Source organism: Lampris incognitus, chromosome 7 (assembly GCF_029633865.1).
Source record: "Lampris incognitus isolate fLamInc1 chromosome 7, fLamInc1.hap2, whole genome shotgun sequence".
Classification (NCBI taxonomy): Eukaryota; Metazoa; Chordata; class Actinopteri; order Lampriformes; family Lampridae; genus Lampris; species Lampris incognitus.
This window is the reverse complement of record NC_079217.1, coordinates 66999397-67071485: the sequence shown is the minus strand read 5'-3', so window position 1 is coordinate 67071485 and position 72089 is coordinate 66999397. Positions and strand designations below refer to the sequence as shown.

Genomic DNA, 72089 nt, shown 5'->3' with positions numbered 1-72089 from the left:
TAAATATATCTATTATTTGAAATGACAAGAAGCTGGTATGTATGTTGTCGCTTTTCAGTCCGAGTCAACTTGTGCTTCTGCTTGTGCTTTTCACTACAAGTAGGAATTTTTGTGGACTGTCCCTGCCATTCCCTATCGTATCTCAACATTTTCCGCTCCTATGTTGTTAACAGTTTGATGGTTGTAGACCTGCATGCTAGGGATCCACTGCATACTCAACAAACTGTGGATTATCCACTCTGATACATCCCAGCCGGACTGTTGTCTGCCACGATCTCAGTACTGGTGCTGACCTCTCTTTTTGATTCGTCATCCTGCTCTGGCTTTATGGCTGCGCTGCTGCTGTGGTCCCGGGCTGGGTGCCTCCTCCCCGGCTCCCGGCTTCCGTAGCAAGCTGGCACTCCTCTCTTGATGAGATGGTGTGTAGCTGAGTCATTATGTTGTTCATGTTATCTTTATTTTATTTTATTTTTCTTGGTGAACATTCTCAAAACCCGTGTGTAATATTTTCTGTTATAGTCTGTATCAGAAATCAGACGCAATTTATTGTCATTTCTTTCATGTACTTGCGTACACAAAAGAAACAAAATTCCGTGTCTCCCAGCCCACAGCAATGTGACACAAAAAGACAAAAACATATTCCAAATTTCCCAAAAACGACACCACCAAAAACATACAAAAAGAGAACAAAGCAAAAAACAAAAGAACAAAAAACACACAAACAGTTATCAACACAGTCCACTCAGTTCAACACAGTCCAGAAATTCCACTGTCCAGAGAACGAACGCCAGCCAGGGTGACTGTCAGAACTGCCAGTCTGCATGGGCTAGCAGCTAGCTTAGCCTGCCCCCCCGCTTCCAAGTCCTGTCAGACCGCCCTTGGTGTTACCTCTTCGGGCACAGCTCCAGTCAGGGCCGTGGTCCCCGGGGCCACTGCACACAGCAGACCAAGCTCTACCGGCCGATCCGACGCCAGCTCTCCCAGCCATCAAATGAAGACAGAACACACTTAGACACAGATGTGGACAAAGACATTGCATGGACGGTACTGGGTGAGGCCGCTGCAAACGCAAATTCACGCCGCCATCTTCCCACTCAGGGTATATCACCAACCTTATGTTTAATGACTGTATTTTCAGTTTACCTGTTGTAGCAAGGGGGACTTGAATTAGTGACCCACAAGAAATGCAGGAGTGACGTTGCTGTGAGTTCACGGCAAAGGTTTAGCAGCTCTTGTGATGAAGGGTAGAACATGTTGTAACATTCTCTATGCCTAGGTTAAGCTAGCGTATGTAAAAGTAATTTCCTTCCTGTCTTAAACTATGGAAATGTAACAGTGGGGCAGCGTCCGAGTGATGTCGCAGCATCGCCGTCGCTATGGACGCGTCACAGGAAGTCAGACATGCGGAGCACGTTAGACAGTACAGCATGGCTGTGTGTACAACACCAACTCACGTATATATGCTGCCATATATCCGATAATATGAACCCCGAATGATGTTCCCAGTGCAAAGGTCACATCGGAGATTGAGGTGCACAGTAATCTGCAACTAAAAAGATGGTTGCAGTGTGGTGGACTGTCGAGGACAGGAAACAAACAGCAGTTGACTGAGCGGTTAGTTGAGGGGGGGTGTCCGCTGTCACACAGCATTCTCTCTTCATCTGGCTATGTAGCTACTACATACATTCAGATTTGAAATCAAACAACTTCATATCAGGTTACAGTACCGCTTTTCAGCCTTTAGCTTCTGTTACTGACCCTGTCAGTAGCGGACTGGCCAGGGAGCACCGGGACACCCCACCCCCTGCTCATGGTTTTATGAACACTTGATTACAGTTAAATTAGTGGACTTGTTTTATTAGCATTTATTAACTTTTTAATATTTTATTTCATCATGTTAACTTGTCCCAGTAATTTAAGTGGTCTTAAATACTGGGACTATATTGAAATAAGTGTTAGTTTCCAGATGGTGAATCCGATATTTATTTATTTACTTTTGAAAATTCTGTTTATTCATTTTCCATGTTTACAGTATACAGTATTGGGTTTACAGTATATATAAATGAAAATATGTAAAATAATTAGTAAATTAAATAGATTCCATGTAATTCATCCATGGATGGGAGTCCGATAACGATAGCAAGCGAAAGGACCCTGGCCCAGTTCATGACAAATCCTACGCAAAAAAAAAAAACCCATTGTCAGTGTTCTGAAGTTTGACCCCAGGCCCGTCGTGTACAGAGGGGTCAGTGATGACCAGGTGAACAGTTTTGTGGCACGTCTTAGAACGGTGAACCATGGCGCTGGAGTCACCAGCGTGTGGCAGAGACACTGTTGGTCCACGTTTATGAGGATTATGCCCTTACAGATGACAGGAAACGAGAACTTGGTCATCTCAAAGACATGTTAAAACAGAACCTGGGTGTTGGTGAACAGCATCAAGTGATTGCCGGTACTGAGGCTCAAAGTGAGTGTGACACATGGCATGCTAATCGCTGTTGCTGGTTGACAGCCTGTATTGCTAAGGAGGCATTAAAGATATCTAAGAGCCTGCAAGACCGTAATGATGCCAGTTTTGGCACTTAATTCACCGTGTGTATACACAGTCTGCACCCCACATTTCCTACAGTTTAACTCTGATGAGTGAAAAACTTTTCCAAAAGGACAAATCGGTACGCAGGAAGGAACTCTATCCATAATAACAAACGAACTAAGACGTGGCTCTGTGACGTCATCATGACGTAGAGATGAAGCCGGTGGAAGTGGCGAGCTGCGGTTGTGGTGCTCATGGATGTCAGCGGCTGTGAGCTGCAGCAGTGAAGCGGCTGCTGCACGCACGCAGAGCACTTGTAATGAATTAGCACAAGGAACCACAGCGCTCAGGGCTCACTGGCAGGATGAAGAGAAACTGGGCTACTAATAAAAATGTCTTTGGCTTCTCTTCATCGTCGCCCTTTCTATGACTTCCTCTGTGAACGTTTGCGTTTTGTGTAAAACACATGTTCTTTTTTGCCTACAGGAAGTGAGATTTTTATGGTTTTCTTGACAGGCAGAAACGTCTGAACCTCCACATGCCCTGCGGTGAGAAGCTGAAGTACTTTCTTAGAAGCTCAGACAGAACATAGCACATCATCATGTGTGGCTGAATGAAGCCCGTAACGTCTTGTCAGGTCAGGTCAAGTGAGCTACACAGGCCTGAGCTGGCTGAAACACAGCTGCTGTGCCAGGAACAAACACTGCACATGCACAACTCTTAAATTGTCAGTTACGCTTGAGTATTCTTCTTCAAGAGTACTCGTAAAAAAGCAAACCTTGCGAGATTTCAAGCAATAAACACGACCAATGGGCCCTATTTACCCCACACGGCATCCTTTACCACGTGGCTTTTGTACACGTGTGTATTGCAGTGTGGGTTCTGAAAGACATCGTGTTCTGCCTTAGTCTGGATCTTATAGTGTCCACGCTGGCGCCGCTCTTATCCACACTAAAGTGACATGTATATACAATACCTGGAAACGCTCTACATTAACTGCACGTAGTAAGTTTTAGTTAATAGCTAATAAGGCCCTGATGAGTCCTTTATAAAATGCTTATTAACTTTATTATGTGTTAATAAGACTATAATAAGCTTAAGTTAATAGCAATAAGGCCCTGATGAGTCATAACTTTTGCATGTTGTGGACTGTCAAACTTCTTTTAATAGGTTTAATTATGAGTCCTTACATGCTGCGTGGATGAATGAATGATTTATTTCTGTGCTGGACTGGCCCCAGATAGCAAAATTGCTGTCATCCGGACCCGTCCCACACCCAACACTTTCATCCGGCCCACATACCGCGTGGCGTGATGGCACTTGGACGGTCCGCTCCTGTTTGCCAGATCTGGGCCAGAACCAAGCCATAGCAATGCAGCATGTGCCACATATTTGCCAAAGGTGGCCCATATTTGTTTTGTGATATTTGGGCCATATTCACCATTTACCACACGGGGCCACTTCAGGGTCACATCCAGATTACATGTTGCCCAGAGCACCGCATCTTTGCCAAAAAAGGCCCACATTTGATTTGGCATATTTGGGCCATATTTGCTATTATACATGTGGGCCACTTCAGGCTCACATCCGTTTTGTCAGGGCCAGAAGAAGACCACCAGTGCTGCATCACTGCCTGGAGTGGCCCACATCCAGATGCTGTCTGGGGCAGCCTGTCCAGGGTGTCTCCCCGCCTGCCGCCCAATGACTGCTGGGATAGGCTCCAGCATCCCCGTGACCCCAATAAGCAGCAGAGATGAAGATGATAAGATTTTCATTGGGAGTGATGAAGAAGGACAGGATTAGGGACGAGTATATTAGAGGGACAGCTCAGGTTGGACGGTTTGGAGACAAAGCAAGAGAGACAAGATGGAGATGGTGTGGACATGTGTGGAGGAGAGATGCTGGGTATATTGGGAGAAGGATGCTGAATATGGAGCTGCCAGGGAAGAGGAGAAGAGGAGGGCCAAAGAGGAGGTTTATGGATGTGGTGAGGGAGGACATGCAGGTGGCTGGTGTGGCAGAGGAAGATGCAGAGGACAGGAAGAGATGGAGACGGATGATCCACTGTGGCGCCCCCTAACGGGAGCGGCTGAAAGTAGTAGTAGTAGTAGATATACTATATTATATTATAATATTTGTAATACATATTTAGTTAAATAATAAATGACGTATATTTTTTTCTATATTTTATGTTTACATATGTATGTTTAGCATTATTTTTGGATATCGCTCTAATGGAGACTTGCATGACAGTAGGTTGGAGGTGACAGAAGAGACTGGTGGTGTCATGCTACACTGAACATAATACCTTCACATAGCCACTTCATATCGCAGTCTGGTTATGCACTGTTCTGTACACACAGACAGGCTTGCTGGTATTATCACTAAGAATATTATTGCCTTAAATAGTCTTTTTTCTTGGTGTCTGGGTGGCGTGACGGTCTATTCTGTTGCCTACCAACACGGGGATCGCCGGTTCGAACCCCCATGTTACCTCTGGCTTGGTCAGGCATCCCTACAGACACAATTGGCTGTGTCTGCGGGAAGCTGGATGTGGGTATGTGTCCTGGTCGCTGCACTAGCGCCTCCTCTGGTCAGTGGGGGCACCTGTTCAGGGGGGAGGGGGAACTGGGGGGAATAGTGTGATCCTCCCACGTGCTACGTCCCCCTGGTGAAACTCTTCACTGTCAGGTGAAAAGAAGCGGCTGGTGACTCCACATGTATGGGAGGAAGCATGTGGTAGTCTGCAGCCCTCCCCGCATCAGCGGGGGGGGGGGGGGGTGGAGCAGAGACCAGGACAGCTTGGGTAATTGGCCGGGTACAATTCGGAGAAGAAGGGGGAAATTTAAAAAAAAGTCTTTTATCATGCTCCGGTTTGCCTGTCTCCCTGCAGGTACCTGAAGATTGTCCATCCTCTGCGGAATCACATCCTGCAGACGGTGAGGGCTGCATACTTCATCTCCACAGTAACCTGGTTTATCCTTCTGATGTCCATGGGGACCTACATCACCCTGTCCCTCCTCACCCCACGACCTCTGACTTACCCCCTCGGGGCCATGGGCTGCACGACTTTGCAGAACTCCAGGCTAAGCCTCATCTACAAAATCATCCACAGCGGCTCTGCCGTCGTCTTCCTCTGCGTCTTCTTGTCTATGGTCTTCTTCTATTACGGCACCACCCGCCAGCTCACCCTGGCACAGCAGAAGAACCTGGGAGGAGGGGCAGCAGGCTGCAGGAAGCTGGTGAGGTCACGCAGGAACATGGTAGTGCTGGTGAGCGTCTTCTGTGTTTGCTTCATCCCGTACCATGTGGTGCGCCTCCTCTCCATCTTCCTGAGCAGCGGCTGCACGTGGGGACGCACCTTCTTTTATCTGAAGGAGTTAACGGTTATGTTGTCCATCTTAAACGTGTGTCTGGATCCTCTCATCTACTTTATCTTTTCTAAGGCCTTCCGGGCCCAGCTGGGCCTCAGGAGGGTGGCCAACACCACCTGGGCCACAACCAGTTCGCTCCAGGAGGCGAGGAGGTCCAGCGACGGACAGCTAAATGTTGCCAAGACACTGGAGAAGAAGACATCTGTCAGCATGGCCTCCAGGCAGACCAGCATCCTGTAGTTTAGCCACCAGACAGCGCGTCCATTTGGTCACCAGCCAGGTCTTTGTACCTTAAGCTCTGGTTTCCTCTGCATGGCCCAGGCTCACCAGCGTTTGTGACAGCAGTATGTCACAATGAACTCAGTTTATTTGGAGGAAATGTCATGATCCTGGTTCTCTGCCAGCAGCGAAGTAAATTCAGCGAATGCCTTCATGTAGATGAATCCATGCCGTCAACCAATAAAAGAAAAAAACTGCTCTGACTGTGATGACTTCTTTTTTTGGGGGGGAATTTCCCCCCCTTTCTCCCCTATTGTATCCGGCCAATTACCCCACTCTTCCAAGCCATCCCGGTCTCTGCTCCACCCGCTCTGCTGATCTGGGGAGGGCTGCAGACTACCACATGTCTCCTCCCATACATGTGGAGTCACCAGCCGCTTCTTTTCACCTGACAGTGAGGAGTTTCACCAGGGGGACGTAGCACGTGGGAGGATCACGCTATTCCCCCCAGTTCCCCCTCCCCCCCAAAAAGGCACCCCGACTGACCAGAGGAGGCGCTAGGGCAGCGAACAGGACACATACCCACATCCGGCTTCCCACCCGTACACACTGCCAATTGTGTCTGTAGGGACGCCTGACCAAGCCAGAGGTAACACGGGGGTTCGAACCAGCGATCCCCGTGTTGGTAGGCAACGGAATAGACCGCTATGCTACCCGCATACCCTGACTGTGATGAGTTCTGATGGAGCGGTTGCTTGGTTGAGTCCAAACTGAAGGAAGCTAACATTTTAGCAGTGTCACATCATCCACTTTGTACAGTTGTGCTCATCCAGAATATATGCTACTACATAGAATATACACTACTAAATAGAATGCAAGCTACCAAATAGAATATATGCTACCACATAGAATACATGCTACTACATAGAATATGTGCTACTACATAGAATATATGCTACCACATAGAATACATGCTACTACATAGAATATATACTACCACATAGAATACATGCTACTACATAGAATATGTGCTACTACATAGAATATATGCTACCACATAGAATACATGCTACTACATAGAATATATACTACCACATAGAATACATGCTACTACACAGAATACATGCTACTACATAAAATATATGCTACCACATAGAATACATGCTACCACATAGAATACATGCTACTACATAGAATATAAGCGGCATAGTTTGGTGTCAGTGGTGAAGCTGCAGTGGATGTGTCAGTGGTGAGGGTGGAGTGGATGTGTCAGTGATGAAGCTGGAGTGGATGGTGTCAGTGGTGAAGCTGGAGTGGATGTGTCAGTGGTGAGGGTGGAGTGGATGTGTCAGTGGTGAAGCTGGAGTGGACGTGTCAGTGGTGAGGGTGGATTGGATGTGTCAGTGGTGAAGCTGGAGTTGATGTGTCAGTGATGAAGCTGGAGTGGATTTGTCAGTGGTGAGGGTGGAGTGGATGTGTCAGTGGTGAAGCTGGAGTTGATGTGTCAGTGGTGAGGGTGGAGGGGATGTGTCAGTGGTGAAGCTGGAATTGATGTGTCAGTGATGAAGCTGGAGTTGATGTGTCAGTGGTGAAGCTGGAGTGGATGTGTCAATGGTGAGGGTGGAGTGGATGTGTCAGTGATGAAGCTGGAGTGGATGTATCAGTGGTGAGGGTGGAGTGGATGTGTCAGTGGTGAAGCTGGAGTGGAAGGTGTCAGTGGTGAAGCTGGAGTGGATGGTTTCAGTGGTGAAGCTGGAGTGGATGGTGTCAGTGGTGAAGCTGGAGTGGAAGTTATCAGTGGTGAGGGTGGAGTGGATGCTACAACTTTGTTTCGTTAATTGAATTGTGTTTAGTGTTTTGGTCATCAAGCTTCCAGTAGCACGAGGACAAAAGATTTTGTTCTGCCAGTTTCTGGTGTGAGCAGGACTTTTAATATGAGGTTTGCACCATCAGACACTGTGGTGGTGGGCTACAGCTCCATCACCCAGCAGCAGACCTCCACAATTCAAACATGACGACAGAGGAGCTTCTGTGAATCCCAGGATCTGCTGAGGAATCCAACACACAGCATCAGCAAACGTGTCATCTTTTGGAACCCCTTTGTCCTGCTTGGTAACGTACTTATGTGTACTTTGGCGAGGGAGGACTAGGGAACAGAGCGCATGAACCAGCTCTGAAAGTTGAATTTGCTTGCATTCACAACACAACAGCTGTCAGCTGGGAATACTTTACTGTTGAAGTTGGTATCATGAAGTTATCAAATAAAAGGCAGAATAGTGTGTATCTAGTAACAGTTTCATATGGCTACATGAAGTTATTAACAAATAAAAGGCAGTATAGTGTGTATCTAGTAACAGTTTCATATGGCTACATGAAGTTATTAACAAATAAAAGGCAGTATATTGTGTATCTAGTAACAGTTTCATATGGCTACATGAAGTTATTAACAAATAAAAGGCAGTATAGTGTGTATCTAGTAACAGTTTCATATCACTACATGAAGTTATTAACAAATAAAAGGCAGTATAGTGTGTATCTAGTAACAGTTTCATATGGCTACATGAAGTTATTAACAAATAAAAGGCAGTATAGTGTGTATCTAGTAACAGTTTCATATGGCTACATGAAGTTATTAACAAATAAAAGGCAGTATATTGTGTATCTAGTAACAGTTTCATATGGCTACATGAAGTTATTAACAAATAAAAGGCAGTATAGTGTGTATCTAGTAACAGTTTCATATCACTACATGAAGTTATTAACAAATAAAAGGCAGAATAGTGTGTATCTAGTAACAGTTTCATATGGCTACATGAAGTTATTAACAAATAAAAGGCAGTATAGTGTGTATCTAGTAACAGTTTCATATGGCTACATGAAGTTATTAACAAATAAAAGGCAGTATAGTGTGTATCTAGTAACAGTTTCATATGGCTACATGAAGTTATTAACAAATAAAAGGCAGTATATTGTGTATCTAGTAACAGTTTCATATGGCTACATGAAGTTATTAACAAATAAAAGGCAGTATAGTGTGTATCTAGTAACAGTTTCATATCACTACATGAAGTTATTAACAAATAAAAGGCAGAATAGTGTGTATCTAGTAACAGTTTCATATGGCTACATGAAGTTATTAACAAATAAAAGGCAGTATAGTGTGTATCTAGTAACAGTTTCATATCGCTACATGAAGTTATTAACAAATAAAAGGCAGTATAGTGTGTATCTAGTAACAGTTTCATATGGCTACATGAAGTTATTAACAAATAAAAGGCAGTATAGTGTGTATCTAGTAACAGTTTCATATGGCTACATGAAGTTATTAACAAATAAAAGGCAGTATAGTGTGTATCTAGTAACAGTTTCATATCACTACATGAAGTTATTAACAAATAAAAGGCAGAATAGTGTGTATCTAGTAACAGTTTCATATGGCTACATGAAGTTATTAACAAATAAAAGGCAGTATAGTGTGTATCTAGTAACAGTTTCATATGGCTACATGAAGTTATTAACAAATAAAAAGCAGGATAGTGTGTATCTAGTAACAGTTTCATATGGCTACATGAAGTTATTAACAAATAAAAGGCAGTATAGTGTGTATCTAGTAACAGTTTCATATCGCTACATGAAGTTATTAACAAATAAAAGGCATTATAGTGTGTATCTAGTAACAGTTTCATATCGCTACATGAAGTTATTAACAAATAAAAGGCAGTATAGCGTGTATCTAGTAACAGTTTCATATCGCTACATGAAGTTATTAACAAATAAAAGGCAGTATAGCGTGTATCTAGTAACAGTTTCATATGGCTACATGAAGTTATTAACAAATAAAAGGCAGTATAGTGTGTATCTAGTAACAGTTTCATATCGCTACATGAAGTTATTAACAAATAAAAGGCAGTATAGTGTGTATCTAGTAACAGTTTCATATCGCTACATGAAGTTATTAACAAATAAAAGGCAGTATAGTGTGTATCTAGTAACAGTTTCATATGGCTACATGAAGTTATTAACAAATAAAAGGCAGTATAGTGTGTATCTAGTAACAGTTTCATATGGCTACATGAAGTTATTAACAAATAAAAGGCAGTATAGTGTGTATCTAGTAACAGTTTCATATGGCTACATGAAGTTATTAACAAATAAAAGGCAGTATAGTGTGTATCTAGTAACAGTTTCATTTCGCTACATGAAGTTATTAACAAATAAAAGGCAGTATAGTGTGTATCTAGTAACAGTTTCATATCACTACATGAAGTTATTAACAAATAAAAGGCAGTATAGTGTGTATCTAGTAACAGTTTCATATGGCTACATGAAGTTATTAACAAATAAAAAGCAGGATAGTGTGTATCTAGTAACAGTTTCATATGGCTATATGAAGTTATTAACAAATAAAAGGCAGTATATTGTGTATCTAGTAACAGTTTCATATGGCTACATGAAGTTATTAACAAATAAAAGGCAGTATAGTGTGTATCTAGTAACAGTTTCATATGGCTACATGAAGTTATTAACAAATAAAAGGCAGTATATTGTGTATCTAGTAACAGTTTCATATGGCTACATGAAGTTATTAACAAATAAAAGGCAGTATAGTGTGTATCTAGTAACAGTTTCATATCACTACATGAAGTTATTAACAAATAAAAGGCAGTATAGTGTGTATCTAGTAACAGTTTCATATGGCTACATGAAGTTATTAACAAATAAAAGGCAGTATAGTGTGTATCTAGTAACAGTTTCATATCACTACATGAAGTTATTAACAAATAAAAGGCAGTATAGTGTGTATCTAGTAACAGTTTCATATGGCTACATGAAGTTATTAACAAATAAAAGGCAGTATAGTGTGTATCTAGTAACAGTTTCATATGGCTACATGAAGTTATTAACAAATAAAAGGCAGTATATTGTGTATCTAGTAACAGTTTCATACGGCTACATGAAGTTATTAACAAATAAAAGGCAGTATAGTGTGTATCTAGTAACAGTTTCATACGGCTACATGAAGTTATTAACAAATAAAAGGCAGTATAGTGTGTATCTAGTAACAGTTTCATATGGCTACATGAAGTTATTAACAAATAAAAGGCAGTATAGTGTGTATCTAGTAACAGTTTCATATGGCTACATGAAGTTATTAACAAATAAAAGGCAGTATAGTGTGTATCTAGTAACAGTTTCATATGGCTACATGAAGTTATTAACAAATAAAAGGCAGAATAGTGTGTATCTAGTAACAGTTTCATACGGCTACATGAAGTTATTAACAAATAAAAGGCAGTATATTGTGTATCTAGTAACAGTTTCATATGGCTACATGAAGTTATTAACAAATAAAAGGCAGTATAGTGTGTATCTAGTAACAGTTTCATATGGCTACATGAAGTTATTAACAAATAAAAGGCAGTATAGTGTGTATCTAGTAACAGTTTCATATGGCTACATGAAGTTATTAACAAATAAAAGGCAGTATATTGTGTATCTAGTAACAGTTTCATATGGCTACATGAAGTTATTAACAAATAAAAGGCAGTATAGTGTGTATCTAGTAACAGTTTCATATCACTACATGAAGTTATTAACAAATAAAAGGCAGTATAGTGTGTATCTAGTAACAGTTTCATATGGCTACATGAAGTTATTAACAAATAAAAGGCAGTATAGTGTGTATCTAGTAACAGTTTCATATCGCTACATGAAGTTATTAACAAATAAAAGGCAGTATAGTGTGTATCTAGTAACAGTTTCATATGGCTACATGAAGTTATTAACAAATAAAAGGCAGTATAGTGTGTATCTAGTAACAGTTTCATATCACTACATGAAGTTATTAACAAATAAAAGGCAGTATAGTGTGTATCTAGTAACAGTTTCATACGGCTACATGAAGTTATTAACAAATAAAAGGCAGTATAGTGTGTATCTAGTAACAGTTTCATATGGCTACATGAAGTTATTAACAAATAAAAGGCAGTATAGTGTGTATCTAGTAACAGTTTCATATGGCTACATGAAGTTATTAACAAATAAAAGGCAGTATAGTGTGTATCTAGTAACAGTTTCATATGGCTACATGAAGTTATTAACAAATAAAAGGCAGAATAGTGTGTATCTAGTAACAGTTTCATACGGCTACATGAAGTTATTAACAAATAAAAGGCAGTATATTGTGTATCTAGTAACAGTTTCATATGGCTACATGAAGTTATTAACAAATAAAAGGCAGTATAGTGTGTATCTAGTAACAGTTTCATATGGCTACATGAAGTTATTAACAAATAAAAGGCAGTATAGTGTGTATCTAGTAACAGTTTCATATGGCTACATGAAGTTATTAACAAATAAAAGGCAGTATATTGTGTATCTAGTAACAGTTTCATATGGCTACATGAAGTTATTAACAAATAAAAGGCAGTATAGTGTGTATCTAGTAACAGTTTCATATCACTACATGAAGTTATTAACAAATAAAAGGCAGTATAGTGTGTATCTAGTAACAGTTTCATATGGCTACATGAAGTTATTAACAAATAAAAGGCAGTATAGTGTGTATCTAGTAACAGTTTCATATCGCTACATGAAGTTATTAACAAATAAAAGGCAGTATAGTGTGTATCTAGTAACAGTTTCATATGGCTACATGAAGTTATTAACAAATAAAAGGCAGTATAGTGTGTATCTAGTAACAGTTTCATATGGCTACATGAAGTTATTAACAAATAAAAGGCAGTATAGTGTGTATCTAGTAACAGTTTCATATGGCTACATGAAGTTATTAACAAATAAAAGGCAGTATAGTGTGTATCTAGTAACAGTTTCATATGGCTACATGAAGTTATTAACAAATAAAAGGCAGTATAGTGTGTATCTAGTAACAGTTTCATATCACTACATGAAGTTATTAACAAATAAAAGGCAGTATAGTGTGTATCTAATAACAGTTTCATATCACTACATGTGTGTCCTGATGCTGAACTTGATGCCCAGGAGGAGTTTAACTTTGCTATTTAAAGGTTTTGTTTATTGCCAAGACACATTTCTTAAAATTATGCTCCGTTTCCCAAAACTCTAAACACAAATGCGTAAATGCACACTCATCTTCACAAACTTTAAACTTCCATGTCAAAGCCAAACTCTCTACTCAAAACCCTGTAATCCCACATCTAGACCACGCCTCGCCTTCAGACATCACACACAAGCCACCAAATACACATACACTACAAAACAGCCATTACACACCGCTGAGATCCATTCAAAACAGCACCGTAACAACCGGTTACTGCCATGGGTAACTGCGGTTATGGTTCCCCCCCAGAACATCCTCTTCACATGGTTAACACAATATCAAGACACAACACATGTATACATCCTCAACATGTGTAATTCCTCAATGTACTCTAGTAAAATAACCTGAAATTGAGGGAAAAAGTAAATGTACTGTAACAATATGCATCTGATAAAGAACGTAGACTCCGGTAAAATGATTTCCATGTGTTTAGTACCAATATACTAACCCAATGCAAAAACAAAACAAAACAGTTTGGACATAAAGAAGAAATGCCATGTGTTCTGCCTCAGCATCCCGTCTCTGGTCTGGGTCAGGCCACAGATTCTCATCAGCATCACAGGCAATATTAGCCCTAGCCAGGCAGCGGGGGGGAAACCCCTTACATGCCTTATCCACCCCTGGCAAGCCTCAACCGCAATATCTAAACAAGCCTCCTCCACGGCCTGCAGGAGGTGAACACGGATGGAGGGGTCTCCGTCGTACACCTTCCACCGCCATGCCGAAAAAAAACTCCTCTATGGGGTTTAGGAAGGGAGATTATGCAGGTAGAAAGATGTTGCTGAATCTTGGGTTTTCGTGAACCAGTCACGAACTAGAGCAGCCCGGTGGAAACTGACATTGTCCCAAATGCCAGCGTAGCATGGCTGCTGTGGCTGTGCTGGCTCCCTCTGGTCTGGTCGGTATACATGACCTCGCAGACCATGGAGGAAAGCCGGCGGATGCATGGTGTTGTATGGACCAAGGGCGGCATGGCGGTGGAGGGCCCCTCGGTGGCTGATGGCGGCACACATGGTCACATTCCCTCCTCGCTGGCCAGGGACATTCACAATGGCCCGGTGGCCAGTTATGTTCCTCCCCCTTCTCCTCCTTTTGGTAAGATTAAATCCTGCTTCATCAAGAAAGAGGAGTTGATGAGGAGCGTCTCTGGCATCAGTATCAAAGATTCTCTACAAAAGAGATGAAACACAGTACAGTACATGACTACTCTGAAACACACTGCTATAGTACACAAAAGTAGACCATCATATAGCCTGTACTACAGTATATACACTGCTGTAATACATAACTGTACTCAAATACTTGATACAGTATGAAAACCATACTTGCAAATATTCCAAGTGCTGGTCTTTGCCTCTATGGGAGTTCCTTTGGAAAGGAACACGATAGGCCTGTTTCATCCTCAACCTGTCCCGTCGAAGAATGCTGTGAGTTGTTGAGATGCCGCCTGCATCAGTGCCTTGGAATATCCCCTGATCCTCCATAACTCTCTTCTCTATCTCATGCAAGCCAATGATATTGTTGGCTATGACCATATTGATGATTTCCATCTCTTGCTCTTCTGAAAATAGCCGTCTTCTGCCTCCATTAGGGGGTCGTCTCTCAGTTCTGCAATAATAGAAGTACTGATGGGATTACAGTAAACCATCCATTTTCCCAAATAGGAGCCTGCAGTGACTCCAATTCAACTGTATGTGATGTGGTACAGTAATACAATGCATCTCAGACAGCACACAGTACAACAGAGCAAACAGCTCCAGCACACGTCTGTGCTGTAGCAGCGCTCCAGAGTTACACTAGAACGCAGTGTGTGATGACCCCTACCTATTGTCCTCTCTGAAGGGCCGGATTACAGAGGCGACTGTGAAGCGGCTCAGATTTGGCTGCACTCTTTGCCCAGCTTCCCTCATCGACATTCCATGGACAAGGATATAGCCAACTAGAGTTGCACAAATCTCCTCAGAAACTATGTGTCTCCTTGCCCTTCCTCTTCCTCTTCCTCATCCACCTCCTCTCCTGTGTCCTCTTCCTCTACCTTCAGGTCTTTGTGGATCCATTGTTCCAAAACAAGTGAACTGACCCATGGCCTTTTTATCGACCTATCCTGAGGTTCTGATGGGTGTGTGAACAGGTTTGACTCTTTGTGTTGCCCCCTGGGGAATTGTGCGTTAATTGGGTTCCAGCTGTGATGACGGGAGTTCCTGATATTGAACGCCAGTGTTTCTAAATGAGCACATGGTGCAGCCGGAGATGTATGAAGGGATTTGTGTGCAGAGTTTTTCACACAAAGTTCAACACATCTGAGTCCTGTGTGAAACAGGGGAGTGGTGTTCACAGTTTTGGGAAATGGGTCTGTCTTTTGGGAGATGGCGTCATGGTTTGGGATGTTTAGTTAATAGGCCCAGTTTTAGTGTGGAAGTGATCAAGAACAACTGTGATCTACGCGTTGTCTTCTCTTGTCTAAATAACTCATCCTCAACGGTCCCACCATCCTCCTCCTCCTCTTTCTTTTTTTTTAAATATTTGTTTCCACCTTTTTCTCCCTAATTGTACCCGGCCAATTACCCCACTCTTCCGAGCCGTCCCGGCCTCTGCTCCACCCCCTCTGCCGATCTGGGGAGGACTGCAGACTACCACATGCCTCCTCCCATACGTGTGGAGTCACCAGCTGCTTCTTTTCACCTGACAGTGAGGAGTTTCACCAGGGGGATGTAGCACGTGGGAGGATCACGCTATTCCTCCCAGTACCCCCCCCCCGGACAGGCGCCCCGGCCAACCAGAGGAGGCACTAGTGCATTGACCAGGACACATACCCACATCCGGCTTCCCACCTGCAGACACGGCCAATTGTGTCTATAGGGACGCCCGACCAAACCGGAGGGAACACGGGGATTCGAACTGGTGATCCCCATGTTGGTAGGCAACGTTTAGACTGCTACGCTACCTGGACGCCCCCACCGTCCTCCTGGGTCCTCAGGTGTGCGTAGAGATCGGTCCGGGAGCCACATAATGGGAGGACACCTGCGCGTGACAGCTTTTTATGTGGAGAGGATGGTGCACCTGCAGCCACCACACGGTCCTTGGCAGGGGGACCACCCTCTGTTACAGCCTTCATCCACCTTCACTGCCGTTGTGACCTGGAGACATCTTCCACCAGTTCCACCGTTGAGGGCTTTGTTGGATCACACTTGGTGTGGAACCTCCCCTTGACCTATCCGCCTTGGGTGACCCTACCAGGAGCCCAGCTCCGCACGGCATAGCTCTTGGGATCACTGGTACACGCAAGCTTCTCCACACGACAAGGTGGAGATCCAGGAGAAGACACAACTAACACAATAAACAGTGTAAATATTTATTCCAGTGGGATGTTTTGAGTGCAGAGACAGCAGTTAACCCTCATCATCATCATCAGCCACAGCCACTTTCAGACGACAATGTCCCAGAATTCACCACGTGTTATTCTACCTGCTCTTAAACAGATCATCTGTTTTAGAAAAGGAGGCCGTGTCTGCAGGTAGGAAGCCGGATGTGAGTATGTGTCCTGGTTACTGCACTAGCGCCTCCTCTGGTCGGTCGGGGCGCCTTTTCGGGGGGGGGGGATTGCGTGATCCTCCCACGCGCCACGTCCCCCTGGCGAAACTGCTCACTGTCAGGTGTAAAGAAGCGGCTGGCAACTCCACGTGTATGGGAGGAGGCGTGTGGTAGTCTGCAGCCCTCCCCGGATCGGCAGAGGGGGTGGAGCAGAGACCGGGGGCCTCATTTTTGAAACAGTGCGTAGGATCCTTACTAAAAGTGTACGTGCGCACAAAAGCCGAAAAAGGCGTGCGCAAAAAAAAAGAAAAAGAAAAAGGAAGAAAGAAAAAGGAAAAGGTGGACTTAAACGTGTGAGAGACACGTCATATTGTAGAGTCTGGCTGCAGTTCACCGCCTCGCCGTCTGCGCTCCCGTGCAGGTGCCGCGCCTTCTCTTTGGGTCCACAGGTCACGTGCTTTGCGTGGGACGAGGCGTACTCTTCTCTCAGGCTCCGGCTTGTGCGGACGCAGTGGATGGGGTAATTTACCAGATACAATTGGAGAGCAAAAAGGGGGGGGGGGTCTAGAAGGGAAAAAAGACAGGCTATGTAGGAGTAGCTGAATTTGAATAACTAATTTTATGATCTCATCAACTTTATTGCAGAACAAGTCTAGAAACTCAGAAATATTTAGATATTAGTTGTGCTGAAAAAACTAAAACGGAAGTGGAAGGACTGCAGGGTTAGTACACAAAGGAGTATAGCTACTCTTTTCTAGGTTGTTGTTGGCATTGGGGGGGAGGGGGGATGCTTCTCTTTCTCTTCTATTTTGTACTGTATTATACTCTGCTATAATGGTACTGTTATGTGTCCTTTGCACTCATTCAAGTGGTTGCTTGTAAAGTTGGAGATCTAAGAAATGTACTTACATATTTATCACTCTTGAAATAGACATCTGCTAAATGCCCAGTCTTATGTCTTCTGAAAGAACTAGTGCACGACTGTGCCCTAACTGTTCAGTTCCTCCAGTGGTCTTTCAGTTGGCTGTTCACTCAGTCAAACCAGCCAGCATGCACCCCTGAATTCGTAGGCTGCCACCTCCAAGATATCCTGATTGGCCACTTCAAATCTATGACGTAGGGAAATTAGCAGAGCTCATCTTGTCAATACAGGGGGGTTAAGATCAGACCCATATGGAGGCTACTAAATGCCTAAAATGTGATATCAGTTTGGATAGAATGTAGTTTTGTATTTTCACATTAAAAATTACTTGTATTTTAATTAAATACATTTTCTCATACCAGTATTTTGTATTTTATTTTCATGAGCAACTATTTGTAATTTCTAACAAGATACTTTTTGATGTATTTGTGTCCATCTCTGTTTATAATACACATATTAGATAAACGCGAATCCGTAACTATGATACGTCACTTCCTGTGCGCTGGTAAAGAGTTTGTGGAAAAGCACGGGCGTGCTCAGCAGTCGACAAATAGGCAAATCCACGTGACAAGTTTTCGTTTTTTACTTTCTTTGTGGCTTTGGGGGGGGGGTACTTCCAGCTCTAGAGGCATTTAAGCAGTGGACGTTGCCGTTAAAACCTCCCCTCCCGCCATTCAGTTCCGCCGTGCCGCTCCTGCTTCCCGCTCCGTTCCTTGTTTCGTGCGCTTCCGTTCCGACCCCACTCCACCGCGGGTTTTACGTCTCATTCTTCTTCGGTCTTTGCTCGACCGGAAGCCGGATGTGAAGCAAACTGCTGACGGTATCCAGGGACGATATGGATTAAAGTGTCCGCAGCGCCATGGAGATGATGGATTAAAGTCTGTGTGGTAGCGCTGCAGTGTCGCCGAGACGATGTCCAACACGGCGAGGAGCGGGGACATCATCCACCTCAACGTCGGGGGGAAGAGGTAGCGGACCGGGGGCGGGCTGAGAGTCGGCTAGCTAGTCCGCCTAGCTTGTATCACTAGCTAGTCCGCCTAGCTAGTGATACAAGCGCTATCACGTCGACATACAGCAAACACGGCGTTAGCGCTTACTGCAGTAGCTAGCTGCCGCTGCTAGCTTCTCATTTGAGCTGATGTCTGACTCGATGCGAAGGATTTGCTCTAACAGCAAAACACATGGCTGCTCTCATATCGGAAGTGCTAACATAAATCCCGCGTTCCTGGTACACGCTGAGAAATGTTGTTTAGCTACATTAGCTAACGGTGATGTCGTCTCACACATTAATGATCTGTTTTAGATTCAGCACTTCCCGACAAACGTTGACATGGGTCCCTGACTCCTTTTTCTCCAGGTTAGTAGAAATTACATTCACGCCTCTCTCTCCCCCCCCCTCTCTCCGTCTCTCTCTCTCTCTCTCTCTCTCTCTCTCTCTCTCTCTCTCTCTCTCTCTCTCTCTCTCTGCCCCCCCCCCCTCTCTGTCTCTCTCTCTCTCTCCCCCTCTCTCTCTCTCTGTCTCTCTAAAAGTGACCTCTTCAGTCTCACCTGACTGCAGGTGTCCCCACCCTTATAAACAATACGATGGCATAACGACCCAAACCAACGACCGGTTTCCTATACAGATATGGGTGTGACCATTAACTAGAGTTACAGTGGTCATGTGTACTATTCACAGAGGATTGGGAATAGTTACAATCACCGCATTGTAAGATGGTGACAGATGTACTCTTAGGCCCTCCCCCAGGTTCAGGGATGGTCGTTCCCTCATCACATAGATGGCCTCTCTGACTCCCCGTTCAAACCAGTGTTCCTCCCTATCAAGGATGTGTACATCCTCATCCCTGAAAGAGTGGCCACTGGCCTGTAGATGGTGTAGACTGTGGAATCCTGGTCTGTAGATGGTGTAGACTGTGGAGTCCTGGCCTGCAGATGGTGTAGACTGTGGAGTCCTGGTCTGTAGATGGTGTAGACTGTGGAGTCCTGGTCTGTAGATGGTGTAGACTGTGGAGTCCTGGCCTGTAGATGGTGTAGACTGTGGAGTCCTGGTCTGACGTGTTAGCTCTCCTGTGTTGTGCCATCCTCTTGGCCAGCGTCTGCTTAGTTTCCCCAATGTACAAGTCACGACAATCCTCCCGACACTCAACAGCTACACTATATTGCTCTGTTTGTGCCGGGGGACCTGATCCTTGGGGTGGACCAACTTCTGGTGCAGTGTTTTTCGAGGTTTGAAAGCAACTGAGACGCAGTGTTTGGAAAATACACGTCTCAGCTTTTCTGACACTCCCACCACATACAGAATCACCACTGGTTTACACTTACACAGCTGTTGTCCTCCTCTCTTCGATCAGCTGGGGCACTGTTTGGGTGTCTTCTTGGCTTTGACAGATGCCCAGTTAGGATAACCACACTTAACCAGGGCCTGTTTAATGTGGGATGTCTCCTCTTCCCCGGCCGCTGTGTCAGTGGGGATGTTGTCAGCTCGGTGGTCCAGCGTCCTGATGACTCCTAGTTTGTGCTCCAGTGGATGATGAGAGTTGAACCTTAAGTACTGATCAGTATGTGTTGGTTTACTATAAACATCAACAATCAAATGTCCCCCGTCACCAACTGCAGTTTCACAGTGTAAGAAGACTAACCTGTCATGTTCCACATCCTCCCTGGTGAACCTGATGTGGTGTCCAGAGTTAATGTGGTCGGTGAAATGTGCTACATCCTGAGATTTAATTGTAACCCAGGTGTCATCCACAAATCTGAACCAATGGCTAGGTTGTGTCCCTGGATAGAACATCAGAGCCCTTGGAGAGGTCAGCTAGATGATGATGAAACATATCTGTCAATAAATGTTGTGTCCAGATGAACTGATGACTTTCTGATCTGGATTACTGAGCATGCATCAAGACATTACCCACTGGACTGTTTCTTTTTTTATCTGTAGTCTGCTGAGCGGTCGGATCTCAACGTTGAAAGATGAAACTGGTGCTGTAAGTAATGTGTTTGTGTGTTGTATTTGTGTGTGTGTGTTGTGTCAGTGTATGTGCTTGTATGTTTGTTGTTGTGCATTCGTATTAAGTCGTTCCCCTCTCTCTCTCTTTATAGATCTTTATTGATCGAGACCCATCTCTGTTCGCCTCCATCCTCAACTTCCTGCGGACTAAAGAGCTGCACCCTCGCTCCATCAACGTGCTCCTGCTCCTGCACGAGGCTGAGTTCTACGGCATCACACCGCTGGGTGAGGGTTCGGGTTACACACAGCTGAACACACAAACTATTGTTATCAAATGTATTATTATTATTAAGTCAAGTTTTTATTGTTAGCTAAGGTCACACATACAAGGAGTTGACTTGGTGGGATGTGTACATTAAAACAGGATGTGACATAACCTTCTGTGTCTAATAATTATTGTTATATTCATACAAAAGATGATGATGAGAATAATACATGTATACAGCTTCTCAGACTCTTTCTTTTAACTTTGGATGGATACTGTTATGTCCAAACTCTTCTCTCACCTTGCCCAACAAGTTGGAGTTCATTCCTGTCTTCCTTCAGGGCTGCACACTCACCCACTTCACTCCAGGTCTCATTTAACCCATACCTGTTCTCCAGGCAGCACTTTGTTAGTTCCTGTCTTCTCTCAGGGCTGCACACTCACCCACTTCAGTCCAGCTCTTATTTAACCCATACATGTTCCCCAAGCAGGACTTTGTTACTGGGTTGTGGCACTGTCCAGCTAAGTTGTGACTTGAATCTGCTGCTCCTATTACCAGGAGATCCCTTCCGGTGACCTGGTGGTTCCACACCAACAGGAGGTGCACCTGACATGACTTGCAGTCAGGCTTATGATACCATTACTGTTCAGAGCTCTGAAATGTCTGCAGATTGACATGAACATACCGGTCATCTCTGACTGCTCTAGTGATAGCTCTGGATGAAAGCATCTGCTAGATGAGGAAGTGTAAAGATGTGCTAGATTGAATCACCTGGACTTGGCTGCTCATGTGTTGCTGGACTGAACAGCTCCAGTCCTAAATCACCTGGACTCAGCTGCTCAGTGTGTTGCTGGACTGAACAGCTCCAGTCCTAAAGACTTTTGTTTTGATCCAGTGTTCTAAATGCCAGCGCTCCATTCAGAATGAACGAGAGTCAGCAGTGCTGTTATCATGACAATATGTCAGCACCTTCCTCACTGCCGCACAAAAACACCTCACAACTTCACTTCTTCCACATCAGCACTACCGAGAAAGTTGAACTAGTTTGTCTGGACACAATGTTTAGTCAACGGAACGTCAAAGAGGCCGTCTATATGAAGAGGGAACGACCATCCCTGAACTGGGGGGGCAAAGAGTACATCTGTCACCATCTTACATTCAGTACGTTTACACCATGGTAGTAAAAGTGGATTTATTGTGTTAGTCCGACTGAAACTGGACTTTTAAAATACATGTAAATGTGTTAGTTCCACTGAAATCCTACTAAATGGAATTTCTGGAAGTGGGACTAACACACTAGATGATGTGGTTGGGGATGGATTTACAAACCCCAATTCCAACGAAGTTGGGACGTTGTGTAAAACGTAAATAAAAACAGAATACTGTTATGGGACACTCGGTTGGAAGCAAGTTTTGTGTCTGCGCCTGAGTCCTTCCTGACTTCGGAGTTGATTACAGGGGGCCAGCGAAGGCAACAACATACAGTGGAGGGAATTAGGCTGGGGAAACAGGACCGGGGGCTGAGACCGTGGGTGGCGGAGAGAGCCGGGCAGAGCAGAGATCTGGAGCAGGTGAAAATCTGGAGAACAGAGGCAGAGCAGGATGACTGCAGTGAAAAGGAGGATGTTAGTCAAACAGGGGGTTCAAAAATACTGACAAAACCAGATTTAGCGCGCAAGGGCTGGATGCGGCACACCGATAGATCAGAGGCTACGATCTGGCAGAGTGGAAGTGGCAGTGCTGGTCTTTTATAGCAGGTTGGCTTGATTATGGAATGGGTTGCAGCTGGTGAGGCTCTGCTCACCTATCTCCACTCACACACAAACACAGAGAGAGAGAGAGAGAGAGAGAGAGAGAGAGAGAGAGAGAGACTGACACTCGGGGAGTGGCTCAGGTTAAGCAGCCTGTGAGGTGGAGGCTGTGGAATGAGGGACAGATGTAACAGAATACAATGATTTTCAAATCCTTTTCCACCTATATTCAGTTGAATACACTACAAAGACAAGATATTTAATTTAATTCAAACTGATAAATTTTGGTTTTTTGCAAATATTCACTCATTTTGAATTTGATGGCTGCAACACGTTCCAAAGAAGCTGGGACAGGGGCATGTTCACCACTGTGTTACACCACCTTTCCTTTTAACAACACTCAATAAGCGTTTGGGAACTGAGGACACTACTTGTTGAAGCTTTGTAGGTGGAATTCTTTCCCATTCTTGCTTGATGTACGGCTTCAGTTGCTCAGCAGTCCGGGGTCTCCGTTGTCGTATTGTGCTCTTCATAATGCGCCACACATGTTCAATGGGAGACAGGTCTGGACTGCAGGCAGGCCAGTCCAGTACCCGCACTCTTTTACTACGAAGCCCCGCTGGTGGAACACATGCAGAATGTGGCTTGGCATTGTCTTGCTGAAATAAGCAGGGACGTCCCTGAAAAAGACATCGCTTGGATGGCAGCATATGTTGCTCCAAAACCTGTATGTACCTTTCAGCATTAATGGTGCCTTCACAGATGTGCAAGTTACCCATGATGCCATGGGCACTAACACACCCCCCCATACCAACACAGATGCTGGCTTTTGAACTTGGCGCTGATAACAATCTGGATGGTCCTTTTCCTCTATACCCGGAGGACACGACGTCCATGATTTCCAGAAACAATGTGAAATGTGGACTCGTCAGACCACAGCACACTTGTCCACTTTGCGTCAGTCCATCTCAGATGAGCTCGGGCCAGAGAAGCCGGCGGTGTTTCTGGGTGGTGTTGATATCTGGCTTTGGCTTTGCATGGTAGAGTTTTAACTTGCACTTGTAGATGTAGCGACGAACTGTGTTAACTGACGATGGTTTTCCCAAGTGTTCCTGAGCCCACGTGGTAATATCCTTTACACAATGATGTGGGTTTTTAATGCAGTGCCGCCTGAGGGGTCGAAGGTCACGGGCATCCAATGTTGGTTTTGGGCCTTGCCGCTTACATGCAGAGATTTCTTCGGATTCTCTGAATCTTGTGATGATATTATGGACTGGAGATGATGAAATCCCTAAATTCCTTGCAGTTGTACATTGAGAAACGTTGTTCTTAAACTGTTGGACTATTTGCTCACGCCGTTGTTCACAAAGTGGTGACCCTCGCCCCATCCTTGCTTGTGAACAACTGAGCCTTTCGGGGATGTTCCTTTTATACCCAATCAGGACACTCCCCTGTTTCCAGTTAACCTGTGCACCTGTGGAATGTTCCACACAGGTGTTTTTTGAGCATTCCTCAACTTTCCCAGTCTTTTTTTTTTTTTTTTTAATTTATTTCTGATTTTTCCCTTTTTTCTCCCAATTTAGTGGCCAATTGATCCCTATTTTAATTCAAACACCCACCCTCGTATTGCATGCGTTCGCCAACTGCATCTCTCCGGCCGGCAGTCTCGAAGGAAAGCACCTCCCCACTTTCGTGACAAGGCGAATCCAAGCGGAACCACTGTTTTTCCGGCACACACAGAGACGCATTCACATGACGAACACAAGCCGACTCCGCCCCCCTCCCGAAGACAGCGTTGCCAATGATTGCTGCTTCATCGAGTCCGGCCATAGTCGGATCTGACGAGACCGGGGCGCGAACCCCAGTCCCCAGTGGGCAACTGCATCGACTCCAAGCCGATGCTTAGACCGCTACGCCAAACTTTCCCAGTCTTTTGTTGCCCCTGTCCCAGCTTCTTTGGAATGTGTTGCAGGCATCACATTCAAAATGAGTGAATATTTGCAAAAAACAATAAAGTTTATCAGTTTGAACATTAAATATCTTGTCTTTGTAGTGTATTCAACTGAATATAGGTGGAAAAGGATTTGCAAATCATTGTATTTTGTTTTTATTCACGTTTTACACAATGTCCCAACTTCATTGGAATTGGGGTTTGTACTCTGGCATGTATACGCTCAATCTGCCCTGAACTGGCCTAGGCGTTCTGCACATGACCCATAGCTCCCGCAGTGGTCTTTCACTCGGAAGTGGAACAGTGTAGTATCAACAGTATCAACATGGCGAGTGCTAGAGCAAGGACCACCCATTTCTGGACAGACGAGGAGACAAACTTTACATTGTGTAAGCTAACTTGCCGCTTGCTAACTTGCTTGTGGCTTGTTTGGTATGTGACGTAACACGTCAACTGGAAGAAGGTTCAATAGCAACCAGCTGAAAGGGGTCATATCGCCACCTACTGTGCCATGGTGGGACATACTTCCGTCAAGAAATTGATTCTCCCCTGATTCTTGTATACTGGGACAACGACAGTAGTCCAATTACATGTCCTAATCAAGCTGTAACCGTAGCTCCATTTACCTGTGCATGTAAACACAGTCACTGTATTGTTTATAAGGGTGGGGACACCTGCAGTCAGGTGAGGACACTGTATTGTTTATAAGGATGGGGACACCTGCAGTCAGGTGAGGACACTATTGTTTATAAGGATGGGACACCTGCAGTCAGGTGAGGACACTGTATTGTTTATAAGGATGGGACACCTGCAGTCAGGTGAGGACACTATTGTTTATAAGGATGGGACACCTGCAGTCAGGTGAGGACACTGTATTGTTTATAAGGGTGGGGACACCTGCAGTCAGGTGAGGACACTGTATTGTTTATAATGGTGGGGACACCTGCAGTCAAGTGAGGACACTGTATTGTTTATAAGGGTGGGACACCTGCAGTCAAGTGAGGACACTGTATTGTTTATAAGGGTGGGACACCTGCAGTCAGGTGAGACTGATGATGAACCGTGTCTGTCAGTAAACGCTGTGTCCAGATGAACTGGTTCAACCTTCTGTGATGTTCTTACCTGGATTACTGAGCAGCATCAAGACAACAGCGCTACCTGCCTTCATCTTCCTCATTAGGCTGCTATGATGAAGATGAAAAACACGATGCACCCTCTCATTTTCTCGGCAGAGTCCTACCAGACTACATGTTACAGTGAGCAACAGAAACAGAAGTGATGAGTTTGGTTTGCTCTTGTCGCCGGGAAATCTTCACTGTTGTAACATTGTATTGTGTTGTGTTGTGTTGTGATGATTATTGTTGTGTCCTGTTGTTACCGTTACACTGTGTTCTATCTGCAGTACGCAAGTTACAGTTGTGTGATGAGCTGGACCGCTCCTCATGTGGAAATGTGCTCTTCAATGGCTACTTACCTCCACCAGGTACACACACACACACACACACACACACACACACACACACACACACACACACACACACACCAGGTACACTGCTCAGTTCCATCACTTGACTGCTGTACATTACATCCAGCCTTCCACATGACTCACCTCCACATTCACCTCCACATTCATTATATTGTTGACCCAAGCTGAAGCCACATGTCAGAAGCTTTGTGGAGATGTTCTACTGTCAGCCATGATGATCCCAGTAAGATGTTCTACTGTCAGCCATGATGATCCCAGTAAGATGTTCTACTGTCAGCCATGATGATCCCAGTAAGATGTTCTACTGTCAGCCATGATGATCCCAGTAAGATGTTTTACTGTCAGCCATGATGATCCCAGTAAGACGTTTTACTGTCAACCATGATGATACCAGTAAGATGTTCTACTGTCAGCCATGATGATCCCAATACATGATGATCCCAGTAAGATGTTTTACTGTGAGACATGATGATCTCAGTAAGATGTTCTACTGTCACCCATGATGATCCCAGTAAAATTTTCTACTGTCAGCCACGATGCTCCCAGTAAGATGTTCTACTGTCAGCCATGAAGATCCCAGTAAGATGTTCTACTGTCAGCCATGATGATCCCAGTAAGATGTTCTACTGTCAGCCATGATGATCCCAGTAAGATGTTCTACTGTCAGCCATGATGATCCCAGTAAGATGTTCTACTGTCAGCCATGAAGATCCCAGTAAGATGTTCTACTGTCAGCCATGATGATCCCAGTAAGATGTTCTACTGTCAGCCTTGATGATACCAGTACATGATGATCCCGGTAAGATGTTTTACTGTCAGCCATGATGATCCCAGTAAGACGTTTTACTGTCAACCATGATGATACCAGTAAGATGTTCTACTGTCAGCCATGATGATCCCAATACATGATGATCCCAGTAAGATGTTTTACTGTGAGACATGATGATCTCAGTAAGATGTTCTACTGTCACCCATGATGATCCCAGTAAGATGTTTTACTGTCAGCCATGATGATCTCAGTAAGATGTTCTACTGTCAGCCATGATGATCCCAGTAAAATTTTCTACTGTCAGCCATGATGATCCCAGTAAGATGTTTTACTGTCAGCCATGAAGATCCCAGTAAGATGTTCTACTGTCAGCCATGATGATCCCAGTAAAATTTTCTACTGTCAGCCATGATGCTCCCAGTAAGATGTTCTACTGTCAGCCATGAAGATCCCAGTAACATGTTCTACTGTCAGCCATGATGATCCCAGTAACATGTTCTACTGTCAGGATTCCATGACAAATGCTCAAAAGACAAATGCTCACAAGACCAATGCTCACAAGACAAATGCTCACAACACTAAAAGAAAAAGAGACAAATGCTCACAAATTGTTTTATAATCTATATTTACAGTGAAAAATGATAGTATACAGATATACAAATATGAAATATGTTTACATATCGATGTAATTATGAAAATATGTACAAATACTTTCAAAACCCAATGCACTAGTAAAATATTGAAAAATAAAGATTGTAAAACAATTTGTGAGCATTTGTCTCTTTTTCTATTAGTATTGTGAGCATTTGTCTTGTGAGCATTTGTCTGCACACCACTGTCAGCCATGATGATCCCAGTAAGATGTTCTACTGTCAGCCATGATGATCCCAGTAAGATGTTTTGCCGTCAGCCTTGATGATCCCAGTAAGATGTTCTACTGTCAGCCTTGATGATACCAGTACATGATGATCCCAGTAAGATGTTTTACTGTCACCCATGATGATCCCAGTAAGATGTTTTACTGTCAGCCATGATGATCTCAGTAAGATGTTCTACTGTCAGCCATGATGATCCCAGTAAAATGTTCTACTGTCAGCCATGATGATCCCAGTAAGATGTTTTACTGTGAGCCATGATGATCTCAGTAAGATGTTCTACTGTCAGCCATGATGATCCCAGTAAAATTTTCTACTGTCAGCAATGATGATCCCAGTAAGATGTTCTACTGTCAGCCATGAAGATCCCAGTAAGATGTTCTACTGTCAGCCATGAAGATCCCAGTAAGATGTTCTACTGTCAGCCATGATGATCCCAGTAAGATGTTCTACTGTCAGCCATGAAGATCCCAGTAACATGTTCTACTGTCAGCCATGATGATCCCAGTAACATGTTCTACTGTCAGCCATGATGATCCCAGTAAGATGTTCTACTGTCAGCCATGATGATCCCAGTAAGATGTTCTACTGTCAATCATGATGATCCCAGTAAGATGTTCTACTGTCAGCCATGATGATCCCAGTAAGATGTTTTGCTGTCAGCCTTGATGATCCCAGTAAGATGTTCTACTGTCAGCCTTGATGATACCAGTACATGATGATCCCAGTAAGATGTTTTACTGTCACCCATGATGATCCCAGTAAGATGTTTTACTGTCAGCCATGATGATCTCAGTAAGATGTTCTACTGTCAGCCATGATGATCCCAGTAAAATGTTCTACTGTCAGCCATGATGATCCCAGTAAGATGTTTTACTGTGAGCCATGATGATCTCAGTAAGATGTTCTACTGTCAGCCATGATGATCCCAGTAAAATTTTCTACTGTCAGCCATGATGATCCCAGTAAGATGTTCTACTGTCAGCCATGAAGATCCCAGTAAGATGTTCTACTGTCAGCCATGATGATCCCAGTAAGATGTTCTACTGTCAGCCATGAAGATCCCAGTAACATGTTCTACTGTCAGCCATGATGATCCCAGTAAGATGTTCTTCTGTCTGTCATGATGATCCCAGTAAGATGTTCTACTGTCAGCCATGATGATCCCAGTAAGATGTTTTGCTGTCAGCCTTGATGATCCCAGTAAGATGTTCTGCTGTCAGCCATGATGATACCAGTACATGATGATCCCAGTAAGATGTTTTACTGTCAGCCATGATGATCCCAGTAAGATGGTCTACTGTCAGCCATGAAGATCCCAGTAAGATGTTCTACTGTTAGCCTTGATGATCCCAGTAAGATGTTCTACTGTCAGCCATGATGATCCCAGTAAGATGTTCTACTGTCAGCCATTATGATCCCAGTAAGATGTTCTACTGTCAGCCATTATGATCCCAGTAAGATGTTCTACTGTCAGCCATAATGATCCCAGTAAGATGTTCTACTGTCAGCCATGAAGATCCCAGTAAGATGTTCTACTGTCAGCCATGATGATCCCAGTAAAATTTTCTACTGTCAGCTATGATGATCCCTGTAAGATGTTCTACTGTCAGCCATGAAGATTCCAGTAAAATGTTCTACTGTCAGCCATGATGATCCCAGTAAGATGTTCTACTGTCAGCCATGAAGATCCTAGTAAGATGTTCTACTGTCAGCCATGATGATCCCAGTAACATGTTCTACTGTCAGCCATGATGATCCCAGTAAGATGTTCTACTGTCAGCCATGATGATCCCAGTAACATGTTCTACTGTCAGCCATGATGATCCCAGTAAGATGTTCTACTGTCAGCCATGATGATCCCAGTAAGATGTTTTGCTGTCAGCTTTGATGATCCCAGTAAGATGTTCTGCTGTCAGCCATGATGATACCAGTACATGATGATCCCAGTAAGATGTTTTACTGTCAGCCATGATGATCCCAGTAAGATGTTCTACTGTCAGCCATGATGATACCAGTACATGATGATCCCAGTAAGATGTTTTACTGTCACCCATGATGATCCCAGTAAGATGTTTTACTGTCAGCCATGATGATCTCAGTAAGATGTTCTACTGTCAGCCATGATGATCCCAGTAAAATGTTCTACTGTCAGCCATGATGATCCCAGTAAGATGTTTTACTGTGAGCCATGATGATCTCAGTAAGATGTTCTACTGTCAGCCATGATGATCCCAGTAAAATTTTCTACTGTCAGCAATGATGATCCCAGTAAGATGTTCTACTGTCAGCCATGAAGATCCCAGTAAGATGTTCTACTGTCAGCCATGAAGATCCCAGTAAGATGTTCTACTGTCAGCCATGATGATCCCAGTAAGATGTTCTACTGTCAGCCATGAAGATCCCAGTAACATGTTCTACTGTCAGCCATGATGATCCCAGTAACATGTTCTACTGTCAGCCATGATGATCCCAGTAAGATGTTCTACTGTCAGCCATGATGATCCCAGTAAGATGTTCTACTGTCAATCATGATGATCCCAGTAAGATGTTCTACTGTCAGCCATGATGATCCCAGTAAGATGTTTTGCTGTCAGCCTTGATGATCCCAGTAAGATGTTCTACTGTCAGCCTTGATGATACCAGTACATGATGATCCCAGTAAGATGTTTTACTGTCACCCATGATGATCCCAGTAAGATGTTTTACTGTCAGCCATGATGATCTCAGTAAGATGTTCTACTGTCAGCCATGATGATCCCAGTAAAATGTTCTACTGTCAGCCATGATGATCCCAGTAAGATGTTTTACTGTGAGCCATGATGATCTCAGTAAGATGTTCTACTGTCAGCCATGATGATCCCAGTAAAATTTTCTACTGTCAGCCATGATGATCCCAGTAAGATGTTCTACTGTCAGCCATGAAGATCCCAGTAAGATGTTCTACTGTCAGCCATGATGATCCCAGTAAGATGTTCTACTGTCAGCCATGAAGATCCCAGTAACATGTTCTACTGTCAGCCATGATGATCCCAGTAAGATGTTCTTCTGTCTGTCATGATGATCCCAGTAAGATGTTCTACTGTCAGCCATGATGATCCCAGTAAGATGTTTTGCTGTCAGCCTTGATGATCCCAGTAAGATGTTCTGCTGTCAGCCATGATGATACCAGTACATGATGATCCCAGTAAGATGTTTTACTGTCAGCCATGATGATCCCAGTAAGATGGTCTACTGTCAGCCATGAAGATCCCAGTAAGATGTTCTACTGTTAGCCTTGATGATCCCAGTAAGATGTTCTACTGTCAGCCATGATGATCCCAGTAAGATGTTCTACTGTCAGCCATTATGATCCCAGTAAGATGTTCTACTGTCAGCCATTATGATCCCAGTAAGATGTTCTACTGTCAGCCATAATGATCCCAGTAAGATGTTCTACTGTCAGCCATGAAGATCCCAGTAAGATGTTCTACTGTCAGCCATGATGATCCCAGTAAAATTTTCTACTGTCAGCTATGATGATCCCTGTAAGATGTTCTACTGTCAGCCATGAAGATTCCAGTAAAATGTTCTACTGTCAGCCATGATGATCCCAGTAAGATGTTCTACTGTCAGCCATGAAGATCCTAGTAAGATGTTCTACTGTCAGCCATGATGATCCCAGTAACATGTTCTACTGTCAGCCATGATGATCCCAGTAAGATGTTCTACTGTCAGCCATGATGATCCCAGTAACATGTTCTACTGTCAGCCATGATGATCCCAGTAAGATGTTCTACTGTCAGCCATGATGATCCCAGTAAGATGTTTTGCTGTCAGCTTTGATGATCCCAGTAAGATGTTCTGCTGTCAGCCATGATGATACCAGTACATGATGATCCCAGTAAGATGTTTTACTGTCAGCCATGATGATCCCAGTAAGATGTTCTACTGTCAGCCATGAAGATCCCAGTAAGATGTTCTACTGTTAGCCTTGATGATCCCAATAAGATGTTCTACTGTCAGCCATGATGATCCCAGTAAGATGTTTTACTGTGAGCCATGATGATCTCAGTAAGATGTTCTACTGTCAGCCATGATGATCCCAGTAAAATTTTCTACTGTCAGCCATGATGATCCCAGTAAGATGTTCTACTGTCAGCCATGAAGATCCCAGTAAGATGTTCTACTGTCAGCCATGATGATCCCAGTAAGATGTTCTACTGTCAGCCATGAAGATCCCAGTAACATGTTCTACTGTCAGCCATGATGATCCCAGTAACATGTTCTACTGTCAGCCATGATGATCCCAGTAACATGTTCTACTGTCAGCCATGATGATCCCAGTAAGATGTTCTTCTGTCAGTCATGATGATCCCAGTAAGATGTTCTACTGTCAGCCATGATGATCCCAGTAAGATGTTTTGATGTCAGCCTTGATGATCCCAGTAAGATGTTCTGCTGTCAGCCATGATGATACCAGTACATGATGATCCCAGTAAGATGTTTTACTGTCAGCCATGATGATCCCAGTAAGATGGTCTACTGTCAGCCATGAAGATCCCAGTAAGATGTTCTACTGTTAGCCTTGATGATCCCAGTAAGATGTTCTACTGTCAGCCATGATGATCCCAGTAAGATGTTCTACTGTCAGCCATGAAGATCCCAGTAAGATGTTCTACTGTCAGCCATTATGATCCCAGTAAGATGTTCTACTGTCAGCCATGATGATCCCAGTAAGATGTTCTACTGTCAGCCATGAAGATCCCAGTAAGATGTTCTACTGTCAGCCATGATGATCCCAGTAAAATTTTCTACTGTCAGCTATGATGATCCCAGTAAGATGTTCTACTGTCAGCCATGAAGATTCCAGTAAAATGTTCTACTGTCAGCCATGATGATCCCAGTAAGATGTTCTACTGTCAGCCATGAAGATCCTAGTAAGATGTTCTACTGTCAGCCATGATGATCCCAGTAACATGTTCTACTGTCAGCCATGATGATCCCAGTAAGATGTTCTACTGTCAGCCACGATGATCCCAGTAAGATGTTTTGCTGTCAGCTTTGATGATCCCAGTAAGATGTTCTGCTGTCAGCCATGATGATACCAGTACATGATGATCCCAGTAAGATGTTTTACTGTCAGCCATGATGATCCCAGTAAGATGTTCTACTGTCAGCCATGAAGATCCCAGTAAGATGTTCTACTGTTAGCCTTGATGATCCCAATAAGATGTTCTACTGTCAGCCATGATGATCCCAGTAAGATGTTCTACTGTCAGCCATGAAGATCCCAGTAAGATGTTCTACTGTCAGCCATGATGATCCCAGTAAGATGTTCTACTGTCAGCCGTGAAGATCCCAGTAAGATGTTCTACTGTCAGCCATGAAGATCCCAGTAAGATGTTCCACTGTCAGCCATGAAGATCCCAGTAAAATGTTCTACTGTCAGCCATGATGATCCGAGTAAGATGTTCTACTGTCAGCCATGATGATCCCAGTAAGATGTTCTACTGTCAGCCATGAAGATCCCAGTAAAATTTTCTACTGTCAGCCATGAAGATCCCAGTAAGATGTTCTACTGTCAGCCATGATGATCCCAGTAAGATGTTCTACTGTCAGCCATGATGATCCCAGTACATGTTGATCCCAGTAAGATGTTTTACTGTCAGCCATGATGATTCCAGTAAGACGTTTTACTGAATCATGAGCGCCACCTACGGGACACATGAACATTGTTTTGAAGGACCTTGAAAAAAGATTTTTGGGAGTTTGCTATGAAAATGAATCTTTGTGCATTGTGGAAATGTATTCAGGCCAGTATGTCTCGCTTTCTGTCTCTCTGTCACTCTCTGTGCCTCTCTGTCTGTCTGTCTCTGTCTCTCTCACTCTCTCTGTCTGTCTCTGTCTCTCTCACTCTCTGTCTCTCTCTGTCTCTCTGTCTCCCTCTCTCTGTTTCTCTCTCTTTCTGTCTCTCTCTCAGTCTACCCAGCAAAGCGTAGAAACCGGCACAGTGTGGCAGGACCCCAGTTCATGGCTGGCCGTCTGGTGCCTGCAGAGAGAGCGCCGGTGCGACGCAGCAACACCATGCCTCCTAACCTGGGGAACTCTGGGATGCTGGCCCGAGCCAACACTGAGGACAGAGGGACTGCTGGTGTGTGAGGCATACAATGACATGTCAACAGACACACACTTGGACATACAAACACACACCACAGCGTTAAACCGTAACGGTTTTATGAAGTCAGAGTCGTGCTTTTAAGTTACTGGAACAAAATTATTGCAGTAACACACAGGCTTTTGTGATTGTGTAGGCCAGGTGTCAGACCCAGGCATGGTGCGGATCATCTGTGGACATCATAACTGGATTGCTGTGGCCTACGCCCAGTTTGTGGTCTGCTACCGGTAAATTGTGACAAACCAACTATCAGTGAATGAACGAATGAATGACTGACTGTCTTTCTACAGCTCCTCTCATCCTACCACACACACTACTTCTCTCATTCTACCACACACAGTACCTCTCTCATCGTGCCAGACACAGTACTTCTCTCATCCTACCCCACACACAGTACTTCTCTCATCCTGCCACACACAGTACTTCTCTCATCTTGCCAGACACAGTACTTCTCTCATCCTACCCCACACACGGTACTTCTCTCATCCTGCCACACACAGTACTTCTCTCATCCTACCACACACAGTACTTCTCTCATCCTACCACACACAGTACTTCTCTCATCTTACCACACACAGTACTTCTCTCATCCTACCACACACAGTACTTCTCTCATCCTACCACACACCGTACTTCACAATGAAAAGAGTGTCTCACACTGCAATATAACAGGCCCCCGTGGGAATCAAACCATAACCTTGCCAGTATTACTGCCATGCTTAAGTTGTATGCCACTGCATCACCACCCTGTTTTCTCTCCCCCCCATTCTGCCTCTCCTCATTCATTACCCATTCTCACTCTGTTATCTCTCTCACGCCCTCTCTCACTCTCTGTCTCGCTCTCACTCTCTCGTTTGCACTCTCTCGCTTGTTCGCTCTCTCTCATTCGCTGTCTCTCGCTCGCTGTCTCTCGCTCGCTGTCTCTCGCTCGCTGTCTCTCGCTGGCTCTCTGTCATGCTCTCTCTCCCTCTCTCGCTCGTTCACTCTCGCTCTCTGTTGCTCTTTTGCTCGCTCTCGCTGTCTTTCTCTTGCTCTCGCTTGCTCTCTCGCTCTCACTCTTTCGTTCCCTCTCTTGCTCTCTCTCTCGCTTGCTCGCTCTCTCTCTTTCTCTCTCGCTCACTCTCTCTCTTGCTCTCAAGAGTGAAGGAGTCTACGGGCTGGCAGCAGATCTTCACCTCTCCCCGATTGGACTGGGTGATTGACAGGGTGGCCCTCAACGCCAAGGTGATGGGCGGATCCCTAGGTGACAATGATAAGATGGTGGCAGTTGCCTCGGGAACAGAGATCATCTTGTGGGCCATCTGCCCTGATGGGAACGGAAATGAGATTGGTGAGATTTCCTGCATCACCTGATCCAGAGCTGGAAGTTATGGAAGGTTACTAACAATAAATAGGATGGATATTTCTAGGTTTTAAAAAGTTACAGAATCAGCACATATTAGTCTGGAAAAGTTACTTCCAATACATATGTTATGTGGTTAGAGACCAGCTATGATGTTCAGTTATAGAGCAATATGTCATATTGTGATATTAGTTGTCAGGTAGCTTTGGGTCAGTGTAGCTCCAAATCAATCAGAAGTGTTATGCTACACATAGTGGGGTTGAATTAGTTAAAGTTTTTCAGGGTCTGAGTAATGGGAGTTGCCTTACATCCTACTGCTCCTTGTACAGTTCTTTGAGATGACTTCTGAGTCTGGTTAGTACTTCAGTGCTGATGTGTCAGTTCCTCCTGTGGGCTGAACAGGAACAAGGGGCGCGTTCAGCCGTCTCTGCCTCTGAATGCCCACTTGTGTTCCCTGTAGGTGTCTTCAGTCTCAATGTCCCGGTGGAGGCTCTCTTCTTCGTTGGTAACCAGCTCATTGCCACCAGCCACACAGGGAAAGTTGGGGTGTGGAATGCTGTAACCAAGCACTGGCAGGTGGGTACAGCTACACCCTGGACTCCACCTACCACAGGATATAATGCTGTAGGGAAGAGATGACACGTCTTTACTTTCAGTCATGTTACTACAGAACACATGGGCTAGTCCTACAACACTTTGCTCATGTTTTCCTAACCATTCATCTGACTGATCTGCGTTGATTGATGAAAAGAGGAATTTATGCCTGAATGCCACGCTGTCTTGTTCTGTCTCGTTAGAACCAGGATGTGGTTCCTATCAACAGTTACGACACAGCTGGTTCCTTCCTCATCCTGGGCTGCAACAACGGCTCCATCTACTATATAGGTGAGATAGACTGCTGTCTCAATTGTCAGTCAGAGACCAGTCAGAGTTTAGCATGAAGGCCGTTCTGTTATTCAGTTGTTTCAACTTTACCAGCATAACATACATATTTCATATATACCTGTTGTGTATCCAGATGTGCAGAAGTTTCCTCTGAGGATGAAGGATAATGACCTGCTGGTGACTGAGCTCTACAGAGACCCCACCGAAGACGCCATCACTGCCCTTAGTGTCTACCTGACACCCAAAACTAGTACTACTACTCCTACTATTACTACAACCACTACTAGTATTAAAATGACTGTCCTCGGTCTCTGCCTTACAGTAATAATGATGATATGAAGATGATGTTGGTGATGATGATAACAGCTCAAAGCCGTCACTGCTCTCAGCATAACACATAGGGAAGAGGGATATTTATTTTTGCTTTTACTGCCACATCTGTTCTATTATTCTGTTTCTGTCATACCTATAGTTAGGTTGAAGGTCTATTATAATCATTTCTTCTGCTACTGATTCATCCCACCGCAGCCCACCTGCTAGCACATGACATTGTGGCTTCTAGCTGTGGTACAAAGTGCTTGTTTGTGTGCAGGTGACAGTGGTAACTGGATCGAGATCGCGTATGGGACCAGTTCTGGTACGGTCCGGGTCATCGTGCAGCACCCAGAGACGGTGGGCTCTGGTCCACAGCTCTTCCAGACCTTCTCTGTTCACCGCAGCCCCGTCACCAAGATCATGCTGTCAGAGAAACATCTCATCTCAGGTACAAGATCATGCTGTCAGAGAAACATCTCATCTCAGGTACAAGATCATGATGTCAGAGAAACATCTCATGTCAGGTACAAGATCATGCTGTCAGAGAAACATCTCATGTCAGGTACAAGATCATGCTGTCAGAGAAACATCTCATCTCAGGTACAAGATCATGCTGTCAGAGAAACATCTCAAGATCATGCTGTTAGAAACATCTCATGTCCGTTACAAGATCATGCTGTTAGAAACATCTCATGTCGGGTACAAGATCACGCTATCAAAGAAACATCTCATGTCAGGTACAAGATCATGCTGTCAGAGAAACATCTCATGTCAGGTACAAGATCATGCTGTCAGAGAAACATCTCATGTCAGGTACAAGATCATGCTGTCAGAGAAACATCTCATGTCAGGTACAATATCATGCTGTCAGAGAAACATCTCATGTCAGGTACAAGATCATGCTGTTAGAAACATCTCATGTCAGGTACAACATCATGCTGTTAGAAACAGCTCATGTCAGGTACAAGATCATGCTGTCAGAGAAACATCTCATGTCAGGTACAATATCATGCTGTCAGAGAAACAGCTCATGTCAGGTACAAGATCATGCTGTCAGAGAAACATCTCATGTCAGGTACAATATCATGCTGTCAGAGAAACATCTCATGTCAGGTACAAGATCATGCTGTTAGAAACATCTCATGTCAGGTACAACATCATGCTGTTAGAAACAGCTCATGTCAGGTACAAGATCATGCTATCGGTGAAACATCTCATGTCAGGTACAAGATGGCTCTCCGAGTCATCTGGGGCCGTTTGGCGTATAAGGCCATCACAGCTCATCCTACATGTAGAACAGCTACCCCTATCAAGTTTAAAATGTAAACTTTGGTTATGGATGAAAGATGAATAGTGCCTTTATGAGTCCTGTTATAAAAAAAATCTTGAGTTTTTAAACCGTAGAGAAACATGGAGATGATAACAGATATTCTTTAACCCTCTAGCACCATCGCATCTTGAATGAATAGATCTTCAGCTGTTGTCTTACTCCTTTTTCCCAGAATTTTACAAACTGCCAGCACCTTGAGACATGAAAACTAAAGAGAAGTGGTTGCACGAGGGACAGGAAGCAGCCGCTAAAAGCCCCACTCCAACCTTCTAGGTTTCAGTTTATCCCTAAACACGTGTGTTGATGGAAGTTATGTCTTTGTGTGTGTTTCTCAGTGTGTGCGGACAACAACCATGTGCGCACGTGGACGGTGACTCGTTTCAGAGGAATGATCTCCACCCAGCCCGGCTCTACCCCTCTCACCTCCTTCAAGATCCTCTCCTTGGATGACATCGATGGACACGGAGGCTGCAGTGCAGGGACAGAGATAGGTAGTGTTCACACACACACATGCACACACAGACACACACACACACACACACACACTAAGCAGAGGCACAGGAAACCAAATTCTATCATAACCTTGGTAATCCAGATGTAAGTGTTTTGACTCAGTGACAGCAGTGTATCACATGTTCTTTTAGCCAAACATTAGTGATTACCCACAATGCTATCATTCACTCATCTCACCATTTTGATAACTCTTTTATAAACATCCACCTTGAGAAGAAATTCTGTAGACTGTCATATCATAGATCTCTCTGCCCACTGGGGGGCACTAGAGACCTCGTATTAGCTGCTGCGTGGAGAGGCTCACGTGCTGCCACAGAAGGTTGACTCAGTCCGTCTGGACACACCGTTTATTGACAAACATATTTCATCACTCATCTAATGCCCCTTTTCCACGACATGGTACCGGCTCAACTTGCCTCACCTCGACTCACTTCTGTGTCGTTTTCATTACCGTAACAGTACCCCACACCACGGCATGGATTTTCGGCTCTCCGTTTTTGTCAATTTCAAAATGTACTTTTACGATAACTCCGCTTCGACCGTTTCAGTATTTGAAAATGCCAGGTGACGCGGTGACGCAAAATGAAGCAGTGATGCGTTTCTCTGACCAGTCAGAGGTCTGCATTGATTTGGTACCTGCTACAGTTTTTTTGGAACCTCAACAAAGGTGGTACCAGAAAAGTGGTAATAGTTACCAAAATGCCGGTACTTTCCAGTAATGGGGAATGAAAAAGTCGAGTCGAGTTGAGCCAGTACCATGTACTGGAAAAGGGGCATAAGTGACCTCTTCAGTCTCACCTGAGTGCAGGTGTCCCCACCCTTATAAACAATACAGTGTCCTCACCTGACTGCAGGTGTCCCCACCCTTATAACAATACAGTGGCATCACAACCCAAACCAACGACCAGTTTCATATGCAGATATGAGTGTGACCGTTAACTAGAGTTACAATGGTTATGTGTACTATTCACAGAGGGTTGGGGAATAGTTGCAATCACAGCATTGTAAGATGGTGACAGATGTACTCTTAGCCCCCCCCCCCCCCGGTTCAGGGATGGTCGTTCCCTCTTCAAATAGATGACCTCTTTTGACTCCCCGTTCAAACCAGTGTTCCTCCCTATCCAGGATGTGTACATCCTCATCCTTGAAAGGCCATTGGCCTGTAGATGGTGTAGACTGTGGAGTTCTGGTCTGTAGATGGTGTAGACTGTGGAGTCCTGGTCTGTAGAGGGTGTAGACTATGGAGTCCTGGCCTGTAGATTGTGTAGACTGTGGAGTCCTGGTCTGTAGATGTTGTAGACTGTGGAGTCCTGGTCTGTAGACATTGTAGACTATGAAGTCCTGGTCTGACGTGTTAGCTCTCCTGTGTTGTGTCATCCTCTTGGCCAGCGTTTGTTTAGCTTCCCTGATGTACAAGTCACGGCAATCCTCCTGGCACTTAACAGCTACACTATATTGCTCTGTTTTTGCCGGGGACCTGATCCTTGGGGTGGACCAACTTCTGGTGCAGTGTTTTTCGAGGTTTGAAAGCAACTGAGACACGGTGTTTAGAAAATACACGTCTCAGCTTTTCTGACACTCCCACCACATACAGAATCACCACTGGTTTACACTTAGACAGCTGCAGTCCTTCTCTTCTCTTCGATTGGCTGGTGCACTGTTTGGGCGTTCCCCATCACCAACTGCAGTTTCACAGTGTAAGAACACTAAACTGTCATGTTCCACATCCTCCCTGGTGAACTTGATGTGGTGTCCACAGAGTTCATGTGGTCGGTGAAATGTGCTACATCTTGAGATTTAATTTTAACCCAGGTGTCGTCCACAAATCTGAACCAATAGCTAGGTGGTGTCCCTGGATAGGACACCAGAGCCTCTTTTCCACTTCCTCCATATACAAGTTGGCCACTACAGGTGAGACTGGGGAACGCACAGCACACCCATACCTCTGCCTATAGTACTGCCCCCTGTATGTGAAGTACATGGACTGAAGACAGCCTCAGGTCACACTTGGTCAGTGTTAAGGGTGGTCCTATTGCTAAGGGTGGGGTCATTTTGTAATTTCATATGGACTACCTCCACTGCTTCATCAACAGGAACACACATGATTAGAGACTTAACATCATAAGAGACCATTGTTTCATCCAGTGGCGTAAGTTTAACTTGAACATTGGGGGGGACACATTTAGCGGGGGGTCAGGGGGTCCCCCCCCTGGAAATTTTGAGCATCACACATTTAATTTCCTGCATTCTGGTGAATTTGTATGCACCAATTTGCTCTTTTTCTACATCAGTTTATTGTGGAAATGTCTTATGTAAAAGAAACACAACTTTCTAGGTAATTCTCTCATCTTACTCTCTTTTTTGCACCAAAAAAGCACCGGATATCTCCTGTTACTTTCCTCTTGCTCATGTTGACTCTGTGAATGAAAATAGTAGATGCATTTGAACTAATACAATACCCTTGGCACAAATTGGTTTGTAGATGTACCTATTATGTTATCTCATGTGGCTGAAATCATCAGTTCAAGTTCATTTAAGCTAACATAAATGTCTAGGGGCTACTGTTAGCAAGCGCTAGCTAGCTAGCTAGCTAGCTAGCTTGCTAGTTCGTGAGGGGGTCTGAACTGATAAACCCAAACACAAGTTATAAACTAGATAAGGCTATAATTCATCCGGTAATAATCTAACTCAGAAACCCCAAAGGTAAGAAAGGGTGGTGTACTGGGCTAGACAAGCAAGCTGGCTAGCTACGTTACTTACACTTGCTTACACCATCGTTCATGCTCCGGTCTCCTGGTTGTCAGGAGCAACTGCAAGACAGCAACGAGGTCGGCAATCCCAGTGGCAAGGTTAAAATGGTATGGTCCAAGCATAGGGGTGTATGAAATCGTTGGAAAACAAGTAGGAATGACATTTTAAGTAGTTCGACTGTCTGTGTTGTTATTTTACCTTTTTTGGCGAGGGAGTTAACATTATCATTCATGATATATTTTTTGGGGGGGACAAATTCACCTCTTCTAAATATTGAGGGGGACATGTCCCCCCTGACCCCCCCCCATAAGTTACTCCCATGGTTTCATCCTCCCCTTAATGATGCCCCTCACCTTATCCACAACATCCATAGTGTTCTGCATGTGATGTTCATCACTGTCTACCAACGAGTCAAGAACAGATGCCAGGAACTTAGAGAGGTTATAGGTCACTGAGTTAATCATACTAACAATAGGCCGTAATGGTACATCCTGTTTGTGGATCTTGGGTAACCCATACAGACAAGGTGTAGCTCCCCCTGGGTGTAATCTGTGGTATAGCATTCTGTCAATAGCATTGTCCTGTTCTAACAGCTTCAGACCATCTTTTTCTTGTAACCACTGCCTGGATCTCGTTTCAGGGGATCATAAGTGTGTCGCTAGGTGACGTCATAACTTTCTCATGATAGTCTGTCTGGTTGAATACAACAGCCAAATACAGCAAGAGGCCATCTGTGTGAAGAGGGAACGACCATCCCTGAACCGGGGGGGGGGGGGGCTAAGAGTACATCTGTCACCATCTTACAATGCTGCGATTGCAGCTACTCCCCAACCCTCTGTGAATAGTACACATGACCACTGTAACTAGTTAATTGCCACACTCATATTTGCATATGAAACTGGTGGTTGGTTTGGGTCGTTATGCCACTGTATTAATTATATGGGTGGGGACACCTGCAGTCAGGTGAGGACACTATTGTTTATAAGGGTGGGGACACCTGCAGTTAGGTGAGGACACTGTATTGTTTATAAGGGTGGGGACACCTGCAGTCAGGTGAGACTGAAGAGGTCACTTATGCCCCTTTTCCACTACATGGTACCGGCTCGACTCGACCCGACTCGCAGAGTGTCGTTTTCAATCACCGTAACAGAACCCCTCAGTGTAGCTGGTCTGCATTGATTTTGGTACCCGCTCCAGTTTTTTTGGAACCTCGACAAAGGTGGTACCAGAAAAGTGGTAACAGCTACCAAAATGCCGGTACTTTCCAGTAATGGAAAGCGAACAAGTCGAGTTGAGCCAGTACCATGTGGTGGAAAAGGGGCATCAGATGAGTGATGAAGCGTATCTGTCAGTAAACGCTGTGTCCAGATGACCTGCTTCACCTTCTGTGATGTTCTTCCTGGATTACTGAGCATCAGTACGTGCTGAGGTCATGTGCTTGGTTTCTGGGTTTCATCAGGACCGTATGGAGAGAGGGATGACCAGCAGGTCTTCATACAGAGAGTGGTCCCCGACACAGACAAACTCTACGTCAGACTGTCCTCCAATGGGAAGAGGTGAGCGAGAGATAGGGGGGGGGGGTGCAAGAGAAACGTAAGGGTCATTTTGAGAGAAACGGAACTGTAGCAGTACAGTTTTGTGTGTGTGCTTGTGTGCCCGTGTGCACACACTCATCTCCTGTGAGTGGAATGAGGTGTTTGTGTGTTTAGGACTGAGGTTGTGTTGTTCTATCAGATTGAGGAACATTTTGGGGAAAACCGGTTATCATAGCAGGAGAAAAGGATTTAGATAAGGTTGCTAGAGAGATGGAAAAATATATGCTTTATCAAATTCAGGGTCACGAACAGAAAATGTGTGTGTGTGTGTGTGTGTGTGTGTGTGTGTGTGTGTGTGTGTGTGTGTGTGTGTGTGTGTGTGTGTGTGTGTTTCTCAGGGTGTGTGAAGTGCGCTCAGTGGACGGTACCTCCATCACGGCCTTCACTGTCCACGAATGTGAGGGGTCCAGTCGCATTGGCTCACGGCCACGGAGATACCTGTTCAGTGGCCATGGCAATGGCAGCATCCAGATGTGGGACCTGACCACCGCCATGGAGATTGCTGGGAAGGTCGACATCAGAGGTCAGACAGTCTTTCATCGTCATGACTTGACTATTGATTAGACCTGCCTGTCAGAACAGAGATCTCTGAATGAACCAAACAACTTGTTCACGTCATCAGTAATTCTACTTAACCATGATTTAAAGCTGATGACTTCACTGCAAACACGTTTCCCCTTCCATAGTTCATATCATTCCATAGTTTCTATCTTTCCATAGTTCATATCTTTCCATAGTTCATATCATTCCATAGTTTCTATCTTTCCATAGTTCATATCATTCCATAGTTTCTATCTTTCCATAGTTCATACCTTTCCATAGTTCATATCATTCCATAGTTTCTATCTTTCCATAGTTCATATCATTCCATAGTTTCTATCTTTCCATAGTTCATATCTTTCCATAGTTCATATCATTCCATAGTTTCTATCATTCCATAGTTTCTATCTTTCCATAGTTCATATCTTTCCATAGTTTCTATCTTTCCATAGTTCATATCATTCCATAGTTTCTATCTTTCCATAGTTCATATCATTCCATAGTTCATATCTTTCCATAGTTTCTATCATTTTATAGTTCATATCTTTCCATTGTTCATATTTGTGGTGTGTGTAAGATAATGACTAATCCACAAGTCTGGGATTAACCCTGACCTCTAGCAGACTCACATATGCTTGGCAGAGGTTCTTGTCAATGTCTTATGTTATCTCTGTGATTGGTCCCTCAGCCTGTCATTGACTCATGGGAGCTGTTGTGATTGGTTGTCTCTAGCGCTGGGGGGGCCAACAGAGGAGGAGCTCTTAGAGCTGTTGGACCAGTGTGACCTGGCTCTGACCAGAACCCCTGATACCACACCCAGAACATCTACCTGCAGGTACACGTGCGCGCACACACACACACACACACACACACACACACACACACACACACACACTGATGCACACAACCTCAACCTGCAAGCATGCATGCACACACACATACTTCCACTTCCGGTGCTGCTGAAGATGGCTTCCATGCATCTAGCTCCACCTCAGACCAGCATTTTTTCTTCTGTGTGCTGTTTGTGTTGAGTGTCTTGATGCTGCTCAGTAATCCAGGTAAGAACATCCCAGAAGTTTGAGTCAGTTCATCTGGACACAACCTTTACTGATGGATACATGTTATCATCATCTAAGTGAATCCCCACCCTTAAAAACAATACAGTGTCCTCACCTGACTGCAGGTGTCCCCACCCTGATAAAACAATACACTGTTCTCACCTGACTGCGGGTGTCCCCACCCTTATAAACAATACAGTGTCCTCACCTGACTGCGGGTGTCCCCACCCTGATAAAACAATACAGTGTCCTCACCTGACTGCAGGTGTCCCCACCCTTATAAAACAATACACTGTCCTCACCTGACTGCGGGTGTCCCCACCCTTATAAACAATACAGTGTCCTCACCTGACTGCGGGTGTCCCCACCCTGATAAAACAATACAGTGTCCTCACCTGACTACAGGTGTCCCCACCCTTATAAACAATACAGTGCCCTCACCTGACTGCAGGTGTCCCCACCCTTATAAACAATACAGTGTCCTCACCTGACTGCAGGTGTCCCCACCCTTATAAAACAATACACTGTCCTCACCTGACTGCGGGTGTCCCCACCCTTATAAAACAATACAGTGTCCTCACCTGACTGCGGGTGTCCCCACCCTGATAAAACAATACATTGTCCTCACTTGACTACAGGTGTCCCCACCCTTATAAACAATACAGTGTCCTCACCTGACTGCAGGTGTCCCACCCTTATAAACAATACAGTACAATACGACTGCCTAACAGAAGAAACCATTGACCAGTTTCATATGCAAATATGGGCGCGACCATTAACTAGAGTTACAGTGGTCATGTGTACTACTCACAGAGGGTTGGTCATGTGTACTACTCACAGAGAGTTGGTCATGTGTACTACTCACAGGGGGTTGGTCATGTGTACTACGCACAGGGGGTTGGTCATGTGTACTACTCACAGGGGGTTGGTCATGTGTACTACTCACAGGGGGTTGGTCATGTGTACTACTCACAGAGGGTTGGGGAATGTTACAATCATTCCCCAACACAATGTTACAATTGTAAGATGTTCCTCTAAAACCTGCTACAAATTCTCCCAAGAACACAAACTATTAATGTACAATATGAGTATAGAATAGTATCAGCAAATAACTATGAGTATAGAATAGTATCATCAGCAAATAAAAATATGAGTATAGCATAGTATCATCAGCAAATAACATGAGTATAGAATAGTATCATCAGCAAATAACAGTATGAGTATAGAATAGTATCATCAGCAAATAACAATATGAGTATCGAATAGTGTCATCAGCAAATAACAGTATGAGTATAGAATAGTATCATCAGCAAATAACAATATGAGTATCGAATAGTATCATCAGCAAATAACAGTATGAGTATAGAATAGTATCATCAGCAAATAACAATATGAGTATCGAATAGTATCATCAGCAAATAACAGTATGAGTATAGAATAGTATCATCAGCAAATAACAATATGAGTATCGAGTAGTATCATCAGCAAATAAACCATATTTCAGCATCCTTGATACGTTATGGATATCATTTATGTACAAAATACACATTTCAGGCCCCTGTGGGACTCCACAAGTCATGTAATTGAATGCTGATTTATTTGTGTAAAATGTTGATATTTCATGATAATAATAATAATAATAATAATGGAGTACATCGACACCCAAATCACTCAAATGCGTTTTTTTAAATCAGTAAACACTCCCACAGCATACTGCTTCTGTCTGTACAACCAGTTATTTCGTATGTTAACTGTGTCAGTGCCACACATTTGGAAGTGTCTGTTCTAGTTCCATACTGACTGTCCATCAACTGCTCATGCATTTCCATGAAATTAACCCCAGTCCCTGAGAGAACGGGATAGTGAAGACACCGTAACTAGTGTGTGTCCCTTCTGTGTACAGTGGGATGACTTCAGCCATCTTAACTTTACATGGAAATGTACGCGTGTGGAAGGACACAGGTTCAAAACCATGACCTTCTTGTCTCATGTCATGTCATGTCCTGAGTCAGTAGACATGCCATTCTGACACCTGCTGACAATATCCACAATTTCATTTTCCCCTGCTAGTCTCTGGAACATGGAGCTTGGATTTCATGTTATTCTCCATAATCATGACCCCCCCCCCCCTTTGGCTGTGGGTCATTGATTTCCTCTGCAAGCTCTGGTCCCAAACTTATAAAAAAGTTGTTAAACCCGTTAACTAACCACATCCTTCATATTGATTCAAAACCCGTTAACTAACCGCATCCTTCATATTGATTCAAAACCCGTTAACTAACCACATCCTTCATATTGATTCAAAACCCGTTAACTAACCACATCCTTCATATTGATTCAAGTATTACTGTTGTCAGTCAAACACTGACCATAACTTGTGTTTGTTGATCCATTCCTAATAACAATACCGTTTCATATGCCATCTAATAATGTTATTTAATATGCCATCTAATAATGCCATTTAATATGCCACCTAATAGTCATTTAATATGCCATCTAATAATGCCATTTAACATGCCATCTAATAATGCTATTTAATATGCCATCTAATAATGCTATTTAATATGTCATCTAATAATGCCATCTAATAATGCCATTTAATATGCCACCTAATAATGCTATTTAATATGTCATCTAATAATGCCATTTAATAAGACATCTAATAATGCCATTTAATATGCCATCTAATAATGCTGTTTAATATGCCATCTAATAATGCCATTTGATATGCCATCTAATACTGCCATTTAATATGCCATCTAATAATGCTATTTAATATGCCATCTAATAATGCTATTTAATATGTCATCTAATAATGCCATTTAATATGCCATCTAATAATGTTATTTAATATGCCATCTAATAATGCCATTTAATATGCCATCTAATAATGCCATCTAATACTGCCATTTAATATGCCATCTAATAATGCTATTTAATATGCCATCTAATAATGCCGTTTAATATGCCATCAAATAATGCCGTTCAACATGCCATCTAATAATGCTATTTAATATGTCATCTAATAATGCCATTTAATATGCCATCTAATAATGTTATTTAATATGCCATCTAATAATGCTATTTAATATGCCATCTAATAATGCCATTTAATAAGACATCTAATAATGCCATTTAATATGCCATCTAATAATGCCATTTAATATGCCATCTAATAATGCTATTTAATATGCCATCTAATAATGCCATTTAATAAGACATCTAATAATGCCATTTAATAGGCCATCTAATAATGCTATTTAATATGTCATCTAATAATGCCATTTAATATGCCATCTAATAATGCCATTTAATATGCCATCTAATAATGCTATTTAATATGTCATCTAATAATGCCATTTAATATGCCATCTAACACTGCCATTTAATATGCCATCTAATAATGCCATTTAATAAGACATCTAATACTGCCGTTTAATATGCCATCTAATAATGCTGTTTAATATGCCATCTAATACTGCCATTTAATATGCCATCTAATAATGCTATTTAATGTGCCATTTAATATGCCATCTAATAATGCCATCTAATATGCCATCTAATAATGCTATTTAATATGCCATCTAATAATGCCGTTTAATGTGCCATCAAATAATGCCGTTCAATATGCCATCTAATAAGGCTATTTAATATGTCATCTAATAATGCCATTTAATATGCCATCTAATAATGCCATTTAATATGCCATCTAACACTGCCATATAATATGCCATCTAATAATGCCATTTAATATGCCCCATGATGTTGTTTTTGTTACGCTCTGATCTTTTATTATAATATTCTTTCTTGCATATCATTATAATATTAGTTAACTTATTCTTATACTTTTTTATATTTATTCTGCCCCTACAGGTCTATATTTTATAAATTCTCTCTAGATTTTTTTGCAGGCACTTTGTAGTCCCTTTGTGACCCACAACCTATCTATATACTTTTATATATTATCTATATACTTTTATATACTATTTAAATACTATATATATACTTTTATATACTATCTATGTACTGTATATATATACATACTATCTATATATGTTCTGTATATTTTATATACTATCTGTATAATATATATACTTTTATATGCTATCTATATACTATATATATATTTTATATACTATCTATATACTTTATATACTATCTATATACTTTTACGTACTATCTATATACTATATATACTTGTATATAATTTTCTATACTATCTATACACTTTTCTATACTATATACTTTTATATACTATCGATTAAGGATGCACCAATACCACTTTTTTTCAGACCAAGTACAAGTAATTACATTTGAGTACTTGCCAATACCGAGTACTGATTTGAGTACTTAATAATGCCATTACATTTCTTACAATTACTTTGAAAAAGTTTATTTTCATCAGACATCGTTCATTCTCTGACTAGAACAAACTGTCGTTGCTGACATCCGAACATTCAGCTACAAGTTCTTCTTAAACATGGCGTTGTCACACTTTTCACTGTAATATAACCACACTTAAGTGCAACAACACTGTCATACTGACATTTTAACATTCAATACTTGTCTTAAACATGGCGTTGCCCCACTTTTCACTGTAATATAACCACACTTAAGTGCAACAACACTGTCATACTGACATTTTAACATTCAATACTTGTCTTAAACATGGCGTTGCCCCACTTTTCACTGTAATATAACCACACTTAAGTGCAACAACACTGTCATCCTGACATTTTAACATTCAATACTTGTCTTAAACATGGCGTTGCCACACTTTTCACTGTAATATAACCACACTTAAGTGCAACAACACTGTCATCCTGACATTTTAACATTCAATACTTGTCTTAAACATGGCGTTGCCACACTTTTCACTGTAATATAACCACACTTAAGTACAACAACACTGTCATCCTGACATTTTAACATTCAATACTTGTCTTAAACATGGCGTTGCCCCACTTTTCACTGTAATATAACCACACTTTTTAGGGTAACAGATTGTCATTACTGACATTTAACATCCAGCTGCATGTTCCAGCTGTTCTGTTCCCCACCCGCGGGTTGTCTCTGGACATTTTCTGTCGCTTCTGCAGCGCTTGCTGCAAAGTTGGTTGTTGCTGTTTCCCGCTCCTGTTAGCGAACGCCTTGAACTTGGCGTCGTGTTGGTTCTTCAGTTGTTTTATCAAATTGCTTGTGTTGAAAGAGCTAGTTTTTTTTTTCTTTTAGTCCGCGGTGGTGTGGCGGTCTAAGCATCGGCTTTGTGTGGATGCAGTTGCCCACTGGGGACCGGGGTTCGCGCCTCAGTCCCGTCAGATCCGACTATGGCCAAACTTGGTGAAGCAGCAATGATCGGCAGCGCTGTCTTTGGGAGGGGGGTGGAGTCAGCTTGTGTTCGTCACATGAATGCACCTGTGTGTGTGTGTGTGTGTGTGTGTGTGTGTGTGTGTGTGTGTGTGTGGGGAAAAGCAGTGGTTTGGCCTGGATTCGCCTCGCCATGGAAGTGGCGAGGCGAATCCTTCCAGACTGCCGGCCGGGGAGATGCGGTTGGCGAACGCATGCAGTACGAGGGTGGGTGTTTGAACTAGAATAGGGAGCGATTGGCCACTAAATTTTGCTGAGCATAATTTGCAGTCAGCTTTACTTTTGTCACCGTCGTTTACTTTGAAATATCTCCACACGGCTGACATTGCTCCTCCTGCACTGCCTCCCTGCTGAACTGGGAGGTGAATGTAACGCTGCTGTAAAGTGGTATTGGGTGTTGTTGTATCGGAGCAGTTTTATTATTACGAGTACGAGTACACGCGCACAGTATCGGACCGATACCCGATGCTTGTATCGGTATTGCTGCATCCCTGCTATCGATATACTTTTATATACTATCTATACACGTTATATACTATATAATTTTATGTACTATCGATATACTTTTATATACTATCTATATACTCATATACTATCTATATACTTTAATATACCATCTATATACTTTATATTACTATCTATATACTTTTATATACTGTCTGTATACTTTATATACTATCGATATACTTTTATATGCTATCTATATACTTTTATATGCTATCTATATACTCATGTATTATCGATATACTTTTATATACTATCTATATACTTTATATACTATCTTTATACTTTTATATACTATGTATACTTTTATATAATAGCTTTATACTTTATACACTATCTATATACTTTAGTTCTCGTCTGACTTTCAGAAGCAACGAGCTCGGTGTCCAGACTTTTCTTTCACCCAGAAGTAGTGAAAGTGAACTCTTGTCTTCCTTCATGGCTGCAGACTCACTTCATTCAGGACCTAACAATGAATTTTCCATGTCTGCCTTGATACAGAGCTGCTGTCAGCACGACTCCTCTTCTGAGTAACGAGTCCAGCTGAGTTCTAACGTGTTTCCCCTGCTACTCTTATTGTGAGGTCACTGTGGGATCTACTTGTTGTGCACTAACAAACATGTCAGGTGCACTCTCATCTATGATATGATTAATATGCACTACCCTGAGATGTCTGTAAAGTTCACACTTGTTTCACACTCTCTCTTTCTCTCTCTCTCTCTTTCTCTCTCTCTAGTCTGTACTCCCAGATGAGTGAGAGTTCCCGTACTGAGCGTTTGTACAGCACAGGAGGAGGAGGTGTAGGGAGAGGAGGCGCTGTCTCTTGCGGACTATTTGGCAGCCTCCCCCGTCAGACTCCACCCCCGGTAACTCACTCCAAACCTCCCTGGGAGTCAGCCCTCCCATCTGGACCCCCAGGACCACACTCCTCTCTCCTGGCTCCCGCGTCCTCCCATAGCACCGGCCTGAAGCCTGGCCTCAGCCTTGCCCCCAACGTCAGCCAGGCTAGTCCTCGCTCGCCCCACCACCCTGACAGGGAGAGAGAGAGGGATGGGACAGCGTCTGTCCGCAGGGGAAGCTTCGTGGAGCGCTGTCAGGAGCTGGCAAAAGGTTCAGATGTGACAGTGAGTTCCGGGTTAGGGGTCATGGCGGGGACAGACGGTCTGAGGCGGAGCCTTGCAGTGTGTAGTGAATTAGAGACCAGATTAGGCATCCGAAGCCCTGGAACATTCTCTGTATCGCCCAGCGGACACCTCACCATCGGAACATCTTCTCACTCATCTTCATCATCATCATCATCATCATCACACCGTAGGGCAGCGCCAACTTCCCCTGTAAGCCCCGCCCCAGCTGCGGTCAGTCCAACCCGGCGACAGACCCCTGTCTCACCTCGACGTGTGGCTGGAGCACCTCCAGGGCCTGATGCCCCGCCTTCTGCTGAGGACCAAGCCGATCCAGAGAGCCCTGCGTCTGATCCTCCAACCAATCCCAAACCTCACATGAACGAAACTAGCTTCTGATTGACTGGAGGCCTGACAGGCTGGGGTCGACAGAAAAATTTACTGAGCACGTGCAAAGGGTAGCATCTCGTCGGTCAGGACACCCGCCTGCAGCCATTTAGCATCCCTCTCAGGGTTCAGCTAGAGTGACAGAGGTGAAAACAACCAATAGCCAAGTACCAAGCTACAGCCTGCTATTTGTAATGCTTTTTCATGATACTCCACTGAATATCTCAGGCACACTAGAGATGTCACTCTTCACTCACCATGTTGGACAAACAGATGGATCAGGATCTGAAGCCAAGTAGCCACTAGCTAGTTTCTAACTAGCTGATTATTACATGTGGTTGCTCCATCAGTACTTCACATGAACCTTGTGTGTTTTGGACAAAAAACTTGTACCGAGTAGTTCATCAGAAGTCATACAGAGTTCTGCTGTCCTGCGTACCACCGGGTGTACCTTGCTGACTGAAATTAACCTCTTCAAGTAAACAAGGTCAACACCAAAAATGATCAGTTAATGAAATCCGTACTTGATTATCGATATGCAGCTCACTGTGGAGTTACTAACGTGAAGTATTGATGTTCACAGTTTAGTGCTGTAAAACCAGCCTAATGACTTGCCCTAGCTAGCATTCACCAAGGATTACACTAGAGCTCATCTTAGTAAGTGGATTTATTTATTTTATTTTATTTTTGCAAATCAAGACTTGGTCCCTTACATCATACTGAAGAGAAGAGACTAGTATCTTTCTGCTACATCAGACTTCTCCAGCGGCTTCTTGACCTGGTAACCAACCACGATGTGAAGGTGCTGTTCTGTTCTCAGCATCCAGCTGGCTGACAGAGAAGAGGATTTGTTGAACATCTGGGTTTGACATTGCTTTGGTTAGCAAACAAAAGGTTGTTCTCCTGCAGAGATTGTGTTATTTATTAGCTTAGAAGCAGAACTGATGAAGGGTTGGTTTTCTATTAACACATTTCCAACTTTAACAGTCCTCGTCTGAGCTGGTCCTCTGGTAGTGTGAGTCTTATTGGATAGACAGTCAGATAAACATTGTTAGTCATTTCATATTTCAGTAAAGATGGAAGAGCTGAACTGTGGAGATCAGCAGATCTGTGAGAACGGAACAAATATCAATTATATTTTAAAACAAAAGTTGACTGAACAATGCGGTGATAAACATCATGTCTGGTCCTCGCACCACGCAGCACTCGTGACATTCAGCTTGTTGGGATCAGCGCTCTGTGGCGGCCATGTTGGGTGCTCACCATGAAGCAAGAAAGAGTTTATTCTATTTATTCTCCCCCTAGCGGTTCATTTACTGTAACACAGGAATAAAACCTCGTCAGAAAAATGTTTTGAAGCAAGAAGAAAAGTTAATTTTTTGATTATATTTTCTTATCAGGTTTTCCAGATTATATGAGCAGATTTAGATCAGGGGCAAAAGAAAACATGTTCCAGTTTTCACCGGGGGAGATCAGCAGTTTCCCTTTGTTGCTGCGTTTTTCTACTAACAAGCAAAAGCCAAGCGCAGTTTTGTGCCTGTACACCAGAAACGCTGTGATGGCAGGAGGTAAAAGTGGTGTTGCTGTGAGGACGGTTAAAGGATGTCTGGTTCCTTCCTTTATACTGATGTCCCTTCCAGTGAAGACCCAGCTGAACTTCCAGTGAAGACCCAGCTGAACCTCCAGTGAAGACCCAGCTGAACTTCCAGTGAAGACCCAGCTGAACCTCCAGTGAAGACCCAGCTGAACTTCCAGTGGAGACCCAGTTGAACTTCCAGTGGAGACCCAGCTGAACTTCCAGTGAAGACCAAGTTGAACTTCCAGTGGAGACCCAGCTGTACCTCCAGTGGAGACCCAGTTGAACTTCCAGTGAAGACCCAGCTGAACTGGCAGAATGGTGGAAACAGGAACAACCTCTTGTGTTTTGCTGCAGTTGAATTATAGAAGTGCCTTTTGTATCTGGGGGGATTTTAAAAACCAGGGCTGAACCAGCCAGTACAAGAATGAGACGTTTCTTATAAGTAACAGATAAGTTCTTACAAGGAGGAAGACACTGGATTAATGTTCCGTTTGGATGATGAAGTACTGCTGTGTGGGCAGTACTGAACTTGAGTCATTCAGGATGTTTTCCAGTTTACTAGTCTGACCTGTTCCTGTCCTGCTAACACCTCCTCCACCTGCTTCTCCTGTGGTAGCGTTCTCCGTGTGAACTATGGCTCTTGTGTCTCCACATTAACCAGTCCAATGTAACCCACTGCAGTTTGGACCATTTCATTCTCTTCTGACTTCCATACTTTTCTGTTTAGTCACAAGCTTGTATTTTCTCTGAGGTGTAGAAGTTTCCAGCATTATATAGTCACACATACAGACGTGTGTGTAAAGTGGGTTTTCAGAGCCATATACTGACAGTGAGTCCATGTTGTGTTGTGGTCTTCATGTGGTTTCTTCTCTACCACAAGTTTTGGTTGTCCTCAATAGCAAGGTCATGATGAGATGCTCAGCTTAGTGGAACTCAGCTGTCAGAGGATGCTGTGCGCCACCTGCGGGCCATCCAGTCTGATGTCACTCCTGGTTTGTCTGTCTGTCTGATGATGGACAAACATTAAAAAGTTATGCCAGTATTTAATTTAAAGTTTCTCTAATGTATATTAATCTCATGTATCTTTAACAATGTGATGGGAAAATGTTTGAGCAACTTTGAGTGAGTTTCTTTTTTACATATCTGAGTATGATGTGTTACATATCTGAGTATGATGTGTTAATATCTGAGCATGATGTGTTACATATCTGAGCATGATGTGTTACATATCTGAGTATGATGTTACATATCTGAGCATGATGTGTTACATATCTGAGCATGATGTGTTACATATCTGAGTATGATGTGTTACATATCTGAGCATGATGTGTTACATATCTGAGCATGATGTGTTACATATCTGAGTATGATGTTACATATCTGAGCATGATGTGTTACATATCTGAGTATGATGTGTTACATATCTGAGCATGATGTGTTACATATCTGAGCATGATGTGTTACATATCTGAGTATGATGTGTTACATATCTGAGCTGTGTTACATATCTGAGCATGATGTGTTACATATCTGAGCATGATGTGTTACATATCTGAGTATGATGTGTTACATATCTGAGCATGATGTGTTACATATCTGAGTATGATGTTACATATCTGAGCATGATGTGTTACATATCTGAGCATGATGTTACATATCTGAGCATGATGTGTTACATATCTGAGCTGTGTTACATATCTGAGCATGATGTGTTACATATCTGAGTATGATGTGTTACATTTTGAGCATGATGTGTTACATATCTGAGTATGATGTGTTACATATCTGAGCATGATGTGTTACATATCTGAATATGATGTGTTACATATCTGAGTATGATGTGTTACATATCTGAGCTGTGTTACATATCTGAGCATGATGTGTTACATATCTGAATATGATGTGTTACATATCTGAGCATGATGTGTTACATATCTGAGCATGATGTGTTACATATCTGAATATGATGTGTTACATATCTGAGCATGATGTGTTACATATCTGAGCATGATGTGTTACATATCTGAGTATGATGTTACATATCTGAGCATGATGTGTTACATATCTGAGCATTATGTGTTACATATCTGAGCATGATGTTACATATCTGAGCATGATGTGTTACATATCTGAGCTGTGTTACATATCTGAGCATGATGTGTTACATATCTGAGTATGATGTGTTACATTTTGAGCATGATGTGTTACATATCTGAGTATGATGTGTTACATATCTGAGCATGATGTGTTACATATCTGAATATGATGTGTTACATATCTGAGTATGATGTGTTACATATCTGAGCTGTGTTACATATCTGAGCATGATGTGTTACATATCTGAATATGATGTGTTACATATCTGAGCATGATGTGTTACATATCTGAGCATGATGTGTTACATATCTGAATATGATGTGTTACATATCTGAGCATGATGTGTTACATATCTGAATATGATGTGTTACATATCTGAGTATGATGTGTTACATATCTGAGCTGTGTTACATATCTGAGCATGATGTGTTACATATCTGAGCATGATGTGTTACATATCTGAGCATGATGTGTTACATATCTGAATATGATGTGTTACATATCTGAGCATGATGTGTTACATCTGAGCATGATGTGTTACATATCTGAATATGATGTGTTACATATCTGAGCATGATGTGTTAGTGTTTGCATACGTGTGCATGGAATGAGATTTTTTTTATGTGGCTGCTTTTCTAATACGGTCTTTGTATGAAAGAATAAAATTGTCTGGTGGTGGTCAGATGTCGGTCTTTTTATATTTTCTCAACATCTTTGAATAAATGTTGTGTCCATATTTGGTGAAGTCTAACGACACATCTCGTCCGGTTGGAATTCTGAATGAAAACTAAGCAGCGTTTATTAACATGCTAACATCTGTTTTCAGCAACCCACGTTCAGCTGGCGCGAAGCAAGCCCACACCGTCCACAGGTTGTCGTCTGGAATCGGACCCTGATTTCATGATTCAAAATGAGCACATTGTGGAGGATGTAAGAAAGGAGACGAGACCACTTCTCCTTCTGACCACCCAGCCGTGGGGTCGTTTATTTCCTCCAACCACCTCCGAGTCAACAGTTCATTCTGCTACCAACCTCAGCCTCGTGTCTACCCACAATACACCTCGCTAACACCGCCCACTGTCTTAAAGGGACCGTCTCTGGCCCGCGTGGTGAAAACGTAACCTGCAAGTAGGTCACTACACACGCCCCCCCCCCCAGAATTCACCATGACAACAAGGAAAAAAATCAACGTGGCGGGGGACGAGTAATGCGGCCAAAACGGCTCCTCTTGACGGGTGTAGGGGCAGGGGGGCGTCCACGTCGAGGGGGCTGGGCCAGTTGAACCGGCCTGTCCAAGTCCAGGTGAGCCGGCTTGAGGCGGTCCACTGAAACCCACTCCTGCTTACCACCGACATCCACAACAAGGTGCTTAGCCCCTGCTGCCAGGACACGGAAGGGGCCATCATAGGGAAGCCGCAGGGGAGTACGGTGGACGTCATGCCGGATGAAGACGTACCCAGCCGACTGCAGGTATGTGGGGATGTAAGGCTGAGGGAGGCCGAGCCGCGAAGTTGGGACTGGAGTGAAAACGCCGGCAGCGTCCTGGAACACAGCCCGTTGGCGGGCAGCAGACCAGGGTGCCGCACCGTCTGGGAGAAATTCCCCCGGGACCCGCAGTGGCTGGCCGTAAACCAGCTCGGCCGACAAGGACTGGAGGTCTTCCTTAAGAGGCAGTCCGCAGGCCAAGCATGACCCATGGGAGCCGGTCCGATGTGAGGCTGGCCCGAAGAGTGGCCTTCATAGAACAATGAAACCGCTCACATAAACCGTTGCCCTGCGGGTTGTAGGCCGTGGTGCGGTGCAGCTTCACCTCTAGGCTTTCAGCGACTGCAGTCCAGAGCTCGGATGTGAACTGCGGGCCCCGGTCAGGAGTGAGGTCAGATGGCGTGCCAAACCGGGCTACCCAGGGCCCGATGAACGCCCGGGCCACCTCAGCAGACGTGGTGGTTGACAACGGAATAGCCTCTGGCCACCTAGTGGTCCTGTCCACCATGGTGAGGAGATGAGTGAACCACGAGAGAAGGGAAGGGGTCCTACTAGGTCCACATGGCATGGTCGAAACGCCTCCCAGGCACTGGGAACAGCGCCAGGGGTGCCTTGGTGTGGCGGTGAACCTTGGAGCGCTGACTTGCCACGCAGATGCCCGCCCAGTCCTTGATGTACTTCCTGAGGCCATACCACACGAACTTGGCCCCCACCAACGTCGTTGACGCCTTCACACCTGGGTGTGAAAGGCCATGGATGGCGTCGAAAACCCGTCGCCACCAGCTCGTGGGCACCATGGGCCGGGGCTGACCCGTGGAGATGTCACAGAGATGCGTGGCCCCAGCGTCATCGAGCACCACATCCTTCAACTGCAGCCCGGCGTTAGCAGTCCAGTAGGTCTGCACTTTTGTGTCAGCAGCCTGGTCTGCAGCCATGGCTGCATGGTCGAGTCCGAAGTGGACCCGGGAGAGGCAGGCACCAGCGACGAAGTTGTCCTTGCCGGCGACGTGCCGGATGTCAGTGGTGAACTTCGAGATGTAAGAGAGCTGGCGCTGTTGGCGCCCAGACCACGGCTCGGTGGCTTTGGCCATGGCGAATGTCAGCGGCTTGTGGTCCACAAACACAGAGAACCGGCGGCCTTCCAGCAGGATCCGGAAGCGGTGGATGGCGAGAAACAGGCCAAGAAGCTCCCGGTCTAAGGTACTGTATTTCCTCTCACTGCTGCGCAGCTGGCGGCTGAAAAAAGCAAGCGGCTGCCAGGTTCCGCCCACCCACTGCTCATACACTGCCCCCACGGCGTAATCTGAGGCATCCGTGGTGAGTGCTACTGGGGCAGTTGGTGATGGGTGCGCCAACAAGGCAGCATCAGCCAGTGCAGCCTTACCGTCCTCAAACGCCCGGTTTCTCTCTTCCGACCAGTCCACTGGGCCCTTGGGGTCCTTACCCTTCAGAACCTCATACAGGGGGTGCATGAGATGAGCCACCCGGGGAATGAACCGGTTGTAAAAGTTCACCATGCCCAGGAACTCCTGCAGGGACTTCACCGTGTTCGGGCGTGGGAACCTGGTGACGGCGTCCACCTTGTTGGGGAGGGGGGGTTGCTCCGTCCTTTGTAACCCGGTGCCTGAGGTAGTCGATGGCTGGCAGGCCCAACTGGCACTTTGCCGGGTTGACGATGAGCCCATGCTGGCTGAGCCATTCGAACAGCTGCCGGAGGTGGACCAGGTGCTCCGCTGCGGACGTACTGGCCACGAGAATGTCGTCCAGGTAAACAAACAGGAAGGGCATATCTCGCAGCAGAGTCCATGAGCCGCTGCAAGGTCTGCGCAGCCCCCTTGAGCCCAAACGGCATCCTCAGGAACTCGAACAGGCCGAACGGCGTGATTACTGCCGTCTTCGGCACATCCTGTGGGCGGACCGGCCCCTGGTGGTATCCGCGCACGAGGTCCACCGTGGAGAAGATGACCGCCCCCGCCAAGTGCATGGAGAAGTCCTGGATGTGCGGGACGGGGTGGCGGTCTGGCGTCGTGGCGTTGCTGAGGCGGCGGTAATCGCCACATGGGCGCCAGCCACCATTAGCCTTCGTGACCATATGCAGTGGGGAGGCCCACGGACGCACGATGCCGAGGTGCTCCATGTTGGCAAACTCCTCCTTGGCGATGGCGAGCTTGGCTGGGTCGAGGCGCCGTGCATGGGCGTAGACTGGGGGGCTCGTGGTGGTGATGCAGTGTTCCACTCCATGCTTGGCGACTGCTGATGAGAAGATGGGCGTTGTGAGGTCCGGAAACTCAGCGAGCAGACGCTGAAATTCATCCCCGGTGGCAGTCATGTTGGACAGGCTAGTCCAGTTCACTTTGCCCAGATAAATACATCCGTAGGATTTTTTTGGGGAATAGGTAAACTATATATTTTTGAAAACTTCAAAGTGTAACAAATCATAAAATGCATGATTGTCGTGGTTATGGGGATACATAATTCCCCTTATTGAGCTGGTAGGAACGTTTGTTTACAGCTGCTGTTTTTTTTAGATCGCAATATGGCGTCCATCTTGGACTTTTAAAAATGGCGGCTTTTAGTATATTCGCCACTTAGTATATGATAATATATTTGCCACTTATTAGCTGTTTTGAATAGGACATACAATGAAATGGCCTACACTGCTTTGAAATGTTCATATTAACATTGGAAACTTATATATAAAGTTTTTGGACCAGTTGCCGTGGCAACAAATGGGCAATGCTAGCTTTTCACAGCTCCACTTCTAGGTTACCCAAATTCAAGATTCCACTGGCTAAATCTACATTTTTGGGCAATGAAATCTGATGGTACTAATAAGAAATCAGTACATCCCATATGAATCCAGGTATGTTGCTTCATGTGTGTATTAAGACGTATGTCCAAGCTAATGCTAGCATTAGACGTATGTCCAACCTAATGCTAGTAGGCTAGGCTACGGTGTTAACCCAGATTTTTTTTCAGAAGCAGCAAAATTATTTCAAAGGCACAATTTTGAATCAATGATTTCTCATTTAGGAAGTAGGTGTCTACAAAGCAGGGTAATGTAGACCTACAGTGCCAGCCTGTGTACATCTTGGATTCAGGTATGTTGTTTTATGTGTGTAGGCATTCAGCATGTCCAAGTTAATGCTAGCTTTGCATCTGTGTCAACTGCCCAGTCCCTGGATCTATTTTTAATAAAATAATTTTGTCCATTTTTTCAGGAAGTAGCTTTGTAAGCAGGAAAATGTACAGCAAGCCAGGCTGTACCCAGACAGTGCGATGTAGTACCCCAATGTAACTTCACGTCAGTATTTGCAGGTAAGCTAAGAGGGACATCAAAAATAATAATATTGTATGTGTACTATTGGTGGTTTTATATTAATGGGTGGTGTTTTCACTTTATTATTGTAGACCTGCATCAGAGTAACATGACCAAGAAGCTTCAGCTTCATCAGCTTGGGGCAAAGAGCCAGTGTCAGGACAGATTTGACTGGGAGCTGTGCATTCTCTGTCAATCTAATGATAAAAGGAAAGGACACCTGGTATTAGAGCCTAGAGTAGATTCCTACCAGAAAATAATAGACACAGAAAAGAAGAGAGCAAGCTTGAATGATAGATACTACGCTGCTCAAAAAAATAAAGGGAACATATAGACCTCGATGGATGAAATATTTCAGCTGAAAATCTTTATTTATTAGACAGAGGAATGTGTTTAGAGCAAAATAACCTAAGAATGATCAATGGAAATCAAAATCATTAGCCCATTAAGGTCTGGATTCAGAATCATACTCAAAATCAAAGTGGAAAATGAGAACATAGGCTGATCCAACTTCTGTGGAAATTCTTCAAGACGATTCAAAATGAGGCTCAGTAGTGTGTGTGGCCTCCACGTGCCTGTATGCACTCCCTACAACGTCTGGGCATGCTCCTGATGAGACGACGGATGGTCTCCTGAGGGATCTCCTCCCAGACCTGGATCAGGGCATCGGTCAACTCCTGGACAGTCTGTGGTGCGACATCGCGTTGGCGGATGGTACGAGACATGATGTCCCAGAGGTGCTCGATTGGATTCAGGTCTGGGAAACGTGCAGGCCAGTCCATAGCATCAATGCCCTCGACATACAGGAACTGCTGACACACTCTGGCCACATGAGGACGAGCATTGTCATGCATGAGCAGGAACCCAGGGCCCACTGCACCAGCATATGGTCTGACAATGGGTCTGAGGATCTCATCCCGGTACCTAATGGCAGTCATGGTACCTCTGGCTAGCACGTAGAGGTCTGTGCGGCCCTCCAAGGATATGCCTCCCCAGACCATCACTGACCCACCGCCAAACCGGTCATGCTGGAGGATGTTGCAGGCAGCAGAACGTTCTCCACAGCGTCTCCAGACTCTCTCACGTCTGTCACATGTGTTCAGTGTGAACCTGCTCTCATCTGTGAAGAGCACAGGGCGCCAATGGCGAATCTGCCAACCAAGATGTTCTCTGGCAAAGGTCAATCGGGCTGCACGATGTTGGGCTGTGAGCACAGGCCCCAATTGTGGACGTCGAGCCCTCATACCATCCTCATGCATTCTGTTTCTCACTGTTTGAGCAGAAACCTGCACATTAGTGGCCTGTTGAAGGTCGTTTTGTAGGGCTCCGGCAGTGCTCCTCCTGTTCCTCCTTGCACAAAGGACCAGATAGCGGTCCTGCTGCGGGGTTGTTGTCCTCCTGCGGCCCCCTCCATGTCTCCTGGTGTACTGGCCTGTCTACTGGTACCTCCTCCATGCTCTGGACACTGTGCTGGGAGACACATCAAATCTTCTTGCCACAGCACGCATTGATGTGCCATCCTGGATGAGCTGCACTACCTGAGCAACTTCTGTAGGTTGCAGATATCGCTTCATGCCACCTCTAGTGGTGAGGGCACTAGCAAAATGAAAAACTAACCAAAGATCGGCCAGAAAAGATGAGGACAGGCAAATGGTCTGTGGCCACCACCTGCAAATCCATTCCTTTTATAGGGGTTGTCTTGCAAATTGTCTAATGTCCACCTGGTGGACATTAGACAATTTGCTAACAGGTGAAATTGATTCACAAATCAATGTTGCTTCCTAACTGGACAGGTTGATATCTCAAAAGTGTGATTGACTTGGAGCTACATTGCATTGCTTATGTGTTCCCTTTATTTTTTTGAGCAGTGTATGTTGAAATGCAAAGGAGGTTCAAGGATATCAAAATAGAAGCACTATGGGAAAACAATGCATTCTGGCACCGCAGCTGTTACCTGGAGGCAACTCACAAGAAACTCATTCAGAGAGCCCAAGACCGGTATGAAAAAGCATTATGCACTGAGTCATATCCTGACTCAGACGTGGAAGAAAAGAAAAGACATGGAAGGAAGAGAGACAGCACTGAGATGGATGAACTGGGATCATCTGGTCAGTCATCCCCATTCACACGGTCATGTACAGTGCCACTGACCAAGGACTTGAGCTTTTTTTGTCAAGAAAACAATGAGGAGCAGTTGTTCAAAGTATGCACAAATGCTGGAAAAGCTCTCAAAGCTGCAGTAGATAAGTCTCAAAACCCAGCATTCAAAACAAGAGTGAAGACATCTATCTTACCAACAGATGCCAACGCCGTAGATGTTAGGTATCATAGATCTTGTTGGAGAAAACATGTATTCCACGTCACACGAGATGAAGGTGACAAAAAGAGTCCAGCTGAAGTCCATCCCCAACAAAATGCATGTCTGATTGACCTGATCAACTTTGTTGATGTGCAAACTCAAAATAAAGCCTACCTCGCAATAGATGACACTGAAACAACATACAGGAGTATGCTTGGAGCAGAAGGCATTGAAAACCATGTCCCAGCATTCAGCCGAAAGAAAAAATACTTACCGAACTACCCAATGTGAAGTCTGTCCTGCAAATAAGCAGAGCAAAGCCAGTAGTCTTGTACTCCCCAGCTGCATGCGAGGAAGACATGGTGCACTCTGTTCTCACAAGTCATGAAAATGGTATGGACGATATTAAGACCATCTTTAAAACAGCACAGATAGTGTGCAAGAGTATTATTGAGTTCAAGAAGGAAAAACCAGCAAATGTCATCCCTGTTTCAAGTGACACTAATGATGTTCAAAGTGTATTGTACAATTTGATCCACTGGACTATCGTAGGTCCTGTGGCTGAGCTAGAAACTGAAATGAAGACTAGAGTCATCAACAGAAGCACACTCACAATGAGCCAAAACATCCTCTATGGATTCAAGTCCAACAGACAGGTGAAATGGAAGCCAATCAGAGATTCGGCAACCTTCAGGCCTTGACATGCAAGAGAAAACCCTCAAGTCTGGGGGCTGGCCCTGACCATGCATCACAACACACGAAACAAAAAGTTGATGGGTCTTCTAAATGCACAGGGCTATTGTGTCTCGTATCACCACACCTTGCTTTTGGAAACTGCTCTTGCCAATGCTGTGGTCGAAAACACCAAACACTTTCAAGGCCTGTACGTACCCCCTTTCTGAAGAAGGGAACGTTTGTCTTCTTTGCTGCAGACAACACCGATTTTTCTGAAGACACTGCTGATGGCAAAGGCACCACTCATGGAACCATTGTGGCAGTGTACCAGAAAGCCAATGCTCCCAGAGAACCAGTTGCCCCACCTCTGACCATTGGTGATGCAAAAAGTCTGTCGGTCACGCCATACCATGTACAGATGATGCATTGTGACAAGCCCAAACCACAACCCATCAAACCCATCACTGAGAGCAACAGTCAGTTGCACTTTGAAGACAACAACCATGAAGAAGCAGACACCTTGTTAATCCACCATGCAGTTCTCGCTTCACGTCGCAACCCATCCAATGCACAGCTCATGTTCTTCTCCCCAGACACAGATGTACTTGTGTTGGTTGTTGCACATTATGAAATCCTGCTGAAAAATACTTGTGTTTCAATGGCATCTGGGATTGTGGAAGTGAAGCCAATATGGAATGCTGTAGGTGCAGATCGAACAAAAGCTTTGCCTGCCTTTCATACATTTACAGGAGCAGATAACACAGGGCACTTTTCTAGAATAGGCAAAGCTACCTGGTTCAACATCTAACTCAAAGCAGATGATGATGTCCTCAAGGCTCTTCAAATGCTGTCTACAACCAACAAAGTGTCAGAAGATGTGCATTCCACGTTAGCAAGATTTGTATGCAGTGTATACTCACCTAAGGGGATCCAAATTGAGAACATTCCTGAACTAAGATGGCACCTTTTCTGCAAGCACATGGCAGAAAGTGAAAAGCTTCCGCCCACGCTTAGTGCCCTCAAGCAACATGTGCTCAGAGCCCACATCCAGGCCAGAGTGTGGGGTCAGGCAGCCATTGCCTGGCAAGAGTTCCTTGACCCACTGGTGAATGGCTACTACAAGGACAAGGATGATAGCCTGAAAGCAGTGACAACTGAGCTCCTCCCAGCACCAGAGGCCATCATTGAGATGGTCAGGTGTCAGTGCAGAACAGACTGTTCATCACGCAGATGTTCTTGCCAGTCAGTGGCACTCCCCTGCACAGAGCTCTGTCAGTGTAGCTCTGACTGTCAAAATGAAGAGGACTGTCATGAATCTGCAAATGCGAGTGACAGTGACAATGACAATGAGTGAGTGTGTGAGGACAGAGACTGCCTGCTTTATGATATTGTTGGACTTTTTTGTTTGAGTTTATATTGGACTTTTTTGTTATAGATGACCAAACCGTTGGATTATGAGCTAAGTTCTTGATTAAAGGGCCCTCACCTGTTAAGAAAGTTGTCTCCTGTTCTCTTGAGAGTTGTTTTAAAGTTTTTGTGAAATATCTTGTATGTTTTGGAAGTTATACTTTAGGCCTACATATCAAGATTACCAGAAAAGTCCCATTGATGATAATAGTTCCATACATGATAATGTAAGACAATGTAAAATATGTTAAAAAATATAAAATAGCCACCCATACATATCTCATTGATAATGTAATGTGCTCCATTGGATTCCTCGTCCCCCCAAAATGAAGATTTGACCACTGCAAGCCTAATTTTAGGTGATCTAGGACGCGAGAGATTGATAAATTCATTGTTGAAAGTAGCCATTTTTAAAGATCCAAGATGGCTGCCATACTGACATTTTAAAAAATGCCATCAAGTATTTTCTGATTTGTTACACGATAAGGTTTCCAAAAATATATAGTTTACCTAATCCCCAAAAAAATCCTACGAAATTACATAATGAACCAGACTACTCTCTGTGACGTCATTCAGCGTTTTGGTATGACACACTCGTGCCCAGTGTCCTCGCTTATTGCACTTTTTACATATGCTCTTACAAGCGGGGCATTTCTTTTTATCATAGTGCTGAGTGCCGTGCTGAGTGCCGCACCTACCGCAGTTCTGGACATTTCTAGGGCTGCTTGTAGCTTCTCTTACCGTGTTCCAGTGGAGCCTGGACACTGCTTGGCATCCTGCTCATCATCTACTACTACTACTACTACTACTACTACTACTACTACTTCCGGCTGCTCCCGTTAGGGGGCGCCACAGCAGATCATCCGTTTCCATCTCTTCCTGTCCTCTGCATCTTCCTCTGTCACACCAGCCACCTGCATGTCCTCCCTCACCACACCCATAAACGTCCTCTTTGGCCTTCCTCTTCTCCTCTTCCCTGGCTGCTCCATATTCAGCATCCTTCTCCCAATATACCCAGCATCTCTCCTCCACACATGTTCACACCATCTCAATCTTGTCCCTCTTGCTTTGTCTCCAAACCGTCCAACCTGAGCTGTCCCTCTAATATACTCGTTCCTAATCCTGTCCTTCTTCATCACTCCCAATGAAAATTTTATCATCTTCAACTCTGCCACCTCCAGCTCCTCCTCCTGTCTTTTCATCACTGCCACTGTCTCCAAACCATACAACATAGCTGGTCTCACAACCATCTTGTAAACCTTCCCTTTAACTCCTGCTGGTACCCTTTTGTCACAAATCACTCCTGACACTCTTCTCCACCCACTCCACCCTGCCTGCACCCTCTTCTTCACCTCTCTCCTGCACTCCCCGTTACTTTGGACAGTTGACCCCAAGTATTTAAACTCATACACCTTTGTCACCTCCACTCCTTGCATCCTGGCCATTCCACTGTCGTCCCTCTCATTCATGCATAGGTATTCCGTCTTGCTCCTACCGACTTTCATTCCTCTTCTCTCCAGTGCATACCTCCACCCTACTCTCGCTATAGATCACAATGTCATCCGCGAACATCATCGTCCATGGAGACTCCTGCTTGATCTTGTCCATCAACCTGTCCATCATCATTGCAAAGAAGAAAGGGCTCAGAGCCGATCCTTGATGTAATCCCACCTCCACCTTGAATCCATCCGTCATTCCTACTGCACACCTCACCACTGCCACACTTCCCTCATACATATCCTGCACCACTCCTACATACTTCTCTGCAACTCCCGACTTCCTCATACAATACCACACCTCCTCTCTCCGCACCCTGTCGTATGGTTTCTCTAAATCCACAAAGACCCAATGCCACTCCTTCTGACTTTCTCTATACTTCTCAGTCAACATTCTCAAAGCAAACATCACATCTGTGGTGCTCTTTCATGGCATGAAACCATACTGCTGCTCGCTGATCATCACCTCTCCTAACCTAGCTTCTATTACTCTTTCTCTCCTCTTAACCTAGCTTCTATTACTCTTTCCCATATCTTCATGCTGTGGCTGATCAACTTTATACCTCTGTAGTTGTTACAGTTCTGCACATCACCCTTGTTCTTGAAAATCGGTACCAGTGTGCTTCTTCTCCACTCCTCAGGCATCCTCTCACTTTCCAAGTTTGTGTTAAACAATCGAATTAAAAACTCCATTGCCATCTCTCCTAAACATCTCCATGCCTCCACAGGTATGTCATCAGGACCAACTGCCTTTCCAGTCCACATCCTCTTCATAGCTTTCCTCACTTCCTCCTTGTTAATCCACTACACTTCCTGATTCACTATCCCCACATCACCCAACCTTCTCTCTCTCTCTCATTTTCTGCATTCATCAGATCCTCAAAGTACTCCTCCTGCACAGGATGGCATCCTGCTCATCACATTCTTCCATTATAATTATGTTAATTCCATTATAATTGTGTTATCCTCTTTCAGTGTTGTGTAAATTGTGTAAACACGACATCATTGCACGTTGTGCGTCTTGGGAGAGAGATCCTCCTCTGGTTATCCAAAGGAGTCTAGCTTGAGACTAGCTTGGTCTAGTCAGAAAGGCACGAACTGAGGAAGCCTCTTGGATGAGAGGCGAAACGTCTTCACGGATATATACCAAGTCCAGGTGCACTTGATTCAACTCCTTTGGATAACCATGACCTGGATGAATGAGAACATCCACAGACATCCTCCTCTGGTGCTCTCCCTGAGGGTTCTACCTGTGTTTTCTCCCTGTTAAAAGGTTTTTAGGGAGTTGTTGCTTGTCCGAGGTGAGGGTGTAAGGACAGGATGTTGTGTTGCTCTAAAGCCCCCTCAGGTACATGTGTAATTTGTAAATCAACAAAAAACACTGTCAAGATGGCGCGCGTCTTCCTTTCTGACTCTGTTCAATGCACAGTCAATACCAGAATGCAACGCTTCATATCCACCATTTAAATGTAAAATACAACAGCTGGCCCATGTTTTCTACTCTCTGAACCTGAGCAGAAAGTAAGAGCTGATTCGCATGTCAGCGGTCTGAAGAAAGGTAAAGGACAGTCAACAGACGCCCGCACTGACAGAACTGTTTTCCAGTCGCCATGGGATGTGTAAGAAAACAGCAGCTGTTTCTTCTCTTCCACACAGTAATGAGTCTGTTAGAATAACAGACGGCCCAGGATGTGATTTACAGACTGACGTCTCTGTATGAAGGACCGCCGATGTTCTGCTGCTCCAAAGCTTCAGTCCTGTACTGAGAGAACCTCGGTAATCACATCAACTCTACCTGTGTGTGAGACAGAGGGGGGGAGGTTGGCCCATAACCAAAAGTGGCCTAGACTCTGTCATGTAAAGCAGCGGTGCAGCATGAGGGTAATGGAGCCAGTTCGGGACTACAGATCCAGAGGATGCAGGCATCAGCCAGGATGACTGAATGTCCATGGAGGTGTTATCCTGAGAGCCTGGAGGTTCTACTAGTGCTGTAACACACCACCACCTCCATCTGTCTCTGTCTCGGTGTCTGCTTTAGTCCACAAAACATGTGCATTTCTATCCAGGGGTAGAACTTAAAAAATGTGGGTAGTAGCCAAGCAGACTGAGGCAGAAATGTTACAGCTCAGATAAAAACTTTACCAGCCAAATGTACACAGCGTATTAACGTGTAAAAACAGTTTTATCGGGACTTCTGCTGTTCTGATGGGAGCTCTCTGTATTATTCATTCATTCATTCATTCATCAGCCGCTTCTCCGGGGTCGGGTCGCGGTGGCAGCAAGCTAAGTAGGGCACTCCAGACACCCCTCTCCCCAGCAACGCCTTCCAGCTCCTCTTGGGGGATCCCCAGGCGTTCCCAGGCCAGATTGGACATGCAGTCCCTCCAGCAGGTCCCGGGTCTACCCCGGGGTCTCTTCCCAGTTGGACGTGCCCGGTAAATCTCCAAAGGAAGGCGCCCAGGAGGCATCCTGATCAGATGACCGAACCACCTCAACTGGCTCCTTTCGCCGCGAAGGAGCGGCGGCTCTACTCCGAGCTCCCTCCGGGTGTCCGAGCTCCTCACCCTATCTCTCATGCCGTGTTCACACCGAAAGACACAAAATAATTCGCGTCGCTCTACTCGCGCGAATGTGATTGCGAGACGTCGCACAGACTTTTATTTTGTCGCGCCACAAAAACACTCGCACTACAGAACGGGAAAAAGGAAGAGGGGCTAATGTTATACATACCGACAACGTCTTTCCGCCATTTGTGTCCGTCATGAACCATGGCCGGGCTCTGTCTGTGTTGTTCACAAGGTCCCTCAGGAGAACCAAACGCCGTCGTGTGCGGGTTCATGAGACGACCAGGAGACGCCGAGAGCTCGGGGAATTTCACCGCCTCCTTTCTCTCAGTTCTTTCGAATGAACGAGCGGGAATCGTGACGTTCTTCGACTCTCAACACTGATTGGCTTTCGCGCACAGCGTCAGCGCGAAAATGTCGCTGTAGTTGAAACTACAAAATCGCCTCGAGCGATTGTCGCTCCGCGTCATCGCGTCAATCCTACAGCGCGAACCGCGTCGCCCGGAGCGACAGAGCGACTTGTCGCCCCTCGTCGCGCGTCTGCATTGACTTTGTATGTAATCTCGTCGCGCGAAACTATTTTGTGTCTTTCGGTGTGAACACTATCTCTAAGGCTGAGCCCAGCCAGCCTACGGAGGAAACTAATTTCAGCTGCTTGTATCCACAATCTCACCCTTTCGGTCACTACCCAAAGCTCATGAGTCATGACCATAGGTGAGGATTGGAACGAAGATTGACTGGTAAATTGAGAGCTTTGCCTTCCGGCTTAGCTCCCTCTTCAGTACAACGTCCGCATTACTGCTGATGCTGCACCAATCCACCTGTCAATCTCCCACTCCATCGTACTGTAGCGAATTCGGGGGGGCAACGCAACCACAGGAACTGCCGCGGCCGGGAAGCGAACCCTTATCGCCCGCACCGCAGGAGACATCGCTAACCGCTAGACTAAAGGGTCAGACCCCTTAGTCAAGGACCAACGTGTCTACTTATCCATGCACGTTACACTACCCCCCTCCTTCGGGTAGCGCGTCCCCGCGCTTAAGCATATCAGCTCCTTCACGCCTCAGGGCGCCTACGCTTCCGATGGCCTTACGGTCGCTCCATCCCACTTCTGACACCAATGTAGCGAATTCGGGGGGCAGTCTGGGAGACCGTCGCCATGGCCGGGACGCGAACCCGTATCGCCCGCACCGCAGGAGACAGCGCTAACCGCTAGACTAAAGGGTCAGACCCGTTAGTCAAGGACCAACGTGTCTACTTATCCATGCTCGTTGCAGTACCCTCACTTGTGAACAAGACCCCGAGATACTTGAACTCCTTCACTTGAGGCAACAACACATCCCAAACCCGGAGGGAGCAATCCACCATTTTCCGGTAGAGAACCATGGCCTCAGACTTGGAGGTGCTGGCACTCATCCCGGCCATTTCACACTCAGCTGTAAACCACCCCAGTGTGCGCTGGAGGTCACGTTCTGATGAAGCCAACAAAACCACATCATCTGCGAAGAGCAGAGATGCAATTCTGAGGTTCCCAAAACGGACACATTCCTCACCTTGGCTGCACCTTGAGATCCTGTCCATGAATATCACAAACAGAATCGGAGACAGGGACAACCTTGGCAGAGTCCGACAACCACCGAAAACGTGTTTGACTTTGTGCCGAGAATGCGGACACAGCTCTCACTTTGGTTATACAAGGACCGGATGGCTAGTAGCAACTGCCCTGGTACCCTATACTCCCACAGAACCCCCCACAGAGTGCCCCGGAGTACACGGTCGTAAGCCTTCTCCAAGTCACTCCAAGTCTGAGTGGGCCATGTTCGAATCCTCTATTGTAGATGCGGCAGGCATGAGCTGTGGTCATAAGGTCACTGGTGCCTGTCGAGGTGGCAACCTAAGTACCCGCTGGTGGGCACCAACGATGAGGAAAGCCATCAGGCTGAAGAAGGAGGCCTTTTGGACTTGGTTGGCCAAGGGGTCTCCTGAAGCAGCAGACAGGTACCGGGAGGCCAGAGGGGCTGCCTCTTTGGCGGTCGCGGAAGCAAAAACTCGGGTGTGGGAGGAATTCAGCGAGACTATGGGGAGGATTTTCGGTTGGCCTCAAGCAAGTTCTGGCAAACCATCTGGCAACCCAGGAAGGGGAAGCAGGGCTTGACTCAGGCTGTGTTCAGCCGGGGAGGGGAACTGTTGACCCGGACTGGGGATGTTGTCGAGCGGTGGAAAGAACACTTTGAGGAGCTCCTGAACCTGACAAACACGTCCTCAGTGGAGGGGGTAGAGTCTGAAGACTCAGGGGAACCCCACCCATATCCCCGGCAGAGGTCTCTGAGATAGTTAAAAAGCTCCTTGGTGGCAAGGCGCCGGATGTGGATGAGATTCGCCCTGTCTTGGTTGACATGCCTCTTAAGTGTCGCATGGAGGTTGGGGACAGTACCTGTGGAATGGCAGACTGAGGTGGTGATTCCCATATTCAAAAAGGGGACCGGAGGGTGTGCTCCAATTATTGGGGCATCATATTGTTCAGCCTCCCTGGGAAAGTGTACTCTAGGGTGTCTGTGAATGTTCTCATTCATCCAGGTCATGGTTATCCAAAGGAGTTGAATCAAGTGCAACTGGACTTGGTATATATCCGTGAAGACGTTTCGCCTCTCATCAAAGAGGCTTCCTCAGTTCATGCCTTTCTGACTAGACCAAGCTAGTCTGACTAGCTTGATATATACCAAGTCCAGTAGCACTTGATTCAACTCCTTTGGATGTACTCTAGGGTGCTCAAAAGGAGGCTCCGACCGATTGTCGAACCTCGGATTCAGGAGGAACAATGGACCAACTCTTTACCCTTGTGGAAATACTGAGGGGGGCATGGAAGTTTGACCAGTCAGTCTACATGTGTTTTGTGGACTTGGAGAAGGCTCTCTGTATTAGCCTGTGTTTATTTGTGTCTATCTGTTATCTATCTGTGTTTATTTGTATCTATTTGTGTTTAGTCAGTGTCTGTGGTCCACACCTCGCTAAATGTAGCACAACACAACACAGAACAATTTTTTCTATTACATGTGTGCAAATATATTTTCATTTAAGCATTTCCAATAAAAACAAAAGAATCAGTGATCAAAACAATAGAATTTAGCAAACACCAGAGAGTAAAATTCAAACAGTTTATAACATTTTCTGTGTGAAGGTGAAGCCTTGGTCTCTGGCAGATACAGTGCATGTTGGTATACGTTGGCTAAGAGGCTGCGTTCAGCTGGTAAACTACATCTGCATGTTAACACAACAACAACAATCAACTAACATCTTCTTAAACAGCTTTCATTTGGTAAAAAAGAGTACTTTGTGAAAATGTAAATTCATATGTACACAATGTTGGCACTCAGAGTAGGGCAGCATTTCAGCATCTGACAGATACCAAGTAAAACTGTTTTTCTTTCTTTCTGGTTCATTCCAGTGTGGAAGTGTCCATCATGTTTCATTCAAAGATGAACTGTCAGCTGCAACACAACAAAGCTCTACCTCGCTACACTTCCTCTCTACTGAATGTGATGAACTGTCAGCTGCAACACAACAAAGTTCTACCTCGCTACACTTCCTCTCTACTGAA

General features: G+C 44.6%; 2 protein-coding genes across 8 annotated transcripts in view; one reads left to right on the top strand and one right to left on the bottom strand.

Moving 5' to 3' along the window:
* The first annotated feature begins 18462 nt into the window (after window positions 1-18462).
* shkbp1 (SH3KBP1 binding protein 1) lies at window positions 18463-54529 on the top strand. Its single transcript, XM_056283227.1, has 17 exons — window positions 18463-18628; window positions 18964-19017; window positions 20599-20644; window positions 20760-20892; window positions 25978-26058; window positions 33668-33838; window positions 33999-34089; window positions 35002-35192; window positions 35665-35780; window positions 36002-36089; window positions 36223-36339; window positions 36682-36852; window positions 38070-38225; window positions 42458-42554; window positions 42932-43116; window positions 43866-43968; window positions 50799-54529. Exons 1-17 carry the CDS (start codon window positions 18573-18575, stop codon window positions 51580-51582), a joined length of 2640 nt encoding a protein of 879 aa, XP_056139202.1. The 5' UTR covers window positions 18463-18572; the 3' UTR covers window positions 51583-54529.
* A 17007-nt stretch (window positions 54530-71536) lies between these two features.
* LOC130115159 (latent-transforming growth factor beta-binding protein 4) overlaps window positions 71537-72089 on the bottom strand; it is a 171190-nt gene continuing 170637 nt past the window's right edge. For all 7 annotated transcript variants that reach the window (XM_056282773.1, XM_056282776.1, XM_056282778.1 and 4 more), the window contains one exon: window positions 71537-72089. This exon is cut by the window's right edge and continues 2469 nt beyond it. The gene's annotated coding sequence lies outside the window, so the exon portion shown is untranslated.

Excerpts from the sequence above, each read along its gene's own strand:
- shkbp1 (XM_056283227.1), top strand. The coding sequence starts at position 18,573 with ATGTCCAACACGGCGAGGAGCGGGGACATCATCCACCTCAACGTCGGG. Across the intron at positions 26,059-33,667 it reads TGGCTACTTACCTCCACCAG|TCTACCCAGCAAAGCGTAGA; the intron begins GTACACACACAC and ends TCTCTCTCTCAG. Across the intron at positions 43,117-43,865 it reads TGGGAAGGTCGACATCAGAG|CGCTGGGGGGGCCAACAGAG; the intron begins GTCAGACAGTCT and ends GGTTGTCTCTAG.